Source organism: Hevea brasiliensis, chromosome 18, assembly GCF_030052815.1.
Source record: "Hevea brasiliensis isolate MT/VB/25A 57/8 chromosome 18, ASM3005281v1, whole genome shotgun sequence".
Taxonomy (NCBI): domain Eukaryota; kingdom Viridiplantae; phylum Streptophyta; class Magnoliopsida; order Malpighiales; family Euphorbiaceae; genus Hevea; species Hevea brasiliensis.
Window position 1 is genome coordinate 48,818,134 of NC_079510.1, and position 72,089 is coordinate 48,890,222.

Consider the following 72,089-nt stretch of genomic DNA (forward strand, 5'->3'; position numbering starts at 1 on the left):
TTGTGACTAAAGGATCATTTGTCCGAGTTGTGAAAACAACCTCTCTGCCCTTTCATTTCTGAAAGTTCCTCGCAAAGTTAACAGAACTTTCTCTGCATAACAATGTTATTCACTGAGAAAATTTTTTTATTCAATTATTGTTGGCCTAGAATTTGCGAAATATTTTCATATGAAATCATCTTGCTGCTTTACGTGGACAGTGGACTAGTCTCTTCCTTGCATCTTAATGGTTCATGTGACTTCAAAATTCCAACATTGCAATTTCGTCTTGGCAGTCAAGTAATGCTGCTTCAAGAAATCCAAAACATTGCAGAATTTTTGTCAATGTAATTAACTACCGACACGAAAATTTTAAGAAATGTAGCTTATTAATTGCAATTGTTTCTTCCAAGTTGTAAGTTAGGTGGGGTTAGACCCAGAACCGGCCCTGTTAAACCTGGGACAAAAACCGGTCAACGGTTCAAAGACTCAAACCGGACCAAAACTAGAATCTCGGGACCAGCTGGATCCCCTCCTGGGCCTTGAACCAGACCGAACTCCCAGCATTTCGGTACTGGACTGGGTCTTATCATTCACGAATTGGAACTGCCAAATCCGATTTGGAATCAAACCAGAACCAGCCCATGACCGGCACTCGGCGGGGACTTTGTTTATGATCCTTCTTCATAATTTTTCCTCCTCTGCCAACGCCAGTCTTCTTGACATCATATTTTGTAAACGGCAGTTGTCCTTGTCCAAGTCAACTCAACAGTGTGACTGTGGACCTAAAGATTAAACTTTTTTTTTTTAATATTTTCGTAATGTTAAAGGAAACGATCAAGTTCCTTTTCGAGATCAAACCATATGTCACCCTTTTCATCTTAGAATGAAAAGTCCTTCATTCAAACTCTTTGATTTTTTCAGTCAAGGATCATATTTAAACCAAGATGATGTCTTCTTTTTCTATGTTAGGTTCTTTCTTTTCCAACACCCAAATTTGGAAGTCAATTTGCCTATTTCAACTGCTAAGAAACTTCCTCATTAACCATTTCATCACGTAAAAGTATACAGTGCCGCGATTGTATTGTATATATAAGCGGAAAGCTGCAACACACTTCAAGGGCAACCAAGTTGGGAAATTTTCACCTGACATGGAGTTAGATCAAGAGCTTGGAGCTAATGATGAGTTGTTTCAAGCTCAGCGTCACATATATAAACACATGTACCACTATTTAGAATCCATGTCTCTAAAATGTGCTGTTCAGCTAGGAATTCCTGACATAATTCATAAACATGACAAACCTATTACCCTTCCGGAGTTGGCTTCTGCGCTTCAAGTTCCCCCAACAAAAGCGAGCTGTCTGCTGCGCGTTATGCGCATACTGGTGCACTCTGGTTTCTTTGCTACAACCAAAATACACGAGAATCGAGGAGGAGAAGAAGGTTATATTCTTACTACTTCTTCTAGTCTCTTGCTCAAAGATAGCTCCACCAGCTTGACTACCACTGTTCTAGCAATGCTAGATCCTGAGCTGATAACTCCATGGTTTTCCCTTTCTGACTGTTTCCAAGGGAATGAGCTCACAGCATTTGAAACTTATCATGGAATTACTTTTTTGGAATATGGGAAGCAAAATCTTGAATTTAACAATTTATTGAATGAGGCCATGGCCTGTGATTCTCAGTTGGTGAGCTTGATTGTTAAGAACCATAAGGAAATATTTGAAGGTGTGGCTTCACTGGTTGATGTAGGGGGTGGAACAGGAACTCTAGCCAGGACAATTTCTGATGCATACCCTCATATGAAATGCACAGTCTTGGATCTCCCGCAAGTTGTTGCAAACTTGCCAGAGAGCAAAAACGTGAAATTTGTCGCTGGTGACATGTTTCAGTCGATTCCTTCTGCCGAGGCAGTTCTGATCAAGGTATATATATATGTTTTCTTCAATTTATTGACATAAAAACTTATGGGTAAATGGTTATTTTGTCTCAAGTCTTTTGAAGGTGATATTGAAACTTTTTGCAGTCTGTTCTGCATAACTGGAGCGACGAGGCCTGCGTAAAGATTTTGAAGCAATGCAGAGAAGCTATTGCCAGCACAGACAAGGGAGGAAAATTGATAATTATAGAAATGGTGATTAATGAAAAGAAAGATGAAAGTAATAATCAGCTGGCAGAAACAAAGCTCTTTGCAGACCTGCAAATGATGCTTGTATGCACCGGAAGAGAGAGAAACGAGCAAGAATGGGCAAGGCTCTTCTTGGAGGCTGGATTTAATCGTTATAAAATGACTGCTACTTGTGGGTTAAATTCCATCATTGAGGTTTATCCATAGGAAGTCACTTTATATGAGTTTCTTGTTTGTTCCTTCTGAGTTGCTGCATGCAATCGTTGAGCGAGCAACGCAATTGCAGCTTAACGTATCGTGTAGAAGCAACTATATTATAAGTTGCATCTCTAATATATGTTTAAGTTTAATGGCCATTAATAATAATAATAATTAATAATATAGAACATGATTCTGCTAAAGCGCAAATCCATGCTATTTTGATCCCAGTTAAGGAGAATCCATCCAAAAAGAAGAGAACAGGAAGCCCATAAAGAATATTTGGGCCTTGATCCGAGGACGCTGTAATATTCCAAGCAAATGATGAGGCTGGAAATTTATTATTATTATTTTCTTTTTCCATTGGGTGAGATTCAAATATGAGACTGCTGCATCTAGGTGTAACTGAAATTCCATAATTGAGGTTAATTTATTCCGGGGAGTCATTTTATGTGGGTTTGTTGATTGTTGTTAATTTTGCTCTCAACAGTAACATTTCTTAAATAATTTTATTAATAAATTATTGCCTAAATGCCTACTGAATCCATATGAATTGTACATAAAAGATTGCAACTTGTCACTGCAGTCCAACTGAAGTAAGTCAAAACTTTGCCACAAACATTAAACAATTGCTTCGCACCAACAAATCATCTTATGGGAGGAAGTTGTGATTAAACCAAAAAATTTCAAGAATCCATAACTCTTGAACCCTTTCATCATCATTATTTTGGAAAGAAAGGGGGGGAAATGGTTTTCAAGAAGAATTACCTTGATTTGATATTGGTACCTAGTGGCTTGCCGATCATGTTTGCATACCACCTCTTCCTTCTATACAGATATCTTAATCTCCCTCACACCACAGTCATGGGGTTCGAAAATAATGACAAAAGAGCTTGGGTTGAGAGAATTATGCAGGTCTTAATTAATCTCTCTTTCTCTCTCTCTCTCTCTCTCTTACTTGGAAATTATCCTCCGTTATCAAGCTTTAGTATTTGATTTGCAGGCAGACAAAAGAGATGTTAGTATTGCTCTAACTGTTATAGCTTCCAATACAACAGCAGCAACTTTCCTAGCAACAATCTCCTTAACTCTCAGCTCTCTTATTGGAGCATGGCTAGGGAACCCCTCCAATAACATCTTCCAAAGCGAATTAGTCTATGGAGACACTAGACCATCCACCATTTCCATCAAGTACTTATGCCTCCTCACTTGCTTTCTCCTAGCTTTTTCATGCTTTGTTCAGTCTGCAAGGCACTTTGTGCATGCTAACTATCTCATAAGCACACCAGACAGTGACATACCTGTGAAAAATGTGGAGGTAGCAATCATAAGAGGAGGTGATTTTTGGTCACTTGGACTTAGAGCACTGTATTTTGCTCTTGATTTGCTACTCTGGTTTTTTGGTCCTATACCTATGTTTGTTTCCTCTGTTATTATGGTCATCGTCCTCCGTTACCTTGACACCAATTCCACTCCGTTGCACCGGTATCGGCCGCCGGAGAGCCAGATGGTCAAAAGGGTTGGTGATAGATTATCTGAGGCAGCTGTTGACATTGAAGAACTTCTTGTTAGGTAAGAGTTCAAGACAAATAATTTTAACATGGTTCTATTGATCTCTGAACCAATTAAATTCTCTGCTAGCCAATTCATGGGTATTATGCAGTAAATTTTAGGTAAAAAGAAACGTTACAATTTGTAAGCATGGGATTCAATTCAAGGCTATTGCCACAGGCTAAAAGTGATATTCCTCAATATTATATTGCATTACACTCCATTAAACATAAAATAAATAAAAATATGTAATACAAATGTAAAATATCTACAGATATCATTCATTAATTTTATGTAATACTTTAAATTACACCTAAATAATTAAAATTTTCACCAACTCTTGCCTGTTTATGTTGCTTGGCTGGTTGGTAGCTACCAACTGGCTAATTATTTACTAACTTTTGCATGATTGGCCTTAAAATTTTAATAATATCTAAAATATAATCTAAAGGGTATGACGAAAAAAGGTATCTAAAGGGTTCATTTTCAAAGAATATTTTAACACGCAATTCTTGCACACTACCTTCATCTATTCTTTAACGCAACATCCACCATTTCCTTGCAATTGCAACCTTTCTCGCTTGCATTAGAAGATAGAAATTTGATATTATTTCAAAACTACAGTCAATAAAAATGAAACTACTTTAATATCCCAGTGAGAAGACACATAACCTACCTCTAATCATTTCTCTCTTGTTAATTTTATATTTTCCAAAATTAATAATAATTATAATAAAGTGAGGGTGTAACTGAGTAAGTGGTATTGGCAGGGCTGAGATTAGGCAGGTGGCAGAATAATTAATGTTTTGGGCCTTTCGTATCCGTACGATCAGTAGCAACGTTACCATAAAAGTAGCCGACAGCGTCTGCCCACAACGACTGGTTTTGATCCTTTTGGCAAATCCTACTTGGGTCTACGTGTCGTCCCACTTCTTGGGATAAGAGTACTGCTTTTTTTAATGGTTGCAGAGTGGGGCGGTTTTCGAGATCTTCTGTTATTATAGCACTCGCACCACGTGTCACGCATCAGTGCCCCACATCACACCCGGTGGCCCCACCGTTTCTCGTCCTTTTCTGCATGTCATAAGCCCAATGGGCTTCACCTATACATCATGACTCCACTACTACTCACCCCTCTCTCTCTCTCTCTCTCTCTCTCTCTCTCAGCATCTTTGATATTAGTCAAAATTTTGAATTAAATTTAATATATTTTACATTATAAAATAAATATTCATTAATTGAAATATATTAATAATAGATAAAATTGGCAAATATATGCAAAATAATATTGGAAATTAAAAATCACATATATGTAGTTAAAATGACGCGTGTTCGGTCAGGAAGTGGCAGGAAAAGTGGCGTCCGTAGCAAAAAACACGAACATCGGGCGCGTGTTGGGAGCGGGGGGTATGATTGACAAGACCAGAAGTACGATGAAAGGCTGAGATAATGGCAGAAAGGAAGGCAGATAAGGCAGCAAGCACCCGCGTAAAAGTCGAGGGTTTGCTCTGCAGAAAGCGAAAAACTTAGTCGTTGTAGGGGAGCGCTCTTTCTCCACGTTACCGACAAGTGATGTCAATGCACGCTGGCTGTTGGAGATTTGTAGAGGTTGAACATGGCTTGTGATGGCGGAGTAAAATACACTCGCGTTTAAGAGAGTGAGAGGGGTTGGTATCCTTCGCCGGGGGATGGAGAGAGGGGAGTGAGGAATTGGAGGGAATGGAGATAAAGTAACAAGCTGCATTCCATCAATAGTCACTGGTAAACAACGTGGATATTAACCGCTAATTATTTAAAAAAATTGTTAGTCTAATTATCAATTAATATTTAATTAAGGGGATTATATGATATTTCAAATTGACATGATTAATAGACAGAAAGCAGTGGGACGAAAAAGAAAAAAAGTGTATTTGGCCTATGGTGCACGTGAGATATTTCCATCATTCCACTTCCCACTCGTGCCTGCTAAAAAGTTTGTACCTTTTCCCTTCTTTTTTTTTTTCCTTTTTTAAATAAAAAATAAATAAATTAATGTTGATATATTATTCTGGTATATATATTGTTATTTTTTTAATACGAAGATTTATGTATATAAATATATATGATTTTTTTATATTTAAATATTTTATTATAATTAATAAATAATTATATTAAAAAAATTCAATCTTAAATTTAATTAAAATTAAAATTAAAATCAAACTAAAAACAAAATTATTATTAAAATTTTTTTTTCAAGGTCTTGTATTTCATTGTAAATAAGTTAATGAAGCTCTATTTATCTATTTTACAGTAAATAATTTATATATATAATATTTTTTTATGAATATTTTTTATAAAAATATTTTATATTATTTAATTTTAATATTAAATTAATGATGTGTTTATATCATATATTTATAAGTATTTTTATATTTTATTAATATTATCAAAATTAAAAAATGAAAAATGACTAGATATTGTCTTTGATCAATAAATATTTTTAGTTAACCTATTTTCTTAAATATTCTAAACACTAAAGAAATATAGAAAATAAAATTATTTTCCATAAAAAAATAGAGCCTGAGCTTAAAAGACTAAGTGAGTGCTTGATTTATTTTTTGGGTGCAACTGATAGCTAATAAATACTCAAATAAGTGAATCAAAGTATTTAATAAACTTTAAAAATTATAACTAATAGTTAATAGGTAACTATAGGGGTGTTTAATTTACCTATTAGATAGCTGATAAACACTTAAATATGTAAATTATAGTGTTTAGTAAACTTAAAAAAAATAAAGCAAATAGATGGGTGTATCAGCTCTATATTTCTCATCAGCTAAAAGCTAATTCAATTTTATTTTTTATTTATACCATATTATCATTTTTTATTTAACTCAAAAATTAATATTATTAATACTTTTATATTTTTTATTTATAATTTTAACATTTTAATTAATGCATTATGACTTTATTAAAATATTTTTTATTAATAATATAAAATATAAAATATTTATTTATTATAAAAAATACATTTTTTATATTTTAAAACTTAAAATTAATTATAAGTTTTTTTTATCAACTTTGTTGTTTTATAACTATATTTTTAAAATTATTTAACTATTTTTTAAATAATTTAATTATTTTTATTTCAATAATAAAATAAATGATATAATATAGTAAATCAATAATTATATATTTATTTTAATAATAAAATAAATGATATAATTTATTAAATTAATAATTATACATTTAATTTAATAATAAAATAAACAATATAATATAATAAATTTATAATATTATATTTATTTCACTAATAATATAAATTATATAATATATACCCTTCTTAGTCATTTTACATATCAACAGTAACAGTTAAACATAGTTTTACCAAACACTTAATATAAATCGGTTATTATCAGCTACCAGCTATCAACTATCAGTTATCAGTTATATTCAACAGTTAAATCAAACAATCCCTATGTAATATTCATCAACTTCAGTTTGTATCAACTATATTTTTAAAAATGTTTATCATAAGTTAATAATTATTTAATTTTATTTTTTATTTAAATCATATTTTTTTCCCGTGTAACTCAAAAATCAACATTGTTTGCTTTTATCATTTTTCATTTACAATCTTAATATTGTAATTAGCATATTGTAACTTTATTAAAATAATTTTTTATTAATAACATAAAATATAAAATACTTATTTATTATGAAAAAATATATAATTATAAGATTTATCTTTATTAATAATAATAATAATTTTATTATTTTATAATTACATTTTTAAAGTTATTTAATTTTTTCTTATTTTAATAATAAAGTAAATAATATTATATAATAAATAATAATTATACTTTATTTTAATAATATAATAAATGATATAATATATTAAATTAATAAATATATATTTATTTTAATAATAAAATAATATAATATAATAATTTTATATTTATTTCAATAATAAAATAAATTATATAATATATATCTATTTTACCTATTAAAATGATAATAACAGATAAATGTAATTTTATCAAACAGTTAATATAAATCGGTTATCAACTAACAAATAATAGGTATTAAATATATTTAAGAGTTAGACTAAATATATCTTAAAATGTTGAGCCTAAATATTAGAATTATAAGAAAAAAATGGGGTCTAAAGAAAAGCTCTACACTACAAATCGATCCAAAGGCCCACAGTCAAATCCTAAAGCTAAAGAGAAGAAAGAGGCAATAGTCGAGCACAGCGCTGCCTGCCTCTATGCTTCTCCACATTTCACCTAGAAGAAGACGCTCGAATTCTTGAACAAAACCAACTAATAAACTCACACCCAAAGACATCCTTGCATGAAAGAGCAAGATGTCCAGAAAATGAATTAAAAGTTCGTTTTTAGTCCTTTAATTAATCTTGAACTAAAAATGGGCGGTGGCAACCCTAGCATGCGAGAGCAAAGAATTGCAAACCCTATTTGTGAATGCAGGCATGGTGAAAAGAGTATGTATTATGTTGATGGTTTCCCAGCAAGGCAACCAATTACCAACGTTGCAATTGACCATGTGAATGGGAATTTTGGTAAATGGGGTTTTGATATGGACACTTCTATTCCTCTCTTTTCAATCACTTTTTTTTTGGGGTCAAATTTTCAATCACTTGTTTTCCGCTTTTAAAATTGGGGCCTTTTATTATTTTCATTTTATTAGATCATATATTGAGTTAGTGGCGCAAAAAGCTTGACATAAGTAGGGCAGCGTTAGCTTATATTAAATGCCCTCTTTAATTATGTGAGCCGCCCCGTTTATCAAAAGTACGTGGGTGCTCAAATCAACATGCAGTCTCATTATGAAATAATCTTAGTGCGGTTGGTGGCACTGACGCGAAAGGCCAAATTAAAGACAAAATCGAAAGACTTACATTTTATGTCCACGCTCCGTACAGCGTGTTTTTTTCACGCTCCTCTTTTCGATTAATCCAATTTATTATTTAAGCAGGCTCTTGTTTCATATTTTAATTTCTCAAAAATAATAAATTTATAATAAAAATTTTTAAATTATTATTATATATTTCATTTTTCAAACGATTGAACTTTAAATAAGCATTAATAATAAATATCCATCATTAAGAAAAAGAGAAGCCTCTCGTCGAATTCTTGTGTTGGGAGAAGAACGCGCTCAAAAGAGAAAGTAGGATAGTAAACTTTCTGAAAAAAAAAAAAAAGAAAAAAAGCTAAGGCAAAGTCATAGCGAATCGGGCGTTGAGTTGTAACCCGTGTCGTCCGGGTTACCAGTGTGTAACGTACTACTGCTGTTGACACATTTGTCCACACACTCCACTCAATTTACCTTTTTACCCTTCCCCCCTTAAAGATCAGTATTAATTAATTGTGTACACTATGGTGTCCAGAAGTAAAGAGAAATTGATTTAAAATAATGATCATTAATATTTTGAAAAATTGAGTTTAGGGATGGGAATTGTGAGGTTTGTCTTTATATTAATTATAATGGAAATAATATGATCAGTTGCTATTGCTTTTGGCCTAAGAAAACAGCCATAATTGCATAGGGGGAGGGGACTACATCTCCATGCATGAAGGGCAGGCAAAGTCAAAACTTGAGCAGCCAAAATAACGAGATCATGGCCTAAGCTTTGGTTGCAAACTTTTTTTAACTAAATTCTACCAGTTATGAACAATATTATTAGCTAAACATGTTATTTGAACTTCCAATTCAACCCAATAAAATTTTTATTGAATAATCACTTGCATTTTAAATTTAAAAATTGAATTTTTTTTATTAATTTAATAAAATATTTTTAAATTTATAATTTTTCAATTTAATATCCAAATTTCAAATCAAACACAATCTAAAAAAATGGAAAAAAAAGAGAACAGTCTACCTCAAGTTTCAAGTTTGGCAAAGATAGAGTAGACCACTACTTTTCTATAAAGCTCTCAAGTGCTATTGGGGATTCAAAAGAGAGATACAAATGGTCTATTTGTGAAAAATAAACTACTTTAGTAAATTTAAGATAGATTTTATTCTCAACTTTTTAAAGATTATAGCTTTTTTTTTTTCAAAATTAAAAAAGTTGAGGCTACATAATGAAAAATAGCTACTATTTGGACCCACTAAATTTTCATTCACATCTATATTGGTAGATTTTCCACAAAAATTTCAGATCATTATCCTACATACAAGTGAATAATAATTTAATTTTTAATTTTTTATAAAAAAAATAGATGATAAAATGTATTTATAAATATAAAGTTAATAAATAATATAAAACATCAATGCAAATTAAATTTGGAATGACTCGTATTATTGAATAAAATTTATTTATTCAAACTTAATTTATTATGTATATAAAATATAAATATATAAAATTTATATATTTAATAAATAAATTTTAATAGATTTTATATTTTAAATTTATTTTAAACTAAATTTATATAAGAATTTTTTATACTCTAGTTTTGAAGAGGTTTTTAGATTTAGAATGGAAAATAGGATGTCTAAGACGCTGGACCAGCAGCATCAATGAAAAGAAAAAGATTAGATTAGGATGAAAGGAGGGACATGAGAGAGATATCAGGGAGGTGGAAGAGGACAGAATAGACATCCGTCCGGCAATAGAGGAATCCGTACACAGCAACCCCCTTCTCTCTCTCTCTCTATAAATTTTCTCACTTTTTTTCCTCACTTTTAACATGATGGTAGAGTAGTAAAAGCGCTCCTATCTTTATCTCTCTCTCTCTCTCACTCTCTGTGTCGCATATCACATCCCAAGCAGTCTCAGCATTGCAGCAATAGCACCAGGGCAAGGCACTGCTGCTCTGTGTCTCAGTCTTGCAGACGGGCAAAAAAGAGGAGAAAAGTAGAAAACCCATTGAAAACTTTTTAAAGAAAATAATAAGAACAGCAAAATATTAAACCCTCTCCTCCATTAATACCATTTCATCCCCAAATTTACTTTATTTTTAACAAAAATTGATGGCTTTTTCATTTGAGTGAGAGAAAAAGAGAGAAAGAGTCTTGACTCACCCAACCCCATCTCCCTTTTATTAAGCAAATGCCAAAGTTGCACTGATGCAGCAATGAAAACCATTCTCTTTTCTCTCTATAACCAAACCACTTGTCTAAATCTTTTCTTTCTTCAATTCTGTACTCTTGTTGGTTAGTTGGGGTTTGAGGATAAAATGGTGGGCATTATAGATCTTAATACCACGGAGGAGGATGAAACGACACCGTCTTCTGTGTCTTTGTCTTCTCCATCCTCGTCTTCTGCTTCTGCTTTAAGTGCTTCTAATTTAAGTCCTCCTGGTTCTTCTGCTTCTTCTACAGTGTGTTTGGAACTTTGGCATGCTTGTGCGGGCCCACTCATATCCTTGCCTAAGAGAGGGAGTGTGGTCGTGTACTTCCCTCAGGGCCACTTGGAGCAACTCCCTGATTTGCCGCTTGCTGCCTGCGATCTCCCTTCTCATATATTCTGTCGGGTTGTTGACGTCAAGCTCCATGTAAGCCTATGACTATGAATTTCCATACCATCTTCTATTGCTGGATTTTTTTTTTCTTTTTTTGTGTTCTAATGGGTGTTATTGGTCTTTTCAATTTGTGGGTGCAATTTGGTTTGTTAGGATATTAAAAGAAAAATAATTCCCTGTCTTTAAAAAAAATTGGTTTATGCAATTCTATAGAATTAGACTTATATTACAATTGTAAATGAGCAAAAGTAATGAGAAACTGCTATGGAATTTCCATGTATGTGTAAATCTTATCCTTTTTTTTTTTTTTTTTTTTCATTTTGGTTTTCATTGGGGATCAAATGGAGTGCTCGTTTTGCTGGCTTTGTTGTTGAATGTGCAATTTCGTTTTTTTTCCTGGCAGGCAGAGGCAGCCAATGATGATGTTTATGCACAAGTGTCTCTTGTTCCTGAGAATGAGGTTGGTGTTGTTCTAATCTTCTATTTCACTCGGTAATAACTTTAAGAAAGAGTTGCAATTTTACACTTTTGAATGACATAAATGTTTGTCAATGGAACCTCTAAAAGGAAATATTTTTACTTAACCTAGTAATTATTCCCAATCTATTTAAGGCATAAGCTTCGAAGATTCATTTTATTATGATTTGAAAGTTTTACTACCAAATGGGAAATAAAGCACTTGCTTACATGATTCTTTTTTATCTCCTTTCTTTATGTCTTGTTATGTGGACATCTGAAATTGATACAATGAAGTTGATTTTGTTTTGATCATTGTTGTGTTTAGCAAATTGGGCAGGAGTTGAAGGAAAGGAAAATTGAGGGGGATGGTGAAGAGGAGGATATGAAAGCAGCTGTGAAGTCAAGAACACCCCACATGTTCTGCAAAACCCTTACTGCTTCTGATACTAGCACTCATGGAGGTTTTTCCGTCCCTCGTCGGGCTGCTGAGGACTGCTTCCCTCCCTTGGTAATTATCACAGTGCATTTTTCTTTCACCTGGCATGTACTGAAGTAATCCATTTGATAACTTTCATTTATCTTCTTCTGCGAGTGCCTTTATTATTGGGAACTAGTTGATTAGGTTAATTTGGCTAAATTGTACAATGAATTAAGTAGATTTTACTGTAGGATTATTCTCAGCAGAGGCCTTCACAAGAGCTTGTAGCAAAGGATCTCCATGGCTTTGAGTGGAGGTTTCGTCATATCTACCGCGGTATGCATTAGAAACTTGCATTATGTCTTTATGCTTTGATAGTTGATGCCATCTCTCAGATCATGAATAAGCATGTGCTGATTAGGATTTTATTGTATCTCATGCTCCCTAATTTGATGTCTTGAGTCTGCATTTTCCTTTTTGGTTTTACCAGGGCAACCGCGGAGGCATTTGCTCACTACTGGATGGAGTGCATTTGTAAACAAGAAGAAACTTGTCTCTGGAGATGCTGTGCTCTTTCTTAGGTATGGAGTCCTGTTTGAAGGTGAAATTATTAACTTTGTTTTTTTTTTTTTGGCGATTCTTATTTTGCGCCATGTGTTAGGGGTGCGGATGGAGAATTGAGACTGGGAATTCGAAGAGCTGCACAAGTTAAATGTGGGGCTACTTTACCAGCTCAATGTAGTCAGCAGTTGAATCACAGCACTCTCACAGATGTAGTTAATGCTATATCTATGAGAAGCGTTTTCAACATTTACTACAACCCAAGGTATCTTTTCATCTAAGGTCTTGTGTAAATGCAGCAACAACACCATCAATTTTTTGGATCCTAGTATGCAAAACTGTCAGATTGGACATGCAGAAAAATTATAAGAATATATTGCTTGAGAAATTAAATAGGGTGCTTGCAGTTCATCATAATCATTCTAGATTAGGGGGCTTAGGCCTCTCGTAAAGCTTGGTCTGAATTCTAGAGTCTATAACCTCTATGTTACATATGACCACAACACGGTCCAATTGTTGTTCCCTTTTTGATATACGATATTCTTTCTAATTGGTGCTACTTTTTATAATCACTTGGTCACTTCTACTTATCTGTCAAAACCCACAATCCAAAGGAGTAATTATACAGCGCGCAACAGTTTTTCCATGTAGGATATCCTACAGAATGACAACCTAATAGTGGATGGACATGTATGTATAAGTGGGTCTACATGTACACATGGGTGGGTTCCAAAAATTTATAACTACCTTGCAGTTTAGTTTTTTTTTTTTTAAAAAAATAATAATTACATTTGCATATATATGTAACTGCTATTGGGTTGCCATTTTATGTCAAATGCTAACATAGAATAACCGCTTTATTATAAGACTTACTAGGCCTCATTATTTCCATTTATTTATTTTAGTCCTTAAAATATTCATGGGCAATTTGTAGGGCCAGCTTGTCGGAGTTTATAATACCTTTTCATAAATTCTTGAAGAGCCTTGATCATTCTTTTTCTATTGGAATGAGGTTCAAAATGCGTTTTGAAACAGAAGATGCAGCAGAAAGAAGGTTTGACATGCTTTGCTTGTAACATTTCAACTTGACTACTTTTTCAAAATGCTGACTAGAGTCTCTTTGGCAGATACGTGGGAATGATAACTGGAATCAGTGACCTAGATCCTGCTAGATGGCCTGGTTCAAAGTGGAGATGCCTTCGGGTATGTATTTTTTACAGCAATTTTATCTGTAAAATATGCATTTGTTCACATATTCTGGCAGAGACTTTCTCATAATTCGTATGTACTGGAAATAAGACTTGTGCCTTGAGACTTAGCAGTAAGGGTGTTCTTGGACTTGAGAAAATAGGTCTTCATGTCTACATTCTAAGTATGCATTGCTACCCTTGCTTCTATGCCTTCTACGTGTTTTGTTTTGTTATATAGGAACCAACTATTTTGTTATATCATTGTAATTCAGTTGCAGTCCTTTCTGGTGATACTAAGCATGCAAAATTCCTCGCCATTACTAAATTTATAGCATAACGGCAAGGATTTTCCCTTGCTTTTGATCAAAGAAAGTTTATTTTGTTCTTCAATGATTTGTTGGCCTTGTTGGTTTGTGGCTCATTTTTGCAGGTAAGGTGGGATGATATGGAGACTAGCAGGCACAGTAGGGTTTCTCCTTGGGAAATTGAGCCATCTGGTCCTGTTTCCAGTTGCAGTACTTTTATGGCACCTGGTCTGAAGAGAAGCAGGTCCGGATTGCCTTCATCAAAACATGAATTTCCAGTTCCTGGTATGTTCTGCATTCTCAAGAAACTCTATGGTCATAACTAATTCTCTCCATGGTCCAAACAATGTTTTTGACTTGTCTTTAATGTTTTCCTAACAGATGGGATTGGTGTATCAGACTTTGGGGAATCTTCAAGGTTCCAGAAGGTCTTGCAAGGTCAAGAAATTTTGAGTTTTAACACTCCTTATGATGGTGTTGATCAGAATCGGCATCTGTCTGAGACAAGGAGGTGTGTCCCTAGCTCACTTGGTTCTGGGATTGCTACAAGAAGAAATGGTGCCGAAGGACCAGTTGCGAGCTCTGATGTTTCCCATAAAGGCATAGGCTGTAGTGAATCTTTTAGATTGCACAAGGTCTTGCAAGGTCAAGAAATAATTCCAAGATCACCATTTAGAAGATCCCCAACTTCTAATGATGTCTCTGAAAATGGTTGCTTTGGAATATCTGATGGTGTTCAAATGACAAGCTCAAGAAATGGATGGTCTGCCATGATGCAGGGTTATAATACTCATATGCGCCCACCCACACAGGTGTCTTCCCCTTCATCAGTGTTAATGTTCCAGCAAGCATGCAACCCAATTTCAAACCCAAGTCCTGCTTACAATTTAAGTGATCACGAGGAGCAAGGCATTGGCATTCAAAGTTGGTTTCGTAATTCTGAAACATGTGATGGAAAGCGCATGTCCTCACATTCTGAGCATATTTGCAGAAGGGATGATCAGTGGGGCATCAGTTCGTTTGGTGTATCTCGTGACCATATTCAACATGGCATAGCTCAATCAACATTTAGGGGTGGTCATGATATAGTGACTTCATGTAAAAGCAGCTGCAGACTATTTGGTTTCCAGTTGACTGAGGATAGGCATGTTGCTAATAAGGATGATGATGTCTCCATTCCTGCAACATCTCTGAAGCCTGGGTCTTCCTTTCTGCCTCATGTTGGTGAGCAGTTCCATCTGAAGCCTCCAGCAATAACCAATGCTGTTGGTAGCAATTGTACTAAAGTAAGCCCCTATACTGAAAGTGATAAGCTTTTTGATATTTCTTTGTGCTGCACAAGTATTGGATAGGAACTGTGCAGGAGTGCTGTAGGCATGACAATTGATTTTTCTATATGTAATAGGTGCATCGATATGATTAGCGAATTGGATCATTCATTAGGATTTTGAAGGCAGTTTCGTGAATGTAAGGTAGTTTATTAGGTTCGAGATGATAATTAGAAGTAGGCACCTGCGCCCAACAATTCACTTGCAATTTTCAATGCTGGCCTATTTGTGTAGCATTTTGCATATGAACCTTGAACTTGAAATCTTCGTTCACAACTCTTTGCTGTGTGATTGACATAGCTTGTTTTATTGTATTTCACTGAAAACCCTGTAATCCATTTTTTAATGGTATTTAATCATTTGTTTTTGAGTCTAGCTCAGAATGAGCATATATTTCTAGTTCTCATTGATTTTATATCACTGAAGTCGTTGATGTTTGTTTTGCAGGGGATTCTGCAACAGCATCCTGAAAATTATCATATATACTAACAAGCTAGTGGTCGCACCTGAGGCTGCAGAAGAGAATGCCTACGGTTGCGTGGATAATACACATTTTGCTACTTGTGATGAAAGAAAAAATGTAATTAATCTCTTAAGTTAACCCTCTAACTCGCCTGGCTATGCCAAAAAGCTTTTTGTACTTGGGTTCACAGTGACGGATACTTGCTCAACATGGAATTGTCATATTTTGTTAGTGGAATTGATGATATATTGTCTGGTGCTAGCCCGCCAATGCTGAAATATATAAATTATTAAATATAATATTGATAATATGTTAATACTGTGTTCCTTTGTACAGGGTATTCTTTTTTACAATATTATTTATGAAAAAGATCAATATTAGGGTGATGAATGTTTGTATGGTGTTTTACCGTCTGTGTAAAGCTGCATGTAAGAGCCAATTTGAGCATAGGGTTATCACATCAAATGCATGCAGCCAGTGGTACGTCTTGAAAAGAAAATTTTTTATGTGAACATGCAGATAAATTATACAATACATTACGAGTTCTAAATTCTTAAATTTAAAAAGATGAAATTCATATATTTGTTGATCGTGAATGCTTACACATTGCAAACGCATAACAATTTGCTCATCATATAAAGGTTTACTGATTTTCTATTAGTAAAATATATTTTTCATTAAAAAATTTTAAATATTTAAACTTATAAAAAATTAATTTAAATGAATATATAAGGCTAATTGAAAATTTTTAAAAAAAAGGTCATACTAATATGTTATATTTATTATTAAAATTATAATTCTCTCATATTTTACATAAACCTTAACGGATGCATGTTTACCCATTAAAACGGTTTACGTACTCTTCATATAAATTTAAAAATGTTATTCTTCAAATGCTCAATTGATAAAGGAAAGAGTTTTCATCATTCCGATTAATTATTAAACAAAGTAAATAATATCAAATATATTTAATTCTCTAAAAACCCTGATTATTTCAGAAGTCAGATCATTAAGTGATAATGGAAGAAAAAAGACATCAACATCAAAATATGAAAGCTTGGACTTGGATGGTTGTTACGCGTAGGTGGCTAACATGAAAGCCTTTTACTTTCTTGACTTTCTCCTCTTGCCCAGTTTTCATGGACGGGACTCCTCCTGGGCCCTGCTTTGCTCTTGGAATTTTACTTTTCCCAAAAGCTGCTCTTCTTCACTCTTTTTCCTTTGGTTAAACTATCGAGTGGATTGTTAAGGTAAACTAATTATTTTTCCTATTTATAATATTCTATCTTTCTATTTTCTTTTATTCGGTTTATTTTATGCAATATTTCTCCCTAACCCATTAATATATTTTACCTTGATTGTTATTTAAAAAAAAAAAAAACCATTAGTTCTAAGGCAAAACCAGAACAGAGGTCATTAATAAGTTCAAACTGAACCACACAGTAAACATCTAGTAAAAAAGGATAGCATATAAATATAAGTACATTCTTCTTATTTTTAATTATTTTAAATGCATAAATTTTAACAAATTTGTTTAAATTAAAAATTTTTAATAAAAATGACTTTAAAAAAATAGGTTGAGAAATTGTAGATACATTTGGTTTACAAGAGTCTGGTATTTCCTATACGTGTGTGTCAGAGTTCTTTCTTAAATTATGATAGATTAATTTTATATTTATTTATTTGTTTAAAAAATAATCTTATATTTATTTGAAAGGAGCAATTTTATTCAAAATATATTTAATAATTTCTTGAGATGAATTTAATTTGTCATTTAGTGGCCATTACACATAATTGATTCCGTTGCATGTCATTTGAGGTCAAAGCTGGCGAACCCAGTTGCTGAAACTTGATTTATTTTGAGTTTTGACTAACCATTTTCACGCTGAAACCAGGGATCCCTGTTAATATTCTCTGGGGTGTTCTTTTACATTTCGCTCTCCACCAAAAAGAAGTAGCACCAACCTACCAGGAGACTTGGACTAACGAAAACTTCTGGAACCCTCCTCTCTCTACTACGTAATTTTATTTGTTTCTCCTAGGCTTGTGCCTATAGATTCCACTGGCATTTCGGTTCAAATTTGTAAACTTCTCTCCTATTCTGCGAGAACACAGAGAGAGAGAGAGAGAGAGACAGAGACAGAGATGGCGGAACAGGTAGAAGAACGAACTCTCCAAACAACACCAACATGGGCTGTGGCCACTGTTTGCTTTATTTTGATATTGTTATCTATCATAATTGAGCATTTGCTTCATCTTTTGGCTAAGGTATATATATACACGCAAACGATGTGAGAATAATTTTCCATTAAAAATGCTTCTTTCTTTTTTGGCATATATCCTTTTTCCAACTTTAATTTTTTGTGGGTTTGCAGTATTTCAACAAGAGAAGGAGGAAGGCACTCATACAGGCTCTTGACAAGATCAAATCAGGTGAAATTTCCAACTAGTTAATTAATAAAGATTCTTCTTATATTCCGTTGTAATGATTGTTATAATAATTCATGGCTAAACTAGCTAGCTCCCTCTTTCGATCCTCTTTGTAGAATTGATGCTTTTAGGTTTCATGTCCTTGTTGCTAACTGTGAGCGAAAAGCCTATAGCAAATATCTGCATCCCCAAGAGTGTAGGCGAAACTTTTCTTCCCTGTGGTAGTATGACTTCCGGTGAGAGCGAGGAAGAAGCCAAATGTGCTGAGCAGGTAAGATTTTGTCTTGAACATCGAAAATAACATCTCCGTTTGTAGACTTATAAATCTGCTCTAATTTGGCTGGGTTTTTAGTTAATGAATTCAATCACTCGAGACTAATGTGTTTTTGATCAATGGATTATTGAACAGGGAAAGCTCTCTCTGTTGTCCAGGTCGGGTGTGAGGGAACTCCAGTTCCTCATCTTTGTGTTGGCTTCTTTCCATTCCTTTTCATGCATACTCATTTTTGGGTTAGGAATGGCCAAGGTAACTTTCTTAAGCCCAGTTTTGGCAGTGGGGTTTGGCTTCGGTTCATATAATAATATAAGAACACGTAACATCTCATTAGGTCAAGTCTGAGAGTTGCGTTTGCGTGTTTCTTTTCCTTGCATGTGTGAAATTTCGATACTTTTCTTTTTCTTCGACATGTTATTGACTTCTAAAAAGATTACATGAATCTTCAAGCCAAGAGCTGGAGAAGGTTCACTGGAAATAACCCCTCACCTCTAATGTGAATCTCAACAAAGTTTTCCTTTTAATTAGAGATTTTTCAAAATGGGAAAGTAGGACTCTTGGACATGAGTTTGATAATAATAGTGTTTTTTTTACTGTGCACTTTCTCAGATGAGGAGATGGGAGAATTGGGAGGCTGAAACAAGAACCCTTGAATACCAATTTTCAAAGGGTAAGCTTCATAGTAGCAAACTAAAATTTGGTTTGTGTTTTTTCATTTGAAGGTTTAATGGAAGAGTCTCATGATAATGAGAAAACTATCTAATTAATTAATAAAATTAATAATTTAATTATTAGTTTAAACTTTTATGTAATATGTTACGCACAAATCAATGAAATTAACCAATTTAAAGTTGTTTACAAAGCAGATTCTGAAATCGAATCACATTAATTATTTTCTCATATCCTTTTATATTGTTCTTAATTTTAACAGGATTCATTAAAAAAAGAAAAAAAGAAAAGGAATACATGGCCTATAACCTATTCCTATAAGCAATCATAAACTCATAATAAAGACGTACTTTTTATTCCTTGGCTTGTTTTAAGTCATAAAGTCTTATTTTGCTGTGATCTTGTCTTCTAATGCTGAGCATGTTCAGATCCAAGAAGGTTCCAGCTCACCCATCAAACATCATTTGGCAAGAGGCATCTCAGATATTGGACTGAACACAGCCTTCTTCGATGGCCGGTTAGTCTTTTTTCTGTTAACCGAAAAAAAAAAAAGAAGAAGAATTATCATACCATGCTTAAATTTCTGTATCTGATTTAATGGTATAAATTTCGCAGACATGTTTTCTGAGGCAGTTTTATGGATCTGTCTCAAAAGTGGATTATCTCACTCTCAGACATGGGTTCATTACGGTAAAACCATGAAGGACAGTTATTTCATTTAAATTATAGGATTATGTAGAAAAATTCTTGCCAAGGATACAGTCTATTATGGATCTTAGATGGCAATCCACTTATTTGTAACTTAAGTTTATAATAGATCGAGTCTAAATAATAATAATCTGACTAGGTATGCCTTATTTTTAACATTTCTTATAACATGATCTGGCAGGCACATTTCGAACAAGGTACCAACTTTGATTTCCAGAAATACATAAAAAGAGCTTTGGAAAAAGACTTTGGGGTGGTGGTGGGGATAAGGTATATATCTCTATACTTTAAAGATATCTATACAGATAATCACAATTTTTGTTCAATGTCAAATCCATGATATAATTCTGTTTTTGCAGTTTCTGGATTTGGATACTCTCTGTTTTTTACATATTCTTCAATGCGCGTAGTAAGAGCAAACCTACTTCATTATATATTCCTGGCGCATAAATTATATATTAAAAGTTCTTAATGCTAAGTCAACTTCTGTTCTTCATTTCTGCAGAATTTCATAGTTATTTATGGCTTCCATTCATACCTTTAGTGGTAAGAAATGAAACCTATCAATCAATAATGATTTATAAAGGAAGTGCATGAAAAAGACAGAGAGTTAAAGTTTTGTTTTTGCAGTTGTTACTGTTGGTGGGTACAAAACTGCAAGGCATCATAACTTCAATGTGCTTAGATAGCCATGACAAATCTCATGTTGTTAGGGGAACTTTGCTGGTTAAGCCTAGTGATCATTTTTTCTGGTTTAGCAGCCCCAAATTGCTCCTCTACCTCATACACTTCATACTGTTTCAGGTGATTATTCCTTGTGTTCTATTATAGTTTGCATTCTTTTTTTACCCTGCTATATGGCTGTATTCTGAAGGTATATGTATGTTTTTGGCTTTTGGGCTCTTGCAGAACTCCTTTCAACTGGCATTCTTCACCTGGACTTGGGTAATTAAGAATCTCATTATGGGCTTTGTTTTTCTTGTTTTCTTGGGTATATGCTGGTGGAAAAGAAAAATGTACTACTGATTTTGCTTATAAACATGTACAGTTCAAATTCGGTCTAAGATCATGCTTCCACCGAGAAACAGAGGATATTGTCATAAGGCTTGCCATGGGAGTGTTGGTACACTTCCTTTGTGGCTATGTAATACTTCCTCTATATGCTCTGGTCACACAGGTACTCATTGTTTATGTGCAATTTAACTCCATTCTTTATCATTTTGAAGAACCTGATTGATCTTGTGTCGCACAGATGGGCACTTCGATGAGGAAAAGTGTTTTCCCAGATGATGTGGTAATCGGTCTTAAGAGATGGCGAGCCAGGGCCAGGAAAAACCTGAAAGCATCCTACTCAACTGGTCCTCCATCGCTTGATGCTTCCCTTCGATCCCTTGACAGTTCACCGTCATTCAGCCTCGATGCCTCGTTCACTGTAGACTTAGGTAGCTCCTCGGACTCTGAACATGTTGCCATTGAAGTGATGAATGAAGGGGAAGAAAAAGAAGAAGAAAAAGGCAAGGAGAAACAACCCGAGGAGAGTCAAAGAAATGATTCTTTTGATGGGTTTGATTCCAATTTGACCAGTGCAACATTAGTTTTAGAAAAGCAGAGCAATTCTTGAGTTCTAGCACTTTTATTGTATAGAAATGGAAAATATAAAGTATTTGTTATCCGCAGTGATTTTGTCATTCATAATTATTTTGTTTGTTTCTATGATAGTGAAATTTTCTACACTGTTATAAAATAAAATCATCATTTTATCTTTTTCTATTCTCTTTTTCTCTCATCTTTATAATAAATTTAATTAATAATTATTTATCAATAAAATTATTTTATTTTATTTTATTTTATTTAATAATATAGTTATTAAGTGTATTTATTATTATCTATTATTATTATTGAATAAAATATATAAAATTATTTTATTTGATTATGAATAACTTAGATATTTTAATAAAATATTATTTTAAATGTTGTTAAAATAATATTATTTTAATAAAATAATTATTAATTAATTTGATTATAAAAATGAGAAAGAGAAGAAGAATAGAATTGTAATTTTATTTTAAGATAAAGGATTAAAAATAATTTTATTTTATTTAATATAAAAATTTATTATTATATATTAAAATGATTTTTTAAAAATAAAATTAAAATTAAATATTTTTATTATAATCAAAATCAAAGTTAAAAGATGAAAATAAAGTAATAACAGTGGGCGCAACATTTGAGGTTACAAGATGGATCTAGCCCAAAAGAGTTACAAAAGAGGGTTGAGGTGGCTTCTAATGCTTGGAAATGCTGGCTGTTGCCTGGCTGGATTTCTAGTCCTCCAAGTTGTTGAAGTGCTCTCTGACAAGAGAATATGTTGTAATTTGCCCTTCACGAATGAATTCATTTTTGTTAAATAAAAAAAGGGTTGAGTCATATAGTTTAGAGGCCAGACCGCTTGGTTGCCATTTCGTTTAAGAAAGGAAAAACTTTCCATCAGTTGAGTGGGGAAACAAAGAACATCGCTGAGGACTCCCTGAATTTCCAACGGCACTGCAGTACCTTGAAGCCCCTGTATGATTGAAAGCGATTCTCCTTCTCAAATGACCCTGTGTAGCCCTTTCCTTGCTCTTCATGACGCAGCCCTGAAATTAGCTGTGTCCATAGCATCGTTGATTGTCCCCTCAGCATAGAAGACCTAATCAATTTCATCGGTTCTTGGACATTTGAACAGATTCTATCTCTCCACAGAAAACACATTCTCTTGGCAAGAGGGGTAGGCGTCTATTAATCAGGTCACCGGTTGGCAATTGTTCCTGCCAAAAAGTCCATAGAAACATAGAGTTTTTATTGAGTGAATTTGAAAGAGTATACATGTTATTGTCTTTGTACGGTAGGAGCCTCACATTGATTTTCTCCTCCTTATTCTCCCATTTATTGACTTCTTATCCCTGCTTCTATTAAAAATTTAACCAGTTATTTTCATGGAAGTACTAGTTCGTGTTTGATGTGACGAAGAACTTTTACACGAGAGAATTTTCGTTGGTGGTAATGGCGTGTGCTTCCCTGACTTGTGTTCAAGAGGAAGAATTTTCTTTTTGCTACATTGAGGAGGTTTTCATTTTTTTTTTTTTTTTGGTTCTCTTGTCATTTGGCCTCAGGTAGTTTGTGTCATCAAGAATATTGCACCAATTCAATAGTTGAATGCCAAATGCCTTTAGTGTTTAAAGGCCTATTGTGTTCAATCGCATGTTTGGCATCTTGGACGAGGTATACGTACACGTCCCCTAACTCACTGAGAGTGTTTCTGGCAGCCATGACCTCCAAAAGGTAAATAGTTTCTCATCAATTGCACTCTCAAGATTAAGAAAATCCAAAGAGAATTTGGTAGTTTAAGTTAACATAAGAAAAATATAATGTTTCTTTCAAACTTGTTAAGGAAGGAAATCTGTTTGCCATTGCACAACCAGATTCTTGAATCTCAAAAACAGAATTCTATTAGTGTTCATATCTCCTAAGGTGGTTTTAGTTAACCACATTGAGCAGTGTTATTACTTCCTTGGTTATGTTCCCCTCACTCATCAATGAAAATGTTTGCCTTTGGAGTGAAGAGGGAAAAACAAAACAGCACAAGTTCTTGTGGTACCAAGAATTGCTAGTAGTTCAGTGGCTTTGGGTGTTTAATGTTCCTTGAAGGAGCAGAAGCATGAAAATTATTAGTTTAGAACATTAAATTCAAAAATTTTCTTTTAGGGTTTCATGCATTATGTAAGATTCATTATTTACCTAATTGATTTCAATATTCAACAACATATTAAAACACTTTTAATATGTTTTTGGATCTACATTTGCCATTTAAGATTTTAGAATTAACAGATTAATTCATTAGAACCATTGATTAATACAAGAACATGTGCACTAACCTTTTGATGCACTGTTGATGTGTTTGGTACCTTTGGGAAGCACCTAGGACACCAGATGTTGTCCCTCTAGCTTGTCCACACCAAGATCACCAATTACAGCCCCTTGGACAGCTTCTCAAGCCTTTCCAATCAATTAGAAATTGAGGTATTGCCTTTTAGAGAGGTTGCAGATGTATATTGGACACTAGAAACGATTTTAAACAATTTAATTCAAGAGAATGTTGGCAATTCTCTTTGAATTAATGAGAGATGAAGAAGAAGAGAGGAAGAAGACAACAAGGGTGGCGGCACCTCTTTGAGAAAATTAGATTGCTTATTTTGTTCTTTCATTCTTTCACTTATATAGCTAGGTCACCACTTAAAACCCTTGCCACATGTCATCTTCTGATTGGCTCAGAATTTTAATTGACCCAATCATATTATGCCAAGTGTCAAAACTAGAATTAATCTTGACTTTGATCATCTTACATGATTAGAAGACAAATAACAAGTTTATGTGTAGTGCCATGTGTCACCATCTCATGGTGCCACATGTCACCCTGTGAAATGACCAAATTACCCTTGTGTCTTAATTTTGAGTTCTCAACCCAAAATAATTATTTCTCTTCTTCTAATCAATTTATATCAAATATAAATTAATTAATTAATCTCTATTAATTAATTTCTCATAATTAAATTCATATTTAAACACTTTAAATATAAATTTAACTTATACTATACATTCAATAACTTAGATTTGGTTTCAAGCCATGCTAGGGACTTTGCAATCTTATTGCAAACCAAACCTATTTAATTAATCAATTAAACTCTTTAACTAATTAATTAAATCACATTTAACTTGGTGATTACTTGTGTATGAATGTGACTCACTAGGCTCATCACTAATTAGCAATGAGATATGATATCAACTCTTAATATCATCAGAACTCTTTCTTATCATAAATGATTTTTCTAAATCATTTTAGCCAGCTCATAGACTATGGTTAACACCTAGCATAGCATGCCACAGCCACCCAATCAGTAATAAAGTTTACCTTAAATGAATCTATAATCATATGTTACCATGCACTAGAATCTCTCAGTTACAAAATCCCAATTCAAGTTGGAGTCAGGGTTTATGTCAAACCCCATTTGCTATGAATATTATGTTCTCTTTTAATTCCAGTTTTTTATTAAAAAGATTTTCTCATCAGAAACTCTTTTCTGATTAAATCTATATGTCTTGGCCAGGAACTTGAAACATCAAGAACAATTAAATGAACATAGGATTTTATCCCTATTTACTTAGGGTAACAGATTCCATCTTGATCAACACCTATATCCATATATAACTGGTAGGAGCCAACAAATGCCCATATACCCATACACAATACAAGTATGAAAGCAGTATCAAACTCAAACCACCTATATACAAGATAACTGTGCTATCTCAGGTCTAAAGATTATATGCATTGATATGATTTATAACAATGCATTGACAAGAGTAAACTCCATGTGCTTGTCATAAATGTCACTGGTTCGGCCTACTTATCATGCATAAGTGCTTATCATGTTTGTTATATGGCATGAGACTCACCATTCCTTCTTATTTACATCTCATATAAATAATTTGGGAACAAATATGATTACAATCTTTCTGGATAAGTCATGTCCTTATTGTGAAGTACCCTCGATTGTGAACCAATTTATGATACTTTGTGCTAGAAATACTGTCACTCATATTCTTAACAACTTAAGAATAGAATTTCTAATAAAATATCAATGGACCTTTTCTATTACACATAAATATATTATGTAAACGGAAAAGTAAAAATGTCTTTTATTAATAAAATATGTACAAGATACATACTAAATGATATGCTCTAGGGCATACTACTAACAATCTCCCACTAGTACTGGAGCCATTCAATACAATATCTTAGACCCATCTTCTCAAGATGACAGTCTAACTAAGCTTGTGACATAGGCTTAGTGAATGGATCAGTTGAATTTTCAGCTGATGCTATTTTCTACATGGCTACATCGCCTCGCCCAACTATCTCTCTGATAATGTGGTAGCTCCTTTCTATGTGTTTGGATTTCTGGTGAGACCGGAGTTCCTTAGCCTGTATGACTGCTCCATTGTTGTCACAGTAGAGTGGAACTGCTGACTCAATAGAAAGAACTACTGCAAGTTATGTCACGAACTTCTTTATCTAAAAAGCTTCCTTTGCAGCATCTGATGCAGCAATATACTCAGCCTCTGTAGTAAAATCTATAGTCGTACTCTGTTTGGAACTTTTCCAACTGATTGCACCTCCATTATAAATGAACACGTACCCAGATGTAGACTTTCTATCATCGACATCTTATTGGAAATCAGAATCAGTATAACCATCCAATTGCAAGTCACCACCTCCATATATCAAGAATAAATCCTTAGTTCCAAGTACTTAAGGATAGTCTTGACAATATTCTTGACAGCTATCCAGTGTTCCAAACCTGGATTAGATTGATACCTATTAGTCAAACTAACAGCATATGCTATATCCGGCCTAGTACACAATATTGCATACATCAAACTTTCAATAGCCGAAGCAAATGGAATCCTGGCCATTTTATCTATTTCTTCAGGTGTCTTTGGAGACATCTCTTTAGAAATGTGGATACCATGTCTCACTGGTAACAATCCTCTCTTGAAATCAAGCATGTTAAACCTCTTTAACACTTTTTTCAAATATAGATTTTGAGATAAACCAATTATTCTTTTCGCTTTATCTCTATAGATGCGAATCCTAAGAATATAGGTTACCTCCCCTAAGTCTTTCATGGAGAATGTATTTGACAACTATACTTTTACAACTGTTAACATACCTGTGTCATTACCCATCAATAAAATGTCATCCACATATAAGACAAGGAATGTGATAGCACTATCACTAACCTTCTTCTATACACATGGCTCATCCTCATTTTTGATAAAACCAAATGACTTAATAGCTTCATCAAAACAAATGTTCCAACTCCTCGAAGCTTGTTTCAACCCATAAATGGATCGCTTTAGCTTGCATACTTTGAAACCATCTTGGGATTCAAAACTCCTAGGCTGTTCCATGAAAATGTTTTCTTCAATGTATCCATTGAAAAAAGCTGTTTTGACATCCATCTGCCAAATCTCATAATTATAGTATGCAGTTATTGCTAATAGAATTCTAATTGATTTAAGTATGGCAACAGGCGAGAAAGTCTCCTCATAGTCGATTTCTTGCCTTTGGCGAAACCTTTTCCCTACTAGCCTTGCTTTATAGGTCTCTACCTTTCCATTAGAATCAATTTTCTTCTTGAAAACCCATTTATTCCTTATAGGTACAATACCTTCAGGTGGGTCAACAAGATCCCAAACTTGATTCTTATACATAAAATCAATTTTGGATTTCATAGCATCAATCCATTTTGAAGAGTCTATATCTGATATAGCTTCTTCATAGGTAAGTAGATCATCTCCATGATCTACTTTTTCATGAGTAGAAAACTCTTGTTCTTCTTGTTGTCCCAAAATAGTCTAAGAGGGGGTTAATTGGACTTTACAATTTTTCAGCCCTTGCTTATAGCCTAATAAAAAATTGTGGTTTTGTTCAACTAGGTGCTCCTTTATATATAGTGAAAGTGATATGTGTTTCAATAATGTGTCTCTAAATTGCAATTCAAGCTTCAATCAATATTTATAGTAATTTTTAACATAGCATGTATCACAAAATATTCAACTAATTTCTCAACCTATTCAATATATCCTCAACTATATCAACTCAGTCTATTCAATCAACATTCAATATCATACATAGAAATTAAATTTCATAAAAGTAAAGATATTAAGGTTAGAGAGATCAAACACAATGATTTTTATAGTGGTTCGACTTAACTAGCCTACATCCACTCTCTCAAAAAACCCTCTTTGAGTCTTCTCTCCACTATTTGCTCTTTTAAAGGCAAGAGATCAAAATCCCTTTACAACTTTTTCAACACCAAGCTTTTACCAAGGTAGCTTGAACCCTTGACAAGTGCTATCTCAAGCACTCACACTCTCAAGCTTCAATAGGTGCTTATACAACCTCTCTTAAATGCAATTTAATGTTTTAACACTTATTTTCACTCAATACAAATCAAACTATAAAGAAGAGATGAGTTGATTTGCCAATGGTAGCTGAAATACTTTAAAGCTCTTAAATGAAAGTAATAAATGAAAAATCAAGATTGGAGTGCAAATGTAAGCTTTTATCAAGTGTAAAATGAAGTAAAGAAGGTGTATTTATAGTCCCAAATCATTTTAAATTGTTTGAAACCTTTTTGGAATGTTATACACTCTATTCTAGGCAAAATAGCCATTATTTTATCTTTTTGTGCGAAGTTAAGCAACTCTGATCATTTAGCAAACTAATGAAATTTTGGAGACAGTAGTAAACTAATTAGCAAACTAATATTTTAACAAACTAATTTACCAGATGCCTATTTCAACTTGTAATCTTTAAAAATCTAATTCAGACCTTAAGAAAAATACATATTCCAATGGCAATATCCAAGGTCATGATGAGAGAAAATAATAAAAATAAAAATTTAATTTTGAGCTCCATTTGACTAAACTTTCATCTATTCTTTTTACACAAGTTCTAGGACTCAATTCCTAACTCTATGACTTTCATACCTTTACTTTGAGTTTTAGCTTTCATAATCTTGTTCTTTCTCAACTTTGACTCATCTTGAGATGCCTTTGAGTGTTCTTCTTCCTTAGATGCAACTTCAAAGATTCTTCATGAATAAAAGAAAGAATCTACACATCACTTAAAATTAAGTTAGATAGATTCTATTTGAGTTTTGTTATCATCAAAATCAATGCTCATTTTGAGCTACACGGGGTCAATAATCTCCCCCTTTTTGATGATGACAAAACTCAATTGAATCATCAATTAAGAATAAATAAAAGTGTGCGTAAGTTTATGTATATCCAAGCAAGTTAGTATGCGGAAAATACTCCCCCTACATATATGCACACAAGTTCAAAAAAAAAAAAGTATTATCAACTATACAAAACTCCCCCTGAATTTATGCTATAAAGCATGTTCATAAGATATTCACAATTTCAATATGCAAAATGTTAAACTTAATAGTTTGCACATAAACATACTTCCATTTTTAAAGTATAAGCACACATCCATTCTCCCAAAACAAAAGCACACATCCATTCCATTTCAAAATATAAGCACACATCCATTTTTCCAAAACAAAAGCACACATCCATTCCATTCTCTCCCTTTTTGTCATCATCCAAAAAGGAAACAAGAGATATTAATCCAAAAAGAATCAAGTTAGCACAAACTGAAAATCAGTAAAGTAAACAGTAGCAAACTGAAAGAGCATTCAACAACAGTAGTAAACATACTAATAAACTAAAAATGCAGATAGTAAACTAAAAATGCAGATTATTTTCTAATCATTAAGTCTTTTACTCCTTCGAATAGCTTTGGAAGGCACCATCTTCTTCTTGGAGGGTTTAGCAGCAGGTGGCTGAGAAACTTTGTCAGCCAAAGGCTCATGCTTCTGTGGCTCATCCTCATCAAATGGGGTTTAAAGGGCAGAAGCCAGAGTCTGGTATGGATTGGACACTGTAGACTTAACTCTTTTTCTGCTTTTCTTGGCCTAAGGTGCTTCAGTTGTAGAAGGTTTAGGTGGAGCACTCTCCTACTGATCCTTTAGAGAGTCTTCCTTCTTTTGTGTATACTCAACTGCAGGTTCTACAATTGGCTCAGCTACAGGTTCTACAACCTGTTCACTATCATGCTCAACTACAGGTTCAACTGCAGGTTCTACAACCTGTTCACTCTCATGTTCTACAGCAACAGTAGACTCACCAAGCCTAATACCTTCACACTCAACATTACCAAGATAAAAAACATGAGTATCATGAGTAGAGGGGTCACCTGCAGGTACATCAGTCTCAACTTTGGTTGCGAAACCAGTTTCCTGTCCCTGCTTAAGATCTGTAATCTGTTTCTTTAACTCCTCATTTTGAGTAAGCAAATGACTTACTTTGTAATCAATAATATCCATAAATTTTCTCAGAAGTTTAATAGACTGATTGATTGAACTGAATTTCTCATTAATGAAAACTCTTAGCCCTTGAAGCTCACTCATAATCTCATTTTGAGAATCTGAACCAACTTTAGCTGTAGAAAATCCACCTTTTTCAAAATTTTTCTTTCTTCCATCAGTATCAGAATGAATTTCTCTAAGCACAATTAAATCTTCCCTAGAACTCTCCTTAGAGACATTTATATCCAACTCTCTAAACAAGGCAGTTAAGAGATGTGCATAAGGTAATTTACTAATCCCATAAGCCTTACACATATTCTTGAAATTAGATATGCCAAATTCATTCTTACTCTGTTAACAATATGCCACATGACACACATATCCAAGTAACTCAAATATCCATAGCTGCCAGATTTAGGACAAAATATATAATTCACCATATTGTGAATAATCTTAATGTGCTGAAAAGCTTTTGTGCTAGTGGATTTTTCACTAGTGGCAGTGTTGGCAGGAAAAACTTCACTTTCAAATTCAGCCAAGTTAAAACCTGAAACTCTAGCAACATCTCTATGAGCAGAGATTCTATTTCCATCATTCGGCAATTTTAAGGCTTTAGCAATCAATTCAATAGAAATGTCATATGCTCTGTCATTCAAAGAAACCTCAAATCTGTCTTCTTCATCAACTACTTTTAAAGTTCTATAGAATTCTTGAACTAGTCTAGGGTAGTAAACATCAGTGCATTCACAAACATTCATCCATTCTTGAAATTCAAAGAGTTCCTTAAATTGAAAATTAACCTGATCAAAATTATCCCATTTAATGAACTTACAGTCGAGAAGCGCTTTGTCAACAACAGAGCTCGATGATTTTGCAACACTCTTTTTGCGTTGAGTATCAATCCCACGCATTTTCCTCCCCTTTGTTTTTTTCGGTGCTGTCACAGCAGGTTCGACTTCCTTAGATGGGTCAGAGGATACACTGGCGCATTCAGTTTCTGGTATTTTCTTCTTTTCCTTCAATTTCTTCTTTAATGCGACAACAAGGAGTTCTTCAGATGAAGAAGAGGACGGCGAGGTTGCGGCTGGAGTTTTTCTCTTGGTGCGAACCATGAATGGCGAATTTGAAACAGTGAGGTATCGGGAAAGATGGGTTCCGACGCAATGAAAAATGGGTGAGAAATTTGAGAGAGAGATAGGCGCTCTGATGAATATGGGTCACTATTAATGACAATAAAACTGGTATTAGTAATACCATAAACCAATGCAGAGGAGAGAGAGAGTCGGGTATGGCAAAAAAAAGAAAAAAAAATATTGATAGGTGACGGTTTCGTATAGCAGTGGGTAAGATTTCTTGAGTCCCGCACTTTCCCTCTTCTAGTGTACCTTATTTGAATTTTATTTTTATTTCAAATGTGTATATATATATAAAGAAAATGTGAATGGGTAAGAGCATTGATTGGCACGCAGAAAATTCAAAGCACCATCACTTTTTGGTTTGGAATTTGAACAGTACACGATACAGTAAACTAATTTTAGGCATGCAACATTAGCATACAACTTAGTAAACTAATTTCACGAGTACAAAAATAAGTTAGCTAATGTTATTTAGAGTTTTCTTAGTAAACTAATATCACAACAAATTACTCACACATGAGATAATATGCAGATATATCAAATCAATATGAATTGAATTTCACGCAAGTGGTTCACTCATGCCAATTTCCCTTCTAATTTTATAAAAAGTTTCCTCATTAAGTGGTTTTGTAAAAATATCAGCAAGTTGATTTTCAGATGCAACAAATTCAATTTTGATATCTCCATTTTGAACATGATCTCTAATAAAATGATGTCTAATCTCAATATGTTTTGTTTTTAAATGTTAGACTGGATTTTTGTTCAAGTTTATGGTACTTGTGCTGTCACACCTAATTGGAACAAGATTATATTTTAAACCAAAATCCTCCAATTGTTATTTCATCCATAAATTTTGAGCAACAAAACTACCAGCAACTATATATTCAGCCTCAGCTGTAGACAGAGCCACTGAAGTTTGTTTCTTACTGTGCCAAGAAACTAGTGCAAGACCAAGAAATTGACAAGTACCTGAAATATTTTTTCTATCCAATCTACTTTCAGCAAAATCTGAATCACTATAACCAACAAGATTAAATGATTTACATTTTTGATACCATAAATCAATTGAGTGTGTGCCAATGAGGTATTTGAAGATTCTTTTAACTGCACTTAGATGGGATTCTTTTGGACATGATTGAAATCTTGCACACAAACAAACACTAAAATGTATGTCTAGTCTAGATGCAGTAAGATACAAAGGAGAGCCAATCATACCTCTATAAAGCTTTTTATCTACTTCTTTACCTTTTTCATCATTGTCCATTTTAATTGTTAAACTCATAGGAGTGCCCATGCTCTTCAAATCTTCCATTTTAAATTTCTTCAACATATCCTTGATGTACTTTGATTGATTTATGAAGATGCCATCTTTCATTTGCTTAATTTGAAGTCCAAGGAAGAAAATGAGCTCCCCCATCATGCTCATCTCAAATTCATTCTGCATAATCTTAGAAAATTTCTTGCAAAGAGATTCTTTAGTAGCACCAAAGATTATATCATCAACATATATTTGCACAATGAGCATATCATTATGATGCTTCTTAACAAAAAGTGTTGTGTCCACTTTGCCTCTTTGGAAATCATTTTAAAAAAGCAATTTACTAAGCCTTTCATACCATGCTCTAGGAGCTTGTTTTAAACCATATAAAGCTTTAGTAAGTTTATAAACATGATTTGGATGCTCATGATTTTCAAAGCCCAGAGGTTGTGCAACATACATTTCCTCATTAATATAACCATTTAAAAATGCACTCTTAACATCCATTTGATAAAACATAAAATCCTTGTAACATGCAAAGGCACACAACATTCTAATAGCTTCAATTCTAGCAACCGAAGCAAAGGTTTCATCAAAATCAATACCTTCCTCTTGGTTGTAGCCTTGAGCCACTAGTCTAGCTTTGTTTCTAACAACATTGCCTTTTTCATCTATTTTGTTTCTAAAAACCCATTTAGTACTAATAATTGAATGATTTTTGGGTTTAGGCACCAAATTCCAAACTTTGTTTCTCTCAAATTAATTGAGTTCTTCTTGCATGGCAAGAATCCAACTTTCATCATTTTGAGCTTCTTCAAAATATTTAGGTTTAATTTGTGAAACAAAGGCAACATTACCAAAATATTTTCTCAATTGTGCTCTAATCATCATCCTTTGAGATGGATCATCAATGATGTCTTCTTAGGGATGATTTCTATGGAATCTCCATTCTTTAGGTGAATCTTCATGTTGGGGCTCATTCACCTGTAATTCTTCTAAATTTGGCATTTCTTCTTTGATTTGATCATTGTTGGCATTATGGACATCTATTGTGGTATCTCCTTGAGTTTCTTCATCTTTGTCATCAATTTGTTCCATTTCTTGACTTGATTTTACATTATCTTTTCCAAACACAAGCTCATTATTATCATTAAAAACATCTTTCCTTCTAATAGAAGGGTTAGCCTCATCAAACAAAACATAAATAGTTTCCTCAATAGCTAACGTTCTTCTATTAAATACCCTATATGCTTTACTCTTTGTTGAATACCCAAGAAAGATTCCTTCATCGGATTTAGCATCAAATTTCTTCAAGTTATCCTTCTTGTCATTTAAAATATAACACTTACATCCAAATGCTTTGAAATATGAAATATTTGGTTTTCTTCCTTTCCAAAGCTCATAGGGGGTCTTTTTCAAAATTGGTCTAATCAAAACTCTATTCAACACATAGCAAGAAGTATTAATAGTTTCAGCCCAAAAATACTTTGGCAAATTATTTTCATTCAACATGGTTCTTGTCATTTCTTACAAAGTCTTATTTTTCTTTTCTACAACCCCATTTTGTTGTGGTTTCTAGGAGCTGAAAAATTATGGTTGATTCCATGTTTATCACAATATTTCTCAAATAAATGATTTTCAAATTGAGTTCCATGATCAGTCCTTATAAATGTGATGCAAAACCCTTTTCATTTTGAACCATTTTACTAAAAGAGGTGAATTTCTCAAAAGTTTCATCTTTGTGAGTAAGAAAGAATGTCCATGTATATCTTGAATAGTCATCAACTATAACTAAAGCATATGTCTTCCCACCAAGACTAGCAGGAGACATGGGTCCAAACAAATCAAGATGAAGCAATTCTAATGGCCTAGTGTTAGAAACAATATTTTTAGATTTAAAGGATGCTCTTGTATGCTTTCCTAGTGCACATGCCCTACATTGAAATTCATTTTCATAATAAATCTTAGGAAGACCTTTAATAAGTTTTTTCTTAGACAATTTTGAGAGTGTATGCATGCTTGCATGTCCTAATCTTCTATGCCATAAATAACTAGAATTATCAAAAGATACTAGACATGTACCATGATTAGTTTCAAAGTTATTCATGTCAAGCAAGTAAACATTATTAGATCTATTGGCAATGAACAATGTGTCATTATCTAAGTTATTGATTGTACAAAGAGAATAAGTGAACTTTACCTCAAAACTTTTATCACAAAGTTAGCTTACACTTAGCAAGTTGTATTTCAAACCTTCAACAAGTGACACATTTTTAATGTACGGTTTGGTTCCAATTGTGCCATTCCCAATTATTTTTACTTTTCCTTTATCTCCAAATTTCACATGTCCTCCTTCTACCATTGTGATTTTTGAAAACTTGTCCTTTTCACCAGTCATGTGCTTTGAACAACCACTATCTATATACCATTTTTTACTTTCCTTCATCCCTTTGAAACAAACCTGAAATTTAATCATTTAGCTTTAGGTACCCAAGCAACTTTGGGTCCTTGGGGGTTAGTGACCTTAGGTAAGGTTCCCTTTGGCACCCATACCTTCTTTACCTTAAGAAGACCCTTATTAAGTGCACAAGAACTAATCATATGACCTCTTTTATTGCAATAATAACATGTGACATTAGGCAAGGAGGATGTAGATGCTTTAATGACATGATTCTTATATTTACCATAGTTCATGAAACCATCAAAACCAATTCTATATTTTTCATTTGAAATTCTTTGATTTCCAAGAAGTACATCTAGAGTTTCTTTTCTTTTTGTAAATTTTTCCAAATCATTTATCAAAGATTCTATTTTAGCTTCAAGAACTTTATTTTTCTCAATGAGCTTTTCACAAGTTTCTTTTGAGATTTTCAACTCTAAATCTAGCTCTTTAAACAAAATAATTTATCCTTTGTTAAATTTATTTTCTTTATACACATTGGACATGGCAATATTTTGTGATCTCAATGATTCAATTTCTAAATTCATTTTAGTGCACTTTCTTTTATAGTTTCTATACTCATTATATACTTTAGCAAATGCAAGTTTAAGTTCCTCTACATTAGGAGATTCAATAAAGTTTACCTTATTATCACTTTCTTTTTCCTTTTGTGAACTTTCGACTTTCTCTTCAAATGCCATCATACAAAGGTGAGCAGTCTCCTTGTCACTTGATTCATCATTTGAAGATTCTTCACTGTTGCTCCATACTACTTTCATAGTTTTCTTACTCCTGTCTTCTTTTCCTTTCTTCTTTTTGAGCAATGGACATTACATGTCCTGGTTTGTAACACTCATAACATACAACTTCTTCTTTTGAATCCTTGAAACGTTTATCCTTGGGAGTATGCTTTTTCAAGAATTTCTTGTATTTACTTCCTCCCTTCTTGAAAGCTCTTTTGAATTTCCTTTCAAGCATAGCCATTTCATCATCATCATCACTTGAAGCACTTGAGTTGTCACTTGAGTCAACTTTAAGTGCAACTCCTTTCTTCTTATCTTCATCCTTATTTGACTTGAGAGCAATGTTTTTCTTCTTCTTTTGCTCATTTTCAACTTCATCTTTCTTATATACCATCTCATGTGCAATGAGAGATCCAATGAGTTCATCACAGGTGAATGTTTTAAAATCTTTGGTATCTTGGATAACTGTAGTCTTTGCTTTCCAAGATTTTGGAAGTGATCTAAGAATTTTCTTCACAAGTTCAGCTTCCTCAAATCTTTTATCAAGTGTTTTAAGAAGATTGACAAAATCGGTAAACCTTGTACTCATATCCGCAATTGATTCTCCTGGCTTCATTTCAAATAGCTCATAATCTCGGATAAGGAGGTTTGCTTTGGACTCCTTGATGACATCCGTTCCTTTATAAGTGACCTCAAGCTTTTCCCAAATTTCCTTAGCAGATTGACATCCTGAAACACGATTGTATTCATTAAGGTCAAGTGAGCAGTGTAAAATATTAATAGCTTTAGCATTTACAGAAATTTTCTTCCAATCATTGTCATCATATTCATCTTCATTTTTAGGAACTTTAGTATTTCCTTGACCATTCTTTTGAGAAACATGTGGACCATTTTTAATAATTCTCCATGCATCAATATCTATAGATTGTATGAAATTTCTCATTCTCACTTTCCAAAATGAGTAATTAGTGCCATTAAAGAGTAGTGGTCTAGTAATTGAGTAGCTTTCAGCTAGTGGTGCAGGTATACCGGCAGTGTTACTAGATGAACCAGCCATTGGGGATCACTCCAAGGTTGTGACACCTTAAGCAAGAGAGACAGGCTCCGATACCAATCTGTTGTCCCAAAATAGTCTAAGAGGGGGGGTGAATTGGACTTTACAATTTTTTGGCCCTTACTTGTAGCCTAATAAAAATTTGTGGCTTTGTTCAACTAGGTGCTCCTTTATATATAGTGAAAGTGATATGTGTTTTAATAATGTGTCCCTAAATTGCAATTCAAGCTTCAATCAATATTTATAGCAATTTTTAACATAGCATGCATCACAAAATATTCAACTAATTTCTCAACCTACTCAATATATCCTCAATTATATCAACTCAATCTATTCAATCAACATTCAATATCATGCATAGAAATTAAATTTCATAAAAGTAAAGAGATTAAGGTTAGAGAGATCAAACACAATAATTTTTATAGTGTTCGACTTAACTAGCCTACATCCACTCTCTCAAAGAATCCTCTTTGAGTCTTCTCTCCACTATTTGCGCTTTTAAAGGCAAGAGACCAAAAGCCCTTTACAACTTTTTCAACACCAAGCTTTTACCAAGGTAGCTTGAACCCTTGATAAGTGCTATCTCAAGCACTCACACTCTCAAGCTTCAATAGGTGCTTGTACAACCTCTCTTAAATGCAATTTAATGTTTTAACACTCACTCTCACTCAATACAAATCAAACTATAAAGAAGAGATGAGTTGATTTGCCAATGGTAGCTCAAACACTTTAAAGCTCTTGAATGAAAGCAATAAATGAAAAATCAAGATTGGAGTGCAAATGTAAGCTTTCATCAAGTGTAAAATGAAGTAAAGAAGGTGTATTTATAGTCCCAATTCATTTTAAACCATTTGAAACCTTGTTGGAATGTTATACACTTTGTTCTAGGCAAAATAGCCATTATTTTGTCTTTTTGTACAAAGTTGAGCAACTCTGATTATTTAGCAAACTAATGAAATTTTGGCGACAGTAGTAAATTAGTTAGCAAACTAATATTTTAGCAAACACATTAGCAAACTAATATTTTAGCAAACTAATTTACGAGATGCCTGTTTCAACTTGTAATCTTTAAAAATCTAATTCAGACCTTAAGAAAAATACATATTCCGATAGCAATATCCAAGGTCATGATGAGAGAAAATAATAAAAAAAAATTTAATTTTAAGCTCAATTTGACTAAACTTTCATTTATTCTTTTTACACAAGTTCTAAGACTCAATTCTTAACTCTATGACTTTCATACTTTTACTTTGAGTTTTAGCTTTCATAATATTTTTCTTTCTCAACTTTGACTCATCTTGAGATGCCTTTGAGTATTCTTCTTCCTTAGATGCAACTTCAAAGATTCTTCATGAATAAGAGAAAGAATCTACACATCACTTAAAATTGAGTTAGATAGATTATATTTGAGTTTTGTTATCATCAAAATCAATGCTTATTTTGAGCTACACGGGGTCAACACTTCTTCATGAAGAAAACCATATCTCACTGGTGGGTGAGATATCCTGGTTGATCTGCGAGGAATAGTTGTAGATGTTTCATCAATAGGTGCAGATTGACTAGATGGATCCATATCCATCTGATCTATTGGTTGGTCATAATTCTCCAATTCTAACTCTAATTGCCTTCCTTTGCCTCCTTCTTGAACAAACTGTTGTTCAAGAAATGTGGTATCTCTACTTACCACAACCTTTTGTGATGTAAGCAAATAAAAATAATATCCAAAACTATCTTTTGGATATCCAACAAATCGATCATTTTCTGATCTGGTTTCCAATTTATCAGTGTTTAGCTTTTTGATATAAGCTGGACAACCCCAAATCTTAACATGCTTAAGACTTGGTTTTCTTCCATGCCATATCTCATAAGGTGTGAAAGATACTGATTTCGATGGAATCCTATTCAGAATATGCAAAGCTGATTCTAATGCAAATCCCCAAAAGGAGATTGGCATATCAATATAGCTCATCATACTATGTACCATATCCAATAGGGTACGATTTCTTCTTTTAGATACACCATTCAGCTGTGGTGTTCCTGAAGGAGTCAGCTGAGAAACAATGCCATGCTCTTTCAAGTATTCATCAAATTCAGTACTCAAGTATTCACCTTCAAGATCTGACCGAAGAGCTTTAATACTTTTTCCTATTTGATTTTCTACTTCAGATTTAAATTCTTTGAACTTTTCAAAGGATTCATGTTTGTATTTTATCAAATACAAATACCCAAACCTTGATTTATCATCAGTAAAGGTAATAAAATAATGAAAATCACTTCTAGCCATTTCTCTAAATGGGCCACATACATTACTATGTATTAGCTTCAAAATATTTTCAGCTCTTAGCCCTTGTCCAACAAAGGGTGATCTGGTCATTTTACCTTGACGACAGGATTCAAAAGTTGGAGTAGGTTCAGAACCCAATGAGGATAGAATCCTCATTTTCTCCAGTTTTGTAATCCTATCTTCTGCAACATGACCTAATCTTGAGTGCCAAATATATTTTGTACTTGAGATGATTTTCACCATGGCATTACATTCATTTAGATTACTTGCATTTAATTTGCGTTTGTCATTATTATCCAAATAATAAAGACCATCATGCATATAACCCGATCCAACATATTTATTTCCAAAATAAATATTGCAAACATCATCTGTGAACTGAAATTCATAACCATCTCTAGTCAAACTAGATATAGAAATGATGTTCTTAGAAGCATCAGGTACATATAAAAAATTATTCAAACACAAAACATGTCCAGATATGTAAAAAGATTTAGATCCTGTGGCTAAAGCTTCAACAGTTGAGCCATCACCAATCCGGAGTCTAACATCTCGAGAACGCAAGCCGCTACTATTTGCTATTTCCTGCATATCATAAGAAATGTGAGAACTGGCACCAGTTTCTAAAACCCAAGCTGTAGATGAACTATGAGCATCATCAACATATAAATAATAAGATATAGACATACTTTCTGAAGGTGTATCCTTCTTGTCCTTCAGAAAAGCAAGATACTCTGGGTAGTTCCTTTTCCAGTGCCCATCCTGTTGGCAGTGGAAACACTTTCCTTTGCCTCCGTCAGCTTTAGTCTTTCCTTTCTGTTTAGCTATCTTCTTGGAAGGACCAGGAATTTGAGGTTTCTTTTTGTTATTGCCCTTCTTCTTGTTGGACTTTCCAGCAGAAGAAGATGCAATCAAAGCTACCTCTTTTCCTTTATTGCTCAGCATATTCTTTTGGGCAATAACCAACATATTGAGTAAACTAGCCAAGGTGCATTCCTGCTTAGTCATATGAAAATTTATCACAAAATTCCCAAATGACTCAGGTAGGGACTGAATGATCAAATCCGTCTACAGTTGGAAATCCATGTTAAAGTCAAGATGTTCTAGCTGCTCAATCAGCCGAATCATCTCGTGGACATGATCCCCAATATTTTGTCCCTCAAACATCCTCATGCGAAATAGCTGCCTAGATATCTCATACCTGGCATTCCTGCTATGTTCACCATACAACTCTTATAGGTGAATGAGGATTTCACTCACACTCTGCATGTTCTCATGTTGCTTCTATAACTCATTACTCATAGAAGCAAGCATATAACACTTGGCTCTCATATCATGCTCCTTCCACTTGTCCAAAGTTTCATGTTCCTCTTGAGTGGCCTCTGGAGGTAAGGGGCCAGGAACATTTAAGTCTATAACACATCCAATATGTTCAAGGTTAGGACAAGTTTCAAATTTCTTAGCCAATCAGAGAGATTAGGTCCTGTCAACCTATTGCGATCAAGTATGCTTGCAAGGATATTGGGTGGTGGTGGTTATGGTGTGCTCATTATTATTAGAAAATTAGCTGCAGAAAATAACCAAATTAATTAGTAAATGTATCATGTATTTAACCAAAATGATTATGGTCTTTTAATCAAATTGGTCCTCCCACTAACTTAGCGAATCCTACACTTCCAAAGTAGAAAACGAAAATCCTAGTTGGATGGATTTCTAGTGGGTGATTGAATTCTTATAGTCTTATTGATCATCCTCAAGCACATCCATTATTAGAATTACAATAAACTGTAAGTAAGCAACTCCTTGCCCATCACATCTCATGTAAGGTTCAATCCTTTACCTAGCCCCTAATGCTCAAAATCTCAAGCACATCCATTATTGATTTATCTTGTGTTAGTTAAGTTGATCCCATTGAGCCAGTAAATATGCCAATAATTTTAATGTCCTCAAGTACATCCATTATTGGCCACCAAACTATTTACATATTTACTACATCTTATGCTTAACAATTATTCTTAAGAAAATCTTTTAAATTAATTGCATCATATGCAAGTATTTAAAATTTCTTAAAATAATTGCCTCAATGGAGGGCCCATGTTATAATTACTTTAATTATACCATTTCCAACTTAATCATTTGTTTGAAAGATTTTATGGTCGGCCTAATTACTATTATGGTCTCACTTTGTACATTATCCATTTAGCATGCATATATCATATACTTGCATACAATCCCATACATCTCATGCATTCATGGATAAACAATAGATATGGTATGACCATGGACTTTCTAAGGGATTCAATTCTGAGCCACTAAGAATTGAATCAAGGCATTCCTAGTTGCATTTCATTCATTCATATTACAAGAGTTACTGAAGGAGTACATAATCAACACTTGATCTTGAATTCCTCCCACTGGTCCCACCAATGCTCTTAACCTCCTTGATCTTCTTGCAATCCAATTACATAGTAATCCTTGGCATACCAAGGCGAATTTATAAGAACCAAATAAATGAAATTACAACCAAAAAAATATTACAACCTTTATAATACATGCCACCAAAATAAATTAAAATTAATTAATTAATTTACAACCCAAAGAAACATAAAAGAAATAAATCCAATCACATTGGTCTTTTATTGTCCATGATCATCCATCATGCATATCACTATTTAACAATTAAATAAAGCATACATACTTAAATTAAATTAAATATCTCATATTCAACTTAAAAATCCAGATTTGAATATGATTCAAACAAATTTAAAAATTCAGATTGGAATCACATTCAAATAAATTTAAAAATTCATATTTGAATCACATTCAAATAAATTTAAAAATTCAGATTTGAATCAAAATTTAATTGTGTGATTAAAACTCCTAATTAAATAATTTAATTAGTCATGGGTCTAATTATGGGCCTTGAAAACAAGCCCACACTCAATCAAACCTTGCGCACCATGAAGTGCCATCCATGCCGCCACCTATGGTGGTTCCATCATATGTGACGCCACACATGAGCATCCAACCAGCGTTGATTCAATCAACTCTTAATCAAATCACACAATTAAATCATATATTAAACAATCTAAATGGCAAATATAGTGGCTCTAATACCAATTGAATGAGCGGAAGCATAAAAATTATTAGTTTAGAACATTGAATTCAAAAATTTTCTTCTAGGGTCTCATACATCATGCAAGATTCATTATTTACCTAATTGATTTCAATATTCAACAGCATATTAAAACACTTTTAATATGTTTTTGGATCTACATTTATCATTTAAGATTTTAGAATTAACAGATTAATTCATTAGAACCCTAAATTAATACAAGAATATGTGCACTAACCTTTTGATACACTGTTGATGTGTTTGATACCTTTGGGAAGCACCTAGGACACCAGATGTTGTCCCTCTAGCTTATCCACATCAAGATCACTAATGGCAGCCCCTTGAACAACTTCTTAAGCCTTTCCAATCAATTAAAAATTGAGGTTTTGCCTTTTAGAGAGGTTGTAGATGTATATTGGACACTAGAAACGATTTCTAGCAATTTTAATTCAAGAGAAGGTTGGCAATTCTCTTTGAATTGATGAGAGATGAAGAAGAAGAGAGGAAGAAGACAACAAGGGTGGCGGCACCTCTTTGAGAAAATCAGATTGCTTATTTTGTTCTTTCATCATTTCCCTTTTATAGCTAAGTCACCACTTAAAATCCTTGCCACATGTCATTTTCTGATTGGCTTAGAATTTTAATTGATCCAATCATATTATGCCAAGTGTCAAAACTAGAATTAATCTTAACTTTGATCATCTTACATGATTGGAAGACAAATGGCAAGCTTATCTGTAGTGCCTTGTGTCACCATCTCATGGTGCCACATGTCACCCTATGAAATGATCAAATTACCCTTGTGTCTTAATTTTGAGTTCTCAACCCAAAATAATTATTTCTCTTCTTCTAATCAATTTATATCAAATATAAATTAATTAATTAATCTCTATTAATTAATTTCTCATAATTAAATTTATATTTAAACACTTTTTTAAATATAAATTTAACTTATACTATATATCCAATAACCTATATTTGGTTTCAAGCCATGCTAGAGGCTTTGTAATCTTATTGCAAATCAAACCTATTTAATTAATCAATCAAACTCTTTAACTAATTAATTAAATTACATTTAACTTGGTAATTGCTTGTGTATGTGTGTGACTCACGAGGCTCATCACTAATTGACAATGAGATATGATATCAACTCTTAATATCATCAAAACTCTTTCTTACCATACCTGTGTCACCATCTCATGGTGCCACATGTCACCCTATGAAATGATCAAATTACCCTTGTGTCTTAATTTTGAGTTCTCAATCCAAAATAATTATTTCTCTTCTTCTAATCAATTTATATCAAATATAAATTAATTAATTAATCTCTATTAATTAATTTCTCATAATTAAATTTATATTTAAACACTTTTTTAAATATAAATTTAACTTATACTATATATCCAATAACCTATATTTGGTTTCAAGCCATGCTAGAGGCTTTGCAATCTTATTGCAAATCAAACCTATTTAATTAATCAATCAAACTCTTTAACTAATTAATTAAATTACATTTAACTTGGTAATTGCTTGTGTATGTGTGTGACTCACGAGGCTCATCACTAATTGACAATGAGATATGATATCAACTCTTAATATCATCAAAACTCTTTCTTACCATAAATGATTTCTCTAAATCATTTTAGGCAACTCATAGACTATGGTTAATACCTAGCATAGCATGCCACAACCGCCCAATCAGTAATAAGGTTTACATTAAATGAACCTATAGTCATATATTACCATACACTAGAATCTCTCAGTTATAAAATCTCAATTCAAGTTAGACTCATAGTTTATGTCAAACCCCATTTACTATGAATATTATGTTCTCTTTTAATTCTAGTTTTTTATTAAAAAGATTTTCTCATCAGAAACTCTTTTCTGATTAAATCTATCTGTCCTGGCCAGGAACTTAAAACATCAAGAACAATTAAATAAACATAGGATTTTATCTCTATTTACTTAGGGTAACAGATTCCATCTTGATCAATACCTATCTCCATATATAACTGGTAGGAGCCAACACATGCCCATATACTCATACACAGTACAAGTATGAAAGCAGTATCAAACTCAAACCACCTATATACAAGATAACTGTGCTATCTCAGGTCTAAAGATTATATGCACTGATATGATTTATGACAATGCATTGACAAGAGTAAACTCCATGTGCTTGTCATAAATGTCACCTGGTTAAACCTACTTATCATGCATAAGTGCCTATCATGTTTGTTATATGGCATGAGACTCACCATTCCATCTTATTTACATCTCATATAAATAACTTAGGAACAAATATGATTACAATCTTTCTGGATAAGTCATGTCCTTATTGTGAAGTACTTCGATTGTGAATCAATTTCTGATACTTTGTGCTAGAAATACTGTCACTCATATTCTTAACAACTTAAGAATAGAATTTCTAACAAAATATCAATTGGCCTTTTATATTACACATAAATATATTTTATAAACGGAAAAGTAGAAATATCTTTTTATTAATAAAATATATATAAGATACATAATAAATGATATGCTCTATGACATACTACTAATATTCCTTTTGTAACATATTATGCATAATTGAAAACTACATATAATTGGTATTCTCTCTATATTAGGAATCATCAAGCACTCTTTACTTTTGCTTTAACTGATTTGTTTTGTAGTCACTTGGCAAATGATTTGGATGTTTAAGGAACTAATTTTGAATTACTATTTGGTCAGTTTAATAAGCTCTAGCAGAAGGGGAAATCAAATACTTGTGAATTTGCATCTATCTTTCTGTGCTGATACCATACATAAAATAATTGTGCTAGTTTGAAATTGGTGGTTTAGTTTCAATTCGTAGCTTGTACGACTTTGATTTTAGGATATGAGAATCCAAGAATCTCTTTGGTTCAATGAGAAAAATATTGCCACTTGTCATTGATATCAATGAAAGTATTGCTAAAGACTCATTGGTGTTGGACTACGAACAGTTCCATCATCTGGAAGGGAACTTGTTTCCAAAATGATTGCAGGTTCAGAGCTTCTTCCAAGAAAGTTTGCGTCCTAAATACCTCCTGAAACGAGCAGGAAAGCTGAAATTCTGTCCTTCTACGGGGAAATCCTTATTTATTTATTTATATTTTAATAAATGAATGAATTTTATATGAAAAGAATCAACCAATATGTCTGGGTGATTTTCCCTGGAAATTTATGTCTTCATACAGTATCTTGATTTTGAAAGGTAAACAGAGCACATGTCAGTACAGAATCTTTATTTTGGAATGCTTTTCATTTCAATTCAACTGTAGATGTCCTGCAAAGTGTCCAACCCAAAGAACACTAAAAGGGCTCAAATGCAACTTCTTCTCTTGATTGTTAAGAAATAATGGTTGGCGGGCAGTGGGAAACTTGGAAAGTTAGTTGGAAAAACTGACACCCAGTTAGAGTTTGTGCTTTGTAGGTTAATTTTAGAAAGAATGCTTCTTGTGTTTTTCATGCTTTTTGTGTTCTTGAGGGAGAATCCCACGACAAACAAGTTAACGCAAGGCTACGTGTTTTTTCCCTCTGATCTTTTATAAAAAAGATTGTGAAATTAATTGGCCATGGAGTCAAAAATTTCGGCGACAGAGACCCAAAGCAGCAGCAAATTCTTGTCCACATTCAATATATATATATATATATATATATATATAACAGAACGAATCTAGATATAAAATAGATAAAATTTATGCAGTGTATAAATAAAATAGATAAAATTTATATATTTATATATTAAATTTATAATAAATAAAATTTAAGTGAATTATTTTATATATTCATATCTTATGTATTTCAATCATTTTATCTTTTTATTTGAAATTTAAAATTTTTAAAAATTTAATTTAATTAATTATTGTGTTTAAAATGAAAAAAAAAAACTTTTAAATTTTAAAAAAATATATATTTTTAAAAAATTACAAATCAAGAGTAATTGTGTGAAATTTATTTAATTTTTTTTATAAATAATTTATTTAAAATAAATCCTATGTATTTTTTTCCCATTCGATTGGCCACATAAATAATTGCTCTGTCCCTAACAGCAATGATGCCAATTTTGGAACAAAACAACCACGAGATTGAATCATCGTCACAGGCAGACCAGTTGATGTCTTTTATAACTATAAATTATATTGCACACTTTTATCTTTCACTTTTTAAAAATTATTTTATAAAAAATTATACAGCATTTAAAAAATTATAGAGTATTAATTAATATTTTAAAATTTTATTGTTATAATGACTAAATATAATAATAAATTTTATAATTTTTTAAATTTATCTTGTTACTTCTTTCTTTTTTTAATTAAATAATATAAAGAGTAATTTAATTAAATTAAACAGCATTTATTATAATTTATTTGATATAATTATTTTTTAATTATTATATAAAAAATATAAATAACAAATAAAACAAAACGGAGGGAATTGTAAAATTTGTGTGTCTATCACAATTAATAGTTTAGAATTTCACTAAAAATTTTCCTATTTATTTCATTTATTTTTTAAATTTAATATATTATAATTCTTTAATAATATTAATATTATTAAAGATAATTTATCATTTAATTTTAAATTTCAATTGATATTACGGTTTAATATTATATTTTCAAAATTAAATAATTTTTCTCTTTTAGTGTAGTTCACCTATTAATATATGAATCATGCTTATGGAATTTGTAAAAAAAATTATATTTTTAATGATACTATTTATTAAAACGTTTTTGGTATATTAAAGTATATAAATTATTTTATATATTTAACTAATTAAAATTCAAAAATTATATTTTATTATAATTATTAATTAAGTGGTTACACGCAGCCAGGCAGCCTGGGCAAGAAGTTCTCTTATGGAGGCTGGCGATGACGAGTTCTTTGCCGGGTTCCACGTAAAGCAGACGCACCGATGGTCGACCCACCTCAAATTTCAAAGTAAACCCCACAACTTGTAATCTTTTTCTCTTATTTCTGCTCATTTCTCAAAATTTTATTCTAATTACTTATATTTTTGCCCCCTTTTTTCCCTTTTGCATGAATTTCAAAGTAAACTGCTGCATGTAATAGTCTTTGCTCAATCAACAAACAAATAAATATTAATTAATTAATAACGAACCATAATTAACTACTATATATGGATAAAGTACTACTTTATGATTATTTCTCAGAAAAAAAAATACTAGTTTATGATTTGGCTAAAACACCTTTTAATCCAATTTCATAATCGTTTAGGCTAGCAAAATTGAATAATACGTACCATATGTGGCTTGCTATTGAAATTTACCATAATAGCTACATTTATGTAAAGTATGACTATTATTGAAAAGAAAAAATACTACAAATATCATTTTTTTTTAAATATATGATTAAAATTAAAATTTAAAAACTTAAAAAGATTAAATCAAATATTAAAGACAGTTATAATCAAAATTGGGCCGCAGTAGAAGTAAGAGCCGCAGGTGATGTTAAGAATCATAAACATTAGAACCCATTTTTTTATTTTTTACTTCATATATTATGTCCTTTTTTTTAATTTTGACCCATTACGCAATTTAATCAAATTAATCATTGTAAAATTAAAAATATTAATTGATATATTTAATCATTTTTATTGATAAATTTTAAAAATTATATTATCAATTATAAAAATTCAAAATGCAATAAAAAAATGCATTGAATTTCTTAAAATTATTTAAAGGCTAGTTTATTTATTCAGAAAAACAAAAATAATATGAAGAATTCTGACCATCAAAAAACTAATATCCACGTCACTTTCCAGGTGGGTTCGGTGATGACCTCATTCAACATCAGCAAGGATAGGAGTGGATGTTGTAACACGTGGCCGAAAAGGACGGGATGAAATTGAAAACATGGAAAGCCACGGTAGCATTGGAAGCATTATTAAAATCCATGTGGCAAAATCAGCATGAAACGACGGTGGAGATGGACGTAGATAATGGTGCTTCAGCTTCATGTGGTGCGGATTTTGGGCTTTTTGTTCTTATTGATGACGTGCACACGGCTCATTCTCTCTTTTTTTTTAACAAAGATTTAATGTTATTTAGAAAAATTTGATGAGAGTAAGTAATACTATAAATGTAAAATTTCACTAATAAAAAGTGGAAATTTTCTTCTTTTTTTTTTATTATATATCATAGTATTTTCACATAAACATATATGTGAATGGAATCAGATATCATTAATCTTTATGTTTAATTAATTTGTGCTATTAAATAAGTTAATTAAATTAATTTAATAATATATTAATTACTCCCATCATTTACTTTTATTTATATTTTTAAAAGTTATTTTATTCATGATTATTTATTATTTTGATATGATTCGAGGATGGCAAAAGTTTTCGAACTTGACTTGCCCCGCTTCGAACCCGATTAATTTTCTCGATCCCTTCTTGACCTTGATTTGTGTGGGATGAAAATAGAAAAACCTTTTTCTCGCTCTGAAATCCTAAAACCTACCCGTATAGTAATATATGATTATTTTTATTAAAAAATAATTTTTTTTTATATATTTATATATTTAAATATTATAATTTTAACAAACTATATAAATATATTATTAAAATAATATGTAAAACTTACGTTTTAATTATATTTTATTTTTTAATAAATAACTTTATATTATAGACTAACAAAATAAAATAAATAAATAAATAAAAATTTCCCTTAAGAAAACTTGCCCCCTCCCTACACTCCGATGGGAAATGTCTCTTCCCGACCCCGAACTCTTATGGGGCAGAGACGTCAGGAGCGATCATCATCTCTGACTCGCTCCGTTGTCATTCCTAATAAGATTAAGAGTATTATTAATTAAATTTTCTTAATTTTGTCTTAATTTATCTCTATTAAACCTAATACTATTTAAAACACATTTTCTTATCTCATCTTCTCTTTTTTAATTAAATTAAATAAAAAGAAATTTAATTAAATTTAAAATTATTTTATTATAATTTATATAATTTAATTAATTTTTTAATAATTTAAAAATTTTAAATAACAAATAAAAATAGACGAAGGAGTATTAGAGATTTACAATAATTAGATATATAAATCATACACTAAATCTTTGAATTCTCCGAAGTTTTTATTTGAAATCAAGAAAATGATGTTGGATTCATCCTTAAAATATAAATAATTTACTAAAGTAATTTCCTTATCAATTAGAGAAAGCCATGTTTGAACCATTTTTCATCTTTTACTCTAAAATTTAAATGTCCATATATTGATCTAAAAAAATTAAATGATTTTTTTAATTGTATTTAATTAAGATATATACTTTATTTTTAAAGTGTATAAAGTAGTGAAATTTTGAGTTTAAATTTCTCTATTTATATATTTTTATATTAATCATTTCATGATAAGAAAAAAAAATATATATATATATATATCGATTATTTCTTAGCACATTAAATTTTTATTAAATAATATATATATATATATATATATATATATATATATATATATATATATATATATAATGAAAGGGTAAAAAAAATTTTTTTTTTTCCTTTGGATGTATAACTTCTAGCCACTTGCAAAAAAAGTTCCCACTCTATATTTTATTAATTTTTTTATTCATCCAAATTTAATTAAACTTTATAATTTTAAAAATAATTTAATACTATTATTCAATGGCCGAAAGGGCCTGAGATGTAGCAACGAGGAATCAGTCTCTTAAGCGATGACGTTAACCCACGTCACCCACAGTCCGCGTGACGTAAAACAATGCGTAACTGTCGTTGACGTTAGAGTCTTCCCATTCACCCCCTCCCCCACTATTAAATCCTTCCCATCCCCATTATAATCTCCCCCACTCTTCCCTAAAACATTCACTCTTCATTTTAATAACAAAAAACTTTTCGATCGATCTCATGCAAGAAGCTATCCCATTCAGAACTTACATACCGGCCACAGCCACCTCCGGCGGCAACCGGAAATTCCCTCCGATTGGTAGTGCCACCACTATTGGTGGAAATGTACTAGTACCAGCCAATAGAGAAAATTATGTCCAGAAATTGGTGTTGGAGAATTCGGTTATAGTGTTTGGGAAACGTGGGTGTTGCATGTGCCATGTCGTGAAGAGGCTCCTGCTAGGGCTTGGTGTGAACCCCACCGTGTTCGAGGTGGATGAGAAGGAAGAAGCTGCTGTGATCAATGAGTTATCGAATATTAACGGTGGTAAAGACGTTGGCGAAGTTGGAGTGCAGTTTCCGGTGGTTTTTGTGGGTGGGAAGTTGTTTGGTGGACTCGAGAGAGTCATGGCTACTCATATCTCTGGTGAGTTGGTGCCTATTTTGAAAGATGCTGGAGCTTTGTGGTTGTGATTGGACTGCTTAATTTATTTTTCCTTTTTTACCCTTTTCTCATAATTATCTAAATCTTCTGTGATTTCAATTAACGTTTTGATGGGTATGGCTTCTTTCTCTATAGAAATTTCAGAGGAAGGAATATATTGGAATTTTTTTTTTTTTTTTTTTACAAAATGTTGAATTGAGTACGTACTTATTAGTTTTTTAATTTTTCTATTTAAATTAACTCAAAATTTTAAATTTAAATTAAATTTAATTTAAATATTAAAATTAAAATTTTTATTTTTTTAATTAAATAAAAAATAAGACATTTAATTTATTAATTTTAAAATTAAACTTCTTAATTTAATTTTAAAAATTAAAAAATTTAATTAGTAATTTTTAGATTAAATTAAAAAAAATTTAAATTAAATTAAATAAAAAAATTAAAAATAAATTAAATTAAAATTCGCTTTAAATCTTTTTTTTTTTTTAGTGGAGATGATAAAGTTGTAGATCATGTAAATTTTAGTTTTGATTTGGATGTAGATTATGTATGTAATTTTTCATAATTTAGATCATGAATTTATGAAAATTAAATGTTGAATCATGGTGGATTTTGATGCTTTTATGTTTTTAAACCTAATTTATAAGTTAAAATTTGATTATTAAAATAGGATTTTAATTAGTTTTTTTTTTTAATTTAAAGTAATCGTGGGAAAATTTTATCTGGCTGGGTGATTAGGCGTATGAGATATGAAGGTATTTAATTAATTAGAGACGATAATTACGTTTGGTTAGGTCATCATGGTGATGTAAATTATTTGAGAAAAGCTAATTTTATCTTGTCACCCATTAGGCATAAAGTTTCTCTACTCGCCACTCCATGCATCTCTTTGTGGGGTTGAATTTTAATCAAATTTGTATCCTTTCCCACTATGTTTTAATTTGGTCAACCCATTTAGTTTAACTTTTGCATCATTACCCACTTATCACTATTTTCTCATTTTTCCCTTCCAATTTGTATTCTCATTTTGGATTTTTCCTCTTGTTTTGAATGCATAATTTTTTTCATTGTTGTGATGATATAATAAGATTAAATCAAATTTGATTTAATCTAATTTAATTTATATTTTCCATCTTAAAAATCTTTTTAAACGTTTTAAACTAATTTTTTACTCAATTAAATTTGAATAAATTAATTCATCAACATAATAAATGATATCTTTCTCATAATAAAAAAAAACAACTTACTAAAAAAATATATGAGCAACAAATTAAAAAAAATTAAATAGAAAGAGAGGGTTATTGAATTATGATAACAACTTTTAAGGTAACGTTTAATATTTTATCATAATCAAAATACTAGTTTTCTCATTTATATTATTCAGTAATATAGTGATTCATAAAAAGTTATCTTTTATAACCTTTAAAGTTTAAGGAGATATTTTAATTATAGTCAATAAGATTATATCATCATTTTTATAGTTAACCGCTAATCTAATAAATATTTTTATTGAATACATCGGCTTTAACAACTAAACACTAATATTTAATATCTAACAATTTAGGCTAGTAAATAATTAATAACTACTAAAATAGTTAATAACTATTAGAACAATTAATATTACATATTTACTTATATATCAAATTATGAGTTCATCGATGAGTCTTATATATCAAATTATGTCTCCACTCTTTTCAATGTAATATAACAAATTTTTATGTATTATTGATAAATTTTTATAAAAAATTAATAATAAATTAACATATTTAATTTTATCTGTTAAAAAATTTGAAAATTAAATTTAAATTTTATCAATTGATCAATAATAATCAAACTTTTATAATTAATAATTTAATTGCTAGCGATTCAAAAATTAAAAGTTAATAGTATAATTTTAAATGGTTAACTATTGATTTTTAAAAATAATCTAAAAATTACATTCAATAATAAAGCATTTTAAATAAATAATTAAAAGCATAAAAATGAAAAAAATAAAACGAACATTGAAATTGGTTGAGATGTTTGGACTGCAAAATTAAAATAAACATCTATACGATTTCATTTCAACAAAATTAATGTTATTTTCAATCTCATAAATACTTAAATTTATCGAATTCGCATTTTGCAGCAACAAAGTGGATCTATCAGTTTCATGTGATGCCAGAAATAGAAGATTAGAGAATCTATGCACACGTGTTAATTACCAAGAATAGCTTTTCCTAATCCACTAACAAAGGAAGTTGCCCATGATTGTTTAGATTAATATATAATAATTAGAGTCCACGCAATTGATCACCAAAAGGTGGATTATCTACTCAACTAATTAGGCCCTTTATCTTGATTTCATTAGAAAGATACATCCATCTTCTTTTAATTCAATTAATTAATTAATCAAATCCAACAATTAAAATCAAAATTCTCTCTCTATTGCTTATGAACAATAGATGAATGTTGATTTACCATTGCAGTTCATGAAAATTTCTTATGGCTATAAATCTATAAAATATAAAATAAATGAGTCAAATGTATATTAGATATAAATTCAAACGCTTCGACGCTCAAATTAAAACTAGTATGAGAATAAGTGTATAATATTAATTAGAAAAAAAAAATAATATATGAGACTATAGAGATTTAAAGTTTTGATATGCGACTTGAATAAAATTATATTAGAATTTAGTTTAGAAATTTTTGATTAAAGTGATTCAATCAAAGGAAATTCAATTTAAATAAAATTCAAAATCCCAAATAAAGTAATATGTTTATCTACACTAGATAAAGTTAATTAAGATATTTATCATTCGATTGATCAAACTTTGAATGATACTATATCATAATGAAATCAGCAGCCAAAACTATTCAATAACCCAACATGTGTAGCCTACAACTTATCATCAATCAATAAGAAAACTATTAAAGATTCTTTTTTCAGTTTTTTTTAAAGAGAATTTAATTTCTAGTTCTTGACCATTTCAATCTGCTCTTGGGTTTTGTCGAATGCAGATTTTTTTTTCTTCCACAATCCCTTTTGCCAAATGAACAAATCTATGGTCAAACTTAGCTCCAAACTTGGAAGAAACGCACAAAAATCCAAAATTAGGTTTGTGGAATTTTTGAGATTCGTGTTCTGTTCCATTGTTTTCCACGCATGCAAATTTGATCTGAATAATTTAATATCACAAGAAAATATAACGATTATGACCTTAACCCTTTTAATTTAAAGTGATTATAAATAAGTTGATGGCACACTTGATAAAAAATATTATGCTTATCATATCTACATATAATCTCATTAAATTTATTTTGAAATTAAAACTTAAAAGAAAATTGATAAAAAAGAAATTAATTAAATTAAATTATTATAAAATTTAATTTTTCAAATAGGAAAAAATATTTCCATAAATAGAATAATCGAACATAAATATGTCATATCATTAAAGAGTTAATGACGAGTCTCAAACCTGTAATGTAGGATGAATGGTTCTTTTTCTTAACGGGTTGAATGAAGTCCGTACAGTGAGAGCTAAATTTGAAACACAGCCGAAGCAAGCCCATGAAGTTCTTGGGCTAGGTTGAGAATGGGTTAGGATTTACAGGCCGTTTTCAAAGTCCTTTTAATTTTTATTTTCCTAATTTAAACTTTTTTTTTTTAAATTATCAGAATTTAAAATTTTAATTTCCTACATTAAAATAAACAATAATATTATCCCATAAATACTTCATTATTCCAAGATATTTATTTATTTAACTACAATTATAAAATAAATTCAAGGCTTTGTCTTTGCAATTTCATCACATGTCAATATTATGACAATTTGAGAAAGAGTGTTACTAAAATTATTTGAAAATAAAATAATTTCAATATGTAAAAAACTTGCTCAACAAACATCAATGATCATAAATAAATAAATAAAAAGTGGTAAAAATATTTTATTTTATTGATATAATGAGAAAAAAAATAATTTATCATAGATTTTTAATTCATTATTGAAAGACTATAGGGAGAGTTATTGGAGAAAATAAATTAAAATAGATATAAGAGAAGGTGAGAGGAGGTGATTCTTCCAATAATATGTATGTTAGTTGCCTATTAATTCCAAAAGTTTTGCTAAGTTGACGCAAAATTATTGTACCAAATTAGAATGTTTTTTATTTAGCTGTATGATTGTTGTTGATGATTGAAAGTTGCTAGTTTTATGATGAATTATAATTGATGTATTTTAACGATTTAAAAAAATTATATACAATTTTTATTGTTGATATATAAAATTATAAATAAAGTATATATATACAATATTATTTATTATTATTAAAATAGATATATAATTATTAATTTATTATATTATGTTAAAATTAAGAATATAATTTTTAAAATTTATTATTATTTTTTTATGTATACACATACTTTTGATCATATAAGAATGGACATTACAAGTAGTTCAATTATTATTTATAATATTTTATGTTTATTTATAGTTTTAAGTAATTTATTCATATAAAAAATTTGATTTAAAAAAATTATAACTAATAAATTTTAAAAGAGTAATACAATCTAAATAAAAAAATAAAAATAAATCAACAACTAGCTAATAAGTGTCACGACCCAACCTATGGCTTGGACCAGTACTAGGACCTGGATCAGCCTAAAGCCCCCGAGGCCCGTAATAAGCCTAACTATTCTTCAACCCATGACTAGGCTCACAATTTAAGCCCAATATGCATATAAAATAATTTAAATTAAACTGTTATAATTTTATTTCGGGCTAACTTAGCCTAGTAATTATCAGAAACTAAAATTAGGAAAGCCCAGTTTAACCCTGTTACATCATTTACAAAATATTTAAAATTCATAAAAATTTTTCATTTATTAATATAAAAACTTAAATTCATGCAGTCCCTGACAGGATTAATGCTACTACTACTACATGCGGAGTTATAAATTACAAATTTAGACAATAATAATACCGTTAAATAATTTTCTCCATAACTTACGAGGAAAGGAACAGATTATTCTGAAAAAGGTTTCCTCCTGTAGCCTAAAAAAATAGGTGAACAAGAGTGAGCGTTTGACTTAGAGAGTAAAATATTAATTTTAACCACAATCTCTATAGCTATCTAAAGCTAATGCACCATGTGAAGTGAAATGCAATATCATCATAAATTTCATACAAAACACATCAAAAAGGCAATTTGGAGCACTCACACACCCGAGAGTGTCAAACAATACATATATGGGAGCTGATCCCCTATACAGCCCTCTTAATCCAACTTTTGCCAGCGAAGATCTCAAGCCGAACTTTCACTTAATAAACCAAATACGGGATCCCAGCGAAGAACTCAAGCCGTGTCTACCTCGAAGGACCGGGTCCCAGCGAAGATCTCAAATCGTGTCTACCTGTCCTGTCTATATTCAACACCATACCACACGCACGCACACTGCTCCAAATTACCACAAACAACATCTATGGCGTTTTAACAGTTGTAAATGCAACATAAAACGTGCCTAGAGTTTAACAATATATATATATATATATATATATATATATATATATATATATATATATATATATATATATATATAAGTGATACATGGGCATACTTGAACATATAATAATATTGAAATTACAATTAAAATTAATATTTTACTCACAGTACACTGATGACTATTGTGGCTACTGGATGGAGGAGAATAGTTAATCTCGATCACCTAATAATTATATTATTAATTTATTAGTACTAAGTCAAAATAAAACATATATATATATATATATATATATATATATATAAGTGATACATGGGCATACTTGAACATATAATAATATTGAAATTACAATTAAAATTAATATTTTACTCACAGTACACTGATGACTATTGTGGCTACTGGATGGAGGAGAATAGTTAATCTCGATCACCTAATAATTATATTATTAATTTATTAGTACTAAGTCAAAATAAAACACTAAAGAGACAACAGACAACCTAATTCATGCCGAAAATTCGGTAGAGTTTCTCTTATACCTAGAACCTACCCAACCTGCCAAAAATGGTTCAAATAGCACTTCTAAACTCAATCCATATCTCATCATCATTATATGGCCCCTCTTGGGCCCTCCAAATCAAGCAATACTCAAAATCTTAAAAATTACATTTTAGTCCCTATAATTGACATTTTGCAAAAATCCACTCAAACAAACTCTAAAAATTATAAAATTTTGCCCCGTGGTCCTTAATAAAGTTATAAAACTATCGCAAAAGTAATGGTAATTTTCTAATCACCCATGAATATTTTGTTCAAGAATATTACTCAATTCCATAAGTTTCCAATGGCTAACATATTCTTAATTCAACCCAATTCAATACTCACATATTTAAACCTCCATTCTCAAGCCTCAACCAATCATATAAAATTTAAATATCATAATTTCAAATAATCTTATATACCCATATGCTAAAAATCTAACTAAAATCTATCTATATTTTTCAAAAATATTCTACAATCACTCAAAAATTCAACAAACACCATAGAATATCTCCAAATAATTTTACTTTCATCATATATTTTTCTTAGAATTTTACTCCAATTTTTCCTGTTAAAGAAACACTGCATTTATGCTCCACAGACAGAGAAATAATGAAAATAATCTTACCCGAAATTTATATGTGACACCCCTTACACGTTTACAGTGTAGCTGAGCAAGATATGTCACACAGTGTACCGGAGCACCAAATCATATTTCCATTACAATTTATCCTTTTTAATTCATTTATTTACAATTTTGATTAATCTGAATTTTCCATAAATTTTATAGAAAATTCGGCAGAGTGCCGACTGTAAATTGGAAAAACAGTTCTTCTGAATTTGTTAAAAACACTTCCAATATAATCATATTATCAATCTCAATCAACCACCAACATATTTCCACAATTTCTCAAATGACTCCAATATTTCAAAATTCAATTCGTTTCATATCATACTCAACTCAATAAGAAATACTCAAATTTATTACTGAACATGGTTTATAGATAATTACATCAAAACATAATTACATGAGTTTATAATATACATGGTAAAATAAAAGTCTAATTACAAAAGTTTACAAAATACAAAATACCAAAAATAACCTAATGTCCTACCAATGCACTGTAAATGTGAGGTGACTCTGGACTCTGTGTGCAGATCTGACAATTCACCCGGTCTGAGGTTTGCTAGACTCCCCAGCTATGTCTCTAGTACCAGCGCGTGGCAAAGGCCACGCGCTAAGCAATTATGCTTAGTGGTGCCAATATAAAATAAAATAACTAAAATGAAATAAATATGCAGAATGTGTGTTTATATTTTTATGTAGACTTAATTTCTGGCATTTATTACAGTATTATTGGATTAAAGTTTGGTAAGATTTATTTTAATTGCCCGAGTAACCTATACTAGTTGACTGGACTGGATAAATGGGTAAACTGACATTGGGTACCAAGTACCTCGGACCATCACACCATCGGTCACATTGTGTCTCTTGGTGTGCAACAGAACAACTAATAAGCTGTAATAATTATTAGGGATAAAACCCAAGTATAACAACTCAATCAACATAGCCAAAGGCTATTTTATCACAGAATGGCACGGGAGGCCATAAAACACAGAATAGCATAAAGCCATATGCAGTACTGCAAACAGAACCCTATTGGCATGCCAATCTATCCAAACCAATTTTACTAGGTGTACTATGGCATATTACACTTTTAAATTTTACAATTCATGAAATTGAAGTTTAAGTGTTACTATTTATTTCATTAGTCAAGTAAAATGTTGACTTTAGCATAGACAATAGGTACATTGGTTCTAATATTCCTAACATACCACATTTTGTATTCTAAAGTTGTTGGTATTGGTTTCCAATACCATTTCAAAGCTTAGTGTTAATTATTCATAATTTTCAAATTTTAAGCATTATGTTTACTGTTCCATTAGTCATTTATACAATAGGAATTTGGTAAAGTTGTCTTCATAAAAATTGTTTCTTATTGTGTCTAGTTATATTTCTTTTTTTGATTCACTCCATTCGGAGTTTTGTAGCTCAAGTTATGGCCTAAACACCATAATTGGCCGGATTATAAATTTCCAGATTTTTCTGGGCAGAACCAATTCTACATGTTTTGTACACTGATTGTATATCAGTTTTTGGACATGTTATGGTCAAAATTTGGGTTTGGTTTCTTCATGAAAGTTATAGGTCTATGTCCCAGATATCTGATGGTAAAATTTCAGGTCAATTGGACTTTTCTACACTGAGTTATGACCAAATGAATAAATACTATTCATTTGGTCATTTTGCCAAGGTAGAATGCAGGTCACCCGGATTAGGGCAATCTTTAGGTCAACTTGGTTTGCTTTTCTAGGCATGCTTTCTTCACCAAAGTTGTGTCATTATGTGTCTAGTTTTATGTCCAATTGACCTTGCACCAATTGAACCTCTGCAACTCCATTTATAGCTAACCAAACCTGCTGGACTCATACTCAGTCCTGCAGGTCAGCCAAGGCAGCTCATCCAAACTCAAATACCAAGTCACAACTCACTTAATTTCCTCAACATACACAGCCAAATGGTCACTAATTGACCATTTAAACTTTCATTCACCAACACATAAACAAAGTCTCAATTTTATACCCAAACCCTAACTCTACCATCTCAAATCATGCATTTAACTTGCATTTCATTATCCTAATCATGAAGTTAATGTTAAGGGGAGCCATAATACCATTTTAGTTCTAAGAAATCTTCAAAACCCTATCAAGTTCAAGGCTGCCAAAAATATTGGGGAAGGTATGCTTATGATTTTCTTTAAATTTCTTTATAAATATCCACTAATTCTACTCCTTCCAGATGAATTTAAAGAAAAAGAACAAGTTTGGTCACTAACCTTTAATGGAGTTAATCTCAAACTTGTAAAATCTCCCCATTTCTACTTCTTTTTGTTGTCTTTAGCTTGCCCAAGGTGTAGTGAATTTTTTTTATGAAGACAAATATGGCTTTTATGGTGAAAAACTTGAAGAACTCAAGTTGGAAATGAAAAAAAATGGTGGAGTGCTTCAGGAAGAAATTTCGGCCACCATGGATGGATGAGGAAGATGAAGTGATTTTTGGGTCTTCCTTATCCTTTATGAAGTGTTTATTAAATTTTGATTGGTGGAAGAATTTTTAATGAGGTCATGCTTATGTCATTATTTGTCTTTTATTCCATTATTTTTTTTTTGTTTTGTTTTTCTTCCTTACTTCTTTTATTTATTTTTATTAAATTTTTCATCAATATTTATTCATATTTTATGTCATATAATTCACTTACTTAAATGGACAAGTTGGTCAAAAATCATCTCTGAAATCGAAATGACCAAAATGCCCTCAGTTTGGCTTAACGAGCTAAAATTGTGTATACCAATTGATTAAATTTTCCTTGCATTTTCTTAATATTTTATTGTCATTGGAACCCCAATAATCCTTCCCTGAGGTCCCAAAAATTATTTCATGAATTTTCTTCCGGTCTAGGGCTTCTAGTTGCGAGGACCGTAACTTTTCACTAGGTTACCCATCGCTAGGGCACCGACTCATTTAACTTTGTTGTATTTTATTTTTAAAATTTTTTCTAAATTTTTCTTATTAATATTTGAGTTAATTATGGTTCTTCACTTTAGTTTAAATATTTTTCTAGATGTTCTAGCTGTCCGGACTGACACCGATCACTGGAACAGTAGAATGCACGGAATTGCTGCAGTGAGGGTGTTACAACTCTTCCCCTCTAATTTAAATTTCGTCCTCAAAATTTACCTGATGCAAACAGTTAAGGGAACTGTTGCCTCATCGTCTCTTCACTTTCCCAAGTTGCCTCCTCGGTATTATGATGCCTCAATAGTACTTTCACCAGTGGAATTTGTTTATTTCTCAGTTCCTTCACTTCCCGAGCCAGGATCCGTATGGGTTCTTCTACATATGTCAAGTCCGATTAGATTTCAATCTCTTCATGGAGATGACATGTGAAGGGTCTGAGCGGTATCTTCTTAGCATAGACACATGGAATATATTATGGATCTTATCCAGTTATGGTGATAAAGCTAGCCGATAGGCCACTGGTCCTACACGTTCAATAACTTCATATGGGCCAATGAACCTAGGTCTTAACTTACCCTTTCTTCCAAACCTCAGTATCTTCTTCCACGGTGAGATTTTGAGAAACACTTTCTCGCCTACTACATACTCTCTCTTTTCTCCTCAAGTCAGCATAAGATTTCTGTCTATCTAAGGCGACCTTCAAATTAGCTTTGATTATCTTTACTTTATCCTCAGTCTGTTTCACCAAGTCTGGTCCTACCAGCTTATCTTCGCCCAATTCAGTCCAACATACTGGGGTTCTACACTTCCTCCCATATAGTGCTTCATATGAGGCCATTTGAATGCTAGCTTAGTAGCTGTTGTTATATGCGAATTCTGCCAGTGGGAGATATCTATCCCAACTCCCTTCAAACTCAATAACACAACTCCTCAGCATATCCTCAAGGATCTATCACATAATTTATATTGTTACTATCATTTCAATTTATTAGTTGTAAAAATTCAATTAGTTTTTAGGTTTACTTGGATTACTCGTTCTAACTGTCCATCCGTCTGAGGTTGAAAAGCCGTGCTAAACTGGAGTTGTGTGCCCAAGGCTTCTTGCAACTTTTTCTAAAATCTCGATGTAAACCTTGGGTCTTGATCAGATATGGTGGAAAGTAGAATTCCATGCAGTCTAATTATTTCACTGATATACAACACTGCTAGTTTCTCCAGTGAGTAATCAGTCCTAACTGGCAGAAAATGTGCTGACTTCGTTAATCTATCTACTATCACTCACACTACATCATGCTTCTTTTGAGTGAGAGGTAGACCACTAATAAAATTCATAGTGACCCGATCCCATTTCTATTCAGGTATGCTTATAGGTTGTAGCAACCCTGATGGAACTTGATGTTCTGCTTTAACTTGTTGACATGTCAAGCACTTAGTAACATAGTTAGCTATATCCTTCTTCATACCAGGCCACCAATAATGAGGCTTCAAATCATTATACATTTTTGTGCTTCCCGGGTGCATAGCATAAACACTAGTGTGTGCTTCTTACAGAATACTAGTCTTCAGTTCCCCATCATCTGGTACACACACTCTTCCTCTATAGTATAGACACCCATTTGCTTTCATCTCATAATCAGTTTCCTTCCCCTCTGGAATTTTACCCACAATAACCATTAATTTTTCATCTGCCTTCTGCCCATCTTGTATCTACTATAGCAGGTTTGGCCTCACTTGTAACTCAGCTAAAATAGCTCCATTTTGAGCTAAGGACAGATGAGCATTTAGTGATCTTAAAGCTGTGATGGACTTTTTGCTCAAGGCATCAGCAACTACATTTGCCTTCCCAGGATGGTAATCTATCACACAATCATAGTCCTTTAGGAACTCAATCCATCGCCTCTGTCTAAGATTGAGCTCCTTCTGGGTTGGCAAATATTTTATACTTTTGTGGTCTGTATAGATGTCACATTTTTCACCATACAAATAATGCCTCCATATCTTCAGTGCGAAGATAATTGCTGCTAACTCCAGGTCATGAGTAGGGTAGTTCTGTTCATATGGCCTTAACTGCCAAGAAGTATAGGCGACCACTTTCCCCTCTTGCATCAATACACACCCTAACCCATTATGCGAGGCATCACTATAGACCACAAAGTCCTTTCCTAACACTGGCTGTGTTAACATTAGTGCTTCTGTCAACATAGCCTTCAGCCTCTCAAAACTGGCTTGGCACTTGTCATTCCAGCCAAATTTCACATTTTTGTGTAACAACTTGGTCATTGGAGTAACTATGAAAGAAAACCCCTTCACAAATCTTCTGTAATACCCAGCTAGTCCCAAGAAACTTCTGACCTCAGTTGTATTTATGGGAGGCTTCCATTCCATCACTGCTTCTATCTTTTCGGGATCCACTCTAATCCCCTCAAGTGATACTATGTGTCCAAGGAAGGAGATTTCACTCATCCAGAAGTCACACTTGGACAGCTTAGTATACAGCTTCTTTTCTCGTAGGGTTTGCAGAACAATCCTCAAATGTTCATCATATTCTTCCCTGGTCTTGGAATACACCAGAATATCATCAATAAAGACCACTACAAACTGATCTAAATATGGATTGAAGATACGGTTCATAAGGTCCATAAATGTTGCTGGTGCATTTGTTAACCCAAATGGCATCACTAGAAATTCATAATGTCTATACCGGGTTCTGAATGCAGTTTTTGACACATCTGCATCTTTTACCCTTAACTGATGATACTCTGATCTGAGATCAATTTTTAAAAATACACCGGCTCCCTTTAACTGATCAAACAGATCGTCAATTCTGAGCAATGGATATTTATTCTTTACAGTTACCTTGTTCAACTACCGGTAATCAATGTATAATCTTAAGGTTCCATCCTTTTTCTTCACAAATAGTACCGGAGCTCCCCATGGTGACACACTGGGGTGTATGAACCTTTTATCCAGTAACTCCTGCAACTGAATTTTCAACTCTCTCAATTCAGTGGGTGCCATCTTATAAGGAGCAATAGAAATTGATGCTATACTCGGCATCACCTCAATAGCAAATTCGACTTCCCTTTCTGGTGGTAAACCAGACAATTCTTCAGGAAATACATCTGGGAAGTCTCTTACTGTGGGTATGTCACACAAATCTAGCTTAGCCTGCCTAGTGTCCACCGCATGTGCTAGGTAGGCTTTAAAGCCTTTTCTCATCAATCTTCTTGCAACTGTGGCTGAGATAACATTGGACAGAAAATCTGTCCTTTCACCTACAACTGTAATCTCATTACCTTCAGGAGTTTTTAGAGAAATCCTCTTCAGTCTGCAATCAACTATTGCCTAATGATGTGATAACCAGTCCATTCCCAAAATCACGTCAAACTCGTAGAAGGGCAATTCGATTAGGTTTGCCGAGAATTCATACCCCTTGAATCCTCAATGGGTAACCTTTATACACCTTATTCACTACCACACTATGGCCTAGTGAATTTGTGACCAGAATGTCTTGATCACTCTCCTCTATTAAAATTCCCCTCTCTACGAGTAGTTTGATGCAGATTTATGAATGAGTGGATCCTGGATCCACCAATGCATGCGCAGATGTGTTGTAGAGGGAGAACGTACCCCTGATAACGTCTGGGGCATCTTGTTCCTCCTGGGCTCTCATGGCATAGGCTCTAGCAGGTATTTTGGCCTCTCAGCTGACTCAGATGCAGACCTCAGTGATCGACCAGCTACCTCAAATTTACCAAGCTTCCTAGCCCTTTGAGGTGCAGGGGCAGGCCTATCTGCTTGTGTTGGGGCAACTGTAGTAGTCCTCTTCGGACAAATTTTGATCTGATGTTTTGTAGATCCACACCGCAAGCATGCACCAGTCACTCACCAACAGTCCCCCTTATGCCACTTCTGGCAGTATGGACAGGCAGAAAATGCTAGGGCTGGTCCCTTGAATACCGTCCCTGGAGAGCTGCCCACTGATGATGTGGACTGGCCTCTCCTAAGTGTGAACTGTGGTCTGGGCCCCTGGGACTGACCCTGACCTTTTGGTTGTCCCGAACCCTGAGCAGGAGGACCCTTACTCTTTTTACTAGGAGCAGAGAATGAACTGGACTGACCTGGACCCCTCTTCTGCTGTCTTTCCCTTCTATTTTGCTCATTTATTCTGACTCTTTCTACTTTTGATGCAGCATCTACTAATTTGGCAAAATTTGTGATCTCCAATGTTGTTATCATGACTTTGATATTGTCATTGAGCCCTTCTTCAAACCTTCTGCACCTCTCTACCTCTGTAGGGACTATCTCCCTCCCATACCGGCTCAGTCTGACGAATTCAGGCTCATACTCTACTACTGATAATTGCCTCTATCTCAAACTGATAAATTCTCTTCTTCTCTCTTCTAAATACACTTTACTGACATACTTCTTCCTGAACTCTGTGAGGAAGAAATCCCAGGTGATTTGATCCGATTGCACCTCACTGGATACTGTGTCCCACCACTAGTATGCATCATCTTGAAGTAGGGACACAGCACCTTCCAGGTTCTGCTCGGGGGTGCAATGAAGCTGTTTTAACACTCTTACAGTTCTATCCAACCAGTTTTCAGCTGTCATGGGGTCATCCTTCTTCTTTCCAAAGAAATCCATAGCCCCATGTTTTCGTAGTTTTTCCAGATGGGACTTCTGTGGTGCTGGTGGAGGTTGTGGCTGTGGTTATGGTGGTGGAATTGCCCACATCATTTATCGGTAAAATTCAGTCATTTGCTGAAATCATGCAAACTGAGGTTGGGTAGGTGCCTCAGCTGCTGGTGGAGTAGATTCTCCCCTGCCTCCAAATTCAGCCCTTGGTAGAGCACGACTCTCCACCTCTTCATCAACTGCTCTTTGAGAAGCAGGATCCATATCCTAATCAAAATAAGAAAACAAATAGATATGCATCAGTGTCAACTCAACACTTACAAATGCAATACAATGGTATGCACTCTATCTAAGCCTACAAACGCCTAAACCAATGCTCTGATACCACTAAATGTGACACCCCTTACCCGTCTACAATGTAGCCGAGCAAAATATGTCACACAGTGTGCCGGAGCACCAAATCATATTTCCATTACCATTTATCCTTTTTAATTCATTTATTTATAATTTTGATTAATCTGAATTTTTCACAAATTTTATAGAAAATTCGGCAGAGTACCGGCTGTAAATTAGAAAAACAGTTCTTCTGAATCTGTTAAAAACACTTCCAATATAATCATATTATCAATCTCAGTCAACCACCAACATATTTCCACAATTTCTCAAATGACTTCAATATTTCAAAATTCAATTTGTTTCATATCATACTCAACTTAATAAGAAATACTCAAATTTATTACTGAATATAGTTTATAGATAATTGCATCAAAACATAATTACATAAGTTTATAATATACATGGTAAAATAAAAGTCTAATTACAAAAGTTTACAAAATATAAAATATCAAAAATAACCTAATGTCCTACCAATACACTGCAAATGTGAGGTGACTCTAGACTCTGTGTGCAAATCTGACAATTCACCCGGTCTGAGGTCTGCTGGACTCCCCAGCTATGTCTTCAGTACCTGCGAGTGGCAAAAGTGACATGCTAAGCAATTATGCTTAGTGGTGCCAATATAAAATAAAATAACTAAAATAAAATAAATATGCAGAATGTATGTTTATATTTTTATGTAGACTTAATTTCTGACATTTATTACACTATTATTCGATTAAAGTTTATTAAGATTTATTTTAATTGCCCGAGTAACCTATACTAGTTGACTGGACTGGATAAATGGGTAAACTGGCACTGGGTACCAAGTACCTTGGACCATTACACCATCAGTCACATTGTGTCTCTCAGTGTGCAACAGAATAACTAATAAGCTGTAATAATTATTAGGGATAAAACCCAAGTATAACAACTCAATCAACATAGCCAAAGGCTATTTTATCACAGAATGGCACGGGAGGCCATAAAACACAGAATAGCATGAAGCCATATGCAGTACTGCTAACAGAACCCTATTGGCATGCCAACCTATTCAAACCAATCTTACTAGGTGTACTAGGGCATATTACACTTTTAAATTTTACAATTCATGAAATTGAAGTTTAAGTGTTACTATTTATTTCATTAGTCAACTAAAATGTTGACTTTAGCATAGATAATAGGTACATTGGTTCTAATATTCCCAACATACCACATTTTGCATTCTAAAGTTGTTTGTATTGGTTGCCAATACCATTTCAAAGCTTAGTGTTAATTATTCACAATTTTCATATTTCAAGCATTATGTTTACTGTTTCATTAGTCATTTGTACAGTAGGAATTTGGCAAAGTTGTCTTCATGAAAATTGTTCCTTATTGTGTCTAGTTACATTTCTTTTTTTGAATCACTCCATTTGAAGTTTTGTAGCTCAAGTTATGGCCTAAACACCATAACTGGCCGGATTGCAAATTTCCAGATTTTTCTGGGCAGAACCAATTCTATAGATTTTGTACACTAATTGCAGGTCAATTTATGGACATGTTATGGTCAAAATTTGGGTTTGGTTTCTTCATAAAAGTTGTAGATCTATATCCCAGCTATCTGCTGGTAAAATTTCAGGTCAATTGGATCTTTCTACACTGAATTATAATTAAATGAATAAACACTATTCATTTAATCATTTTGCCCAGGCAGAATGCAGGTCACCCGGATTAGGACAATCTTTAGGTCAACTTGATTTGGTTTTCTAGGCATAGTTTCTTCACCAAAGTTGTGCCATTATGTGTCTAGTTTCATGTCCAATTGGCCTTGCACCAATTGAACCTCTACAACTCCATTTATAGCTGCCCAAACTTGCTGGACTCATACTCAATCCTGCAGGTCAGCCAAGGCAGCTCACCCAAACTCAAATACCAAGCCACTACTCACTTAATTTCCTCAACATACACAGCCAAATAGTTACTAATTGACCATTTAAACTTTCATTCACTAACACATGAACAAAGTCTCAATTTTATACCCAAACCTTAACTCTACCATCTCAAATCATGCATTTAACTTGCATTTCATTATCCTAATCAAGAAGTTAATGTTAAGGGCAGCCATAATACCATTTTAGTTCTAAGAAATCTTCAAAACCCTACCAAGTTCAAGGCTATCTAAAATATTGGGGAAGGTATGCTTATGATTTTCTTTAAATTTCTTTGTAAATATCCACTAATTCTACTCCTTCCACATGAATTTAAAGAAAAAGAACAAGTTTGATCACTAACTTTTAATGGAGTTAATCTCAAACTTGTAAAAACTTCTCCTTTCTACTTCTTTTTTTTGTCTTTATCTTGCCCAAGGTGTAGTGAATTTTTTTTTGTGAAGACAAATATGGCTTTTATGGTGAAAAACTTGAAGAACTCAAGTTGGAAATGAAAAAAAATGGTGGAGTGCTTTAGGAAGAAATTTCGGCCACCATGGATGGATGAGGAAGATGAAGTGATTTTTTGGTCTTCCTTATCCTTTATGAAGTGTTTATTAAATTTTGATTGGTGGAAGAATTTTTAATGAGGTCATGCTTATGTCATTATTTGTCTTTTATTCCATTATTTTTTGTTTTATTTTTCTTCCTTACTTCTTTTACTTATTTTTAATAAAATTTTCATCAATATTTGTTCATATTTTATGTCATATAATTCACTTACTTAAATGGATAAGTTGGTTAAAAATCATCTCTGAAGTCGAAATGACCAAAATGCCATCAGTTTGGCTTAACGAGCTAAAATTGTGTGTTCCGATTGATTAAATTTTTCTTGCATTTTATTGTCATTGGAACCCCAATAATCCTTCCATGAGGTCTCAAAAATTATTTCATGATTTTTCTCCTCGGTCTAGGGCTCATAGTTGCGAGGACCGCAACTTTTCACTGGGTTACCCATTGCTAGGGCACTGGCTCATTTAACTTGGTTATATTTTATTTCTAAAATTCTTTCTAAATTTTTCTTATTAATATTTGAGTTAATAATGGTTCCTCACTTTAGTTTAAATATTTTTCCAGACGCTCTAGCTGTCTGGACAGACACCGGTCACTGGAACAGTAGAATGCACGAAATTACTATAGTAAGGGTGTTACATTATCTGTGTCTCAAAAATTTTTAAAATTTATGAGGTAGCCTCTGGAAGTTGAATCATCTCCAAAGCCCACCGGAGCCACCACCGGAACTACCACGCACGGTGGCCGGCCACTGGTCGCCAGCAATGTTTACCTGATCTGATCATACCATCATGTTTCTCTCTTCTCCCTCAGTTCATAGGTGGTCTCGGATCGTCAATCCAATGGTCGGATCGTCCTAGATCTGACCCAAAAGCTTGAAAAACCCGAAATTTCTCTTCTCCATATCTCATTCATCCGACCTCCATTTGTTGCAAAATTAGCATAAAAAAAAAGCTCTCAGGACAAGCTTTCCAACGCCACCTGAATCGCCTTGATCGAATTTCGGATGAAGCCGGAATTGCGTTGGGAAGTTGCTGCCCACTGTGCGCGTTGAGGAAGAAAACTCCTACATTTGCGCCGCTGCCGGCGTTGCTCCAGCCAGCTGGCAGCTTGCTGGCGTCGCCCAAGGTGGGGGGGACGCCTCGCCGGCCAGCCATGGTGGATGGAGGCTCGCCAGCCTAAAGAAAAGGGGAGGGGGAGGGAGAGTGACGGGAGGGAGAGTTTAAAGGGGGGGGGGGGGGGGGCGCGGCTGGTTTTGTTTGTTTTTTTTTTTTTTTTAATCTGAAAATGAATATGGACATACATGTTGTTTAGATTCATTTCTAGAAATAAAAATTATAATATACAATAAATAAAAATAATAATCATAATATTTCTTTTTTATTTTATTTATAATTTAAAAATTTTGGGTTATTTTTTACAGTAAAAGTTTTAAAAATGAAACTAATAAAATCAACAGCTGATTGATGCTAAAATTAGCTATCGGCAACTGATTCATAATTTTTATTAAACACGTATAAAATCGTTGTGGGATAAAAAATATCTATCAACTATCCTAAAACGCTAAACCAAACAATAATTTAATCTATACTCTTTAACATTTCGTTTCTTTAAAGGGTGACTATGATTTCATTTAAATTATGGAATTTAACATTCATTAATCTTATTTGTTCAGTATTATAAGAAAACTTATTCACATACATATATTGTTTCAAGTTTCAAATTCAAAATTTCACATTTAGCTCAAACTCGAAACCTTAAAATGATTTCAATATCATTGATAAACCTTTTACTGATAGTATCACTAATATTATTTATTTGGCGATAGTGCCACTAATTTATATTAATATTCAGAATTCCTAGGAAACACTAATCTAATTATAATTAATTGAGGAAGTTGAAGGTGGTGATGGGAATTAGGGTTTTACAATACCTATATTGTTATTATAACATGAACACTAGAATTTGGGATATTTTAATATTTTATAAAGTCAATTAAATTATTTTAATCTGAGGTATTCACATCAATACAAAAATAAAATCATAAAAAAAGAAAAATATCTCTACTAAGTAACAAATAAAATCTATTCTCTGTTAAACAATGGGAGAAATATATGTTCTTACTAAACTGATGAGGCTGCCTTTTAGTTAAGAATATGATATTATTTACATTGATAAAGCAGCCAAGACAGTTGGAGCCAACTGCGTTTTAACTTTTCAGGGAATTAATTATTTTCATGAGCTTCCCATTATTCCAAAATTGACATAGCTCATTATTCCTCAATTAACTTTTTTTCTTAAAAAAAAAAGAAGAAAAAATTGACCCTCACTGCACAGCCTTGCTTTTTAGATTTTAATAAGTTGTATGGACAACGAAATATATATTATCATAAATAAATCAAGCTTTATTTTTATTAATAAAAATAAATTAGAGGAGGCTTTTTGATAGGGATGAGCATTCAGTTCGAACCGAACCGAATTAAATTATAAAAATTTAAATTTAAATTTTTGAAGCTAAACCGAATCGAATCGAATCGAACCGCTCTATTTCAATTTGGTTTAAACCGATTGATTTTGATTTTTGATTAATTTTTTAATTTAGACTTGATTTTCAAGTTATTTGGTCTAATTTTGACTTTGGTTTGAACCTAATAACCATTAATCAATGAAATTAAACAATTAACATATATAAAATTAAATATCATTCATAAATTTTTCATAAAAATAAATCAATTCAAAAATTAATTCGGTTCGATTTAGTTCGATTTGAATATATAAATTACTATTCGGTTTAATTCAGTTCGATTTAGTTCTATTTGAATATATAAATTACTATTCGGTTCGGTTCGGTTTAACCAATTTTTTTTTCTTCAAAACTGAATCGAACCGAAATAACTAAAATTTTTATAATGTAAAATCGAACCGAACTGATTAAATTTTAAAATCAAATCGATTGAACTAAATTAACTCAATTTGTTCAATTTTTCAATTTGAACCAAATTTTAGTCAGCCCTACTTTTTGAGGTTACTTTGAGACGTTTTATCTTGTATTTGATATTTGCTTTTAACATTTTTGTACATTCTACGTCTTATAGCAAGCAACAGCTAGAATAATTCAATGTAATTGATTGTCACCGCTACTATTATCGCCTATCTACCACAGCTATTATTATTATTGGTTAATCATCATTATCACCATTTGATTGCTACTATTTATTATTATTATTATTAGAGAATATTGTCACTTGTTATTAACACTACAAATAATTTAAATATTAAAATAAAAATTATTATATTTTATTATTTTTATTTCTATTTTATAATTAAATATAAAAACATTACATTTTATCATTCATTTTATTCCATTGTATTACTTCATGCTAAATACAGGCTTAGATATTCAGCAATTTCTTTATGGAAAAGTTTAAAGTGGAGATAAAACTTGAAATTTGGAAAGTAAGTACAGAGAGATGTTGTCCAGTTACTGGGAATCAACGTGAACCAGTAAGAGTGCAAGCTCTCAGTCAGAACTTAGACCCAAATCTAAATGAGTTTTCCACTCGAATGAAAGATGCACTTAAAAATTAATCCACCCTCTAATGTGAATATTAAATCTGTTACACCGCTGCTCATATCAGCTTGAGCTTTCTATAGATTTGCTGCTTACACATTAATGAGTAGGCTTGTCTACAATCAAAATAATAAATGAAACACTAATAAATTTTAATTTAATAGCATTAAAGTCGTTTAAGCTCTCAATGCTATAAACATTTATGAACAACAAAATAAAGGATTTTAAGGGGCTTTGTTTAGCTGGCTCAATTGGGTCCCACAAATTTCAAGCCACAAAGGATTCAAATCTCCAAGGGCCTTGGTGGTACCAGTTGTGTAATTATCTCATTTTCTGCCTCTTTCTACTATTGTTTTCTTTGCAAGTACAAGCATGCTGCATATATTCAACTATTACACAAACATCAGACAATTCAGAACACGTATTCTTGTAACTTGGGAAAAGGAAATTTTGAGGAATATTTCATATCACTCACTCCTTATGTCTATTCTGCCAAAATCATTTTCACAAAATTCCACTTATTTGTTAAAATTATGTTTAATTAATGCTATATGATACCTCTTTTGGCCCACCAGGGCAAGCATTTTCCTCCTCAACATTCCAGGAAAAATCTAAATGAACATCTTATGTCACCTTGAGTTGAATGCTGAAGCCAGAAAAGGGCATTTCCAAAACTGATGCATTACTTCAAATATAGCAGCCAAGTTTTGCTTATCCACCCTTTAGATCTATCTGCTTAGTTTCTTTCTAAAACTGGAGAAGAGAAGGAATCATATATTATATACAGCTGCAAATAGTTCACAGCATATGGCTGAATAAAAGATCTTTTCAATTATCAGGAATCATATGCAACACTCTGTTATTATGTCATTCAATAGTTCCTCCATTGTCTCGGCCAAGATAAAGAAGAAAATCCAAGGACCATTTTCTCTGCAGCTACA

At 32.3% G+C, this 72,089-nt stretch overlaps 5 protein-coding genes across 6 annotated transcripts; all 5 read left to right on the forward strand.

The window, feature by feature from the left end:
- The first annotated feature begins 1,087 nt into the window (after positions 1 to 1,087).
- LOC110633251 (trans-resveratrol di-O-methyltransferase) lies at positions 1,088 to 2,668 on the forward strand. The gene is made up of 2 exons (XM_021781757.2): positions 1,088 to 1,904; positions 2,006 to 2,668. The coding sequence occupies exons 1-2, from the start codon at positions 1,131 to 1,133 to the stop codon at positions 2,312 to 2,314; spliced, it is 1,083 nt and encodes a 360-aa protein (XP_021637449.2). The 5' UTR covers positions 1,088 to 1,130; the 3' UTR covers positions 2,315 to 2,668.
- Positions 2,669 to 2,779: 111 nt separating this feature from the next.
- Positions 2,780 to 4,036, forward strand: LOC110633250 (uncharacterized). Its single transcript, XM_058141108.1, has 2 exons — positions 2,780 to 3,220; positions 3,309 to 4,036. The coding sequence occupies exons 1-2, from the start codon at positions 3,053 to 3,055 to the stop codon at positions 3,879 to 3,881; spliced, it is 741 nt and encodes a 246-aa protein (XP_057997091.1). The 5' UTR covers positions 2,780 to 3,052; the 3' UTR covers positions 3,882 to 4,036.
- A 6,483-nt stretch (positions 4,037 to 10,519) lies between these two features.
- Positions 10,520 to 16,362, forward strand: LOC110633260 (auxin response factor 3). Of its 2 annotated transcripts, none has more exons than XM_021781773.2 (11): positions 10,520 to 11,355; positions 11,726 to 11,782; positions 12,119 to 12,289; positions 12,451 to 12,535; positions 12,690 to 12,780; positions 12,861 to 13,025; positions 13,695 to 13,814; positions 13,888 to 13,963; positions 14,381 to 14,540; positions 14,637 to 15,541; positions 16,031 to 16,362. In XM_021781773.2, the coding sequence occupies exons 1-11, from the start codon at positions 11,038 to 11,040 to the stop codon at positions 16,070 to 16,072; spliced, it is 2,190 nt and encodes a 729-aa protein (XP_021637465.2). In that variant the 5' UTR covers positions 10,520 to 11,037; the 3' UTR covers positions 16,073 to 16,362. The 2 variants fall into 2 exon arrangements, with proteins under 2 accessions (XP_021637465.2, XP_021637464.2); XM_021781772.2 differs by having other exon boundaries at positions 10,521 to 11,355; positions 12,107 to 12,289.
- A 1,562-nt stretch (positions 16,363 to 17,924) lies between these two features.
- On the forward strand, positions 17,925 to 21,900 carry LOC110633261 (MLO-like protein 6). The gene is made up of 14 exons (XM_021781776.2): positions 17,925 to 18,314; positions 18,422 to 18,479; positions 18,593 to 18,747; positions 18,886 to 19,002; positions 19,360 to 19,420; positions 19,848 to 19,936; positions 20,035 to 20,109; positions 20,309 to 20,397; positions 20,487 to 20,536; positions 20,633 to 20,673; positions 20,758 to 20,931; positions 21,037 to 21,072; positions 21,176 to 21,304; positions 21,380 to 21,900. Exons 1-14 carry the CDS (start codon positions 18,192 to 18,194, stop codon positions 21,746 to 21,748), a joined length of 1,566 nt encoding a protein of 521 aa, XP_021637468.2. The 5' UTR covers positions 17,925 to 18,191; the 3' UTR covers positions 21,749 to 21,900.
- A 28,080-nt stretch (positions 21,901 to 49,980) lies between these two features.
- LOC110633247 (glutaredoxin-C9) lies at positions 49,981 to 50,659 on the forward strand. The gene has a single exon (XM_021781752.2). The coding sequence runs from the start codon at positions 50,056 to 50,058 to the stop codon at positions 50,506 to 50,508; it is 453 nt and encodes a 150-aa protein (XP_021637444.1). The 5' UTR covers positions 49,981 to 50,055; the 3' UTR covers positions 50,509 to 50,659.
- Positions 50,660 to 72,089: the final 21,430 nt, after the last annotated feature.

What these genes read in the sequence shown, in the direction of transcription:
- LOC110633251 (XM_021781757.2), top strand. Translation starts at nt 1,131, where the DNA reads ATGGAGTTAGATCAAGAGCTTGGAGCTAATGATGAGTTGTTTCAAGCT. An exon ending in CCGAGGCAGTTCTGATCAAG is followed by an intron (nt 1,905 to 2,005) that starts GTATATATATAT and finishes AACTTTTTGCAG; the next exon opens with TCTGTTCTGCATAACTGGAG.
- LOC110633250 (XM_058141108.1), top strand. Translation starts at nt 3,053, where the DNA reads ATGGTTTTCAAGAAGAATTACCTTGATTTGATATTGGTACCTAGTGGC. An exon ending in GGGTTGAGAGAATTATGCAG is followed by an intron (nt 3,221 to 3,308) that starts GTCTTAATTAAT and finishes TTTGATTTGCAG; the next exon opens with GCAGACAAAAGAGATGTTAG.
- LOC110633260 (XM_021781772.2), top strand. Translation starts at nt 11,038, where the DNA reads ATGGTGGGCATTATAGATCTTAATACCACGGAGGAGGATGAAACGACA. An exon ending in AGGACTGCTTCCCTCCCTTG is followed by an intron (nt 12,290 to 12,450) that starts GTAATTATCACA and finishes ATTTTACTGTAG; the next exon opens with GATTATTCTCAGCAGAGGCC. An exon ending in GAAGATGCAGCAGAAAGAAG is followed by an intron (nt 13,815 to 13,887) that starts GTTTGACATGCT and finishes TCTCTTTGGCAG; the next exon opens with ATACGTGGGAATGATAACTG.
- LOC110633261 (XM_021781776.2), top strand. Translation starts at nt 18,192, where the DNA reads ATGGCGGAACAGGTAGAAGAACGAACTCTCCAAACAACACCAACATGG. An exon ending in TTCCATTCATACCTTTAGTG is followed by an intron (nt 20,674 to 20,757) that starts GTAAGAAATGAA and finishes TTGTTTTTGCAG; the next exon opens with TTGTTACTGTTGGTGGGTAC. An exon ending in TATATGCTCTGGTCACACAG is followed by an intron (nt 21,305 to 21,379) that starts GTACTCATTGTT and finishes TGTGTCGCACAG; the next exon opens with ATGGGCACTTCGATGAGGAA.
- LOC110633247 (XM_021781752.2), top strand. Translation starts at nt 50,056, where the DNA reads ATGCAAGAAGCTATCCCATTCAGAACTTACATACCGGCCACAGCCACC.